The sequence below is a fragment of the Protomyctophum parallelum genome (assembly GCF_964188405.1).
Source record: "Protomyctophum parallelum genome assembly, chromosome: 11".
NCBI lineage: Eukaryota > Metazoa > Chordata > Actinopteri > Myctophiformes > Myctophidae > Protomyctophum > Protomyctophum parallelum.
The window spans coordinates 27,815,714-27,887,802 of record NC_139707.1 but is presented as its reverse complement, the minus strand read 5'-3'; the positions used below and the strand labels follow the sequence as shown (position 1 = coordinate 27,887,802).

At 42.9% G+C, this 72,089-nt stretch overlaps 2 protein-coding genes across 2 annotated transcripts; one reads left to right on the top strand and one right to left on the bottom strand.

Moving 5' to 3' along the window:
* Nucleotides 1–768: 768 nt before the first annotated feature.
* LOC310866963 (signal recognition particle 19 kDa protein-like) lies at nt 769–1,750 on the bottom strand (the record flags this gene model as incomplete). Its single annotated transcript, XM_083776757.1, has 2 exons — nt 769–895; nt 1,341–1,750. The coding sequence occupies 2 exons, from the start codon at nt 1,748–1,750 to the stop codon at nt 769–771; spliced, it is 537 nt and encodes a 178-aa protein (XP_083632883.1).
* An 18,008-nt stretch (nt 1,751–19,758) lies between these two features.
* Nucleotides 19,759–68,649, top strand: lypd6 (LY6/PLAUR domain containing 6). The gene is made up of 5 exons (XM_083777043.1): nt 19,759–19,913; nt 46,073–46,242; nt 60,470–60,568; nt 62,657–62,787; nt 67,035–68,649. The coding sequence occupies exons 2-5, from the start codon at nt 46,125–46,127 to the stop codon at nt 67,200–67,202; spliced, it is 516 nt and encodes a 171-aa protein (XP_083633169.1). The 5' UTR covers nt 19,759–19,913; nt 46,073–46,124; the 3' UTR covers nt 67,203–68,649.
* Nucleotides 68,650–72,089: the final 3,440 nt, after the last annotated feature.

Here is a 72,089-nt window from a genome sequence, read left to right as displayed (position 1 = left end):
TTTTGTCTTCAATGTTTGTATTTACACACTTTTGTCTTCAATGTTTGTATTTACTATTAGGGAACGATGCAAGTAGGAAACACATGGCCCACCCATGTCGGCAACTCTCGTTAAGTGTAGTTTGTTGTTAGTAGGAATAAAACTCACACCTGTGTGAAGTGAGGGGCGCTAATATATTAAAGTCTAACTCATGTTGATTGTGATCAACATGAGTTAGATGATGTAAAGGTGATGTAAAACAAACGGTGCCAACACAAACATTAAACACCATTAACATATAGAGACAATATGACGGAATGAGGCACATTATGACGTACATTTTGCCTTCATTGTCGTTTACAAAACAAACATTAAACTAAAGACAAACATTAAACTTGCGCCCATCAAAAACAAAGACACACCACCGGAAGAGGACGGCTGAAGGCTAGAGTAAACCACCCAGAGTAAACGCCCTCATGTCAGGCATGTCCAATTATGCTGTCTAGAAGAGTCGATGACTTCAGAGTATTGCATTTCCATAAATGGGATTTGTGGTTTTATCTAGGCTTGTTTAGATCTGATCCTACCGACTTCATCAGTGGCGTAACTAGACATCAGTAGGCCCTCACGCAGGCTTGTCAGCGTAGGCCCCCGACAATACCCATATATGGGCATACCCATGGGCATACCCATGGGCATACCCATATATATATGGGCATACCCATATATGGGCACATCTCTCAGATTGGCAGTTCTGGACAACCGGATCTCCATAATGCCTAATCTAATCTATGGGCATTTCGATCGGATCGGCTGATCTGGACAACAGCTGATCCGACCGGCGTCGACCCTCAGGTCCTCGGCGGCGCTCTCGGCGAGTATGAAGATGGTTCTTAAGATCTTTTTTGATGTCCAGCTTTGAGGGTGGGTGTAAACACAAACATTGTCCTAACACAAACATTACATGCCATTGAAAATGAATGGCCAGTGTAGCATAAAACAGAAACACAAAAGTTAGAACGCAAATTGTGATTGGCCGGAATGAGATTGATTGATTTATTGAAATATTTATTAACAGTTTGCAGAATTACTCCCCTCACTTCACACGCCACGGGTGTGATTTTATTTTTTACAGGAATACATTTGTGTTTTGCCATTTGATATGCTCAATTAAATTAAATGTTCTATTCTTCCAGTCATTTCCTGCTTGGAGCCTTTAACCACTTAAACCCCAGCATCCGTATTGTGTTTACCATTGTGAGCTTGTCGATTGGCTATTTTCAGTAAAGGCTTTCCCGGCCTCCACGTAGTAAAAAAAAGAATATGGGGCTCCACTCAACCGGTGGTTAAAACATTTCTACTTCCTCTTCTTCTTCCCGGCCTTCCCCGCCGCTGCCGCCACCGCTCCTTGCTCGCTGCCCTTGTGGTGGGCTCTGCTCTTTGGGATCCTCTCCGCCACGTGGAACATCAGGTCGTCCCGCGAGGAGAACCTGTCCTGACACAGGCTGCCGTCCTCCCGCTTCAGTTGAACGCGGACCCTGCCCCTGAACTGGGCATCCTGCTCCCTCGGGTGCATCTTGTCCTTCTCCACGTAGATGTTCATCCCGGCGGCCGACAACACGTCGCTGATTTCAGCGCACAATGGATTCTCCACGGCCCGCTCCGTGGCGATCCGGCGACCCTGCGCTCGCTTCTTCTTGCTGTTGATGTACACCGGGTAGATGCAGACGAACCTGTCTTTATCGGCGGCGTTTGTAGTTAAATGTGCCATTGTTATTATTATTATTCAGTAGGCCTCCTGGCCTATAGTAGAATGTACGTGCTTGTCGTTGAGCAGAAAATTATATTTCTGTGCTGTTTATCTGGATCACTCTGGAATTATATACGCTAGAACTGCTCTGACGTGTTATGACGTAATATTGATGACATGCGGCGCTTTGCTCTAGTTCGGATGTAACTGACGTGTGTACTGTCTGTGTACAGTATGTGTTGCCATGACAACATGATCAGACGTCATGCCTATCTCACAGCCATTCCACGCCCCCTTTCCACGCCCCCTTTCCAGACCTAGTGGCGTTGACGTGACGTCACTCCTTAAAAGACCTACATTCAGAAGCCATAAACAACGCTTTTTCTGAAGGTAAACTTTATTCTATTTGTTTTAGCTGTCTTACCATCTTGTTTTCATCATAATAATATTGGTCTTTTACATTTTAACATTTGGAAACGGCCTTAAATGGTGCAGAGAAAGCAGGTAGGGATGTAGCTCTGGTCCATAGCCTTAGCCTACTCAGTATCGAACACCTAATTGCTCCCGATGTGCAGGTTGGGGCCTTGCATGGCTTCATCGGTACGTGAATGTAATCTATGTAAGGCGCCTTGGATAAAGGCGCTATACAAATGCACCATTTATACCATTTATTTACCACTTATACCCTCTCCACTCTGATTAATTGAAAATGGTGGACCCCATTGTAAACTAGAACTGCACTCTGTCGAGTGCATACTTGCTTGTTGCACACTAGTAGGCCATAAATGGCCAACTAGTGTGCAAGCAGAGCGCGCAAGTCCTTTCGACCGCTGTAAACTGTCAAATCTCAGTATCTCTGTGAAGGAACGTTTGAAATGTATAATTTTTAGATGTAACTATTTGCTACCTACCTACTTTATGCATATAAACACCTAGTATTATTAAGTATGATTCAAGTTTTTATCTATATAAGTTTGGGTGAAGAGCTAGTCATACATATACACACCACGTACTCTGGTCCCAGCAGATCAGGCACAACTTGCTATTTTATGTATATAGTATACGTATGACTAGCTCTAAATTATGACGTAAGAAATATATATAGTATATATATAGTATATAGGCATATACTATATACGTATACATATATACTCTATACTGTATAAAGTGTGTAGTTGTAAGTTTTTTTTTTTTGTTTTTTTTTTAAGATATTTTTTTGCGGCTTACGCCTTTTATTGATTTTTGAAGGGACAGACAGTAGGCTGACAGGAAACGGGAGAGAGATGGGGGGATGACATGCAGTAAAGGCCGTGTCGGGTCCGGGAGTCGAACCCGCGGCACACTGCGACTGGATTACCAGTCCGGTGCCCAGACCGTTACGCTACGGCCTGGGCTGTGTAGTTGTAAGTTGATTAGCGGTATACTGTGGTTACTTTGCGCCAAAAACCGTGACAGCTGTCCCGCCATTTGATGTTTATGCAAGAAAACAGCAAATCTGTGCCTGGTTTGCTGGGACCAAATGACCACAAATGACCATATTTCTTACGTCATCATTAAGAGCTAGTCATACATATACACACCACGTACTCTGGTCCCAGCAGATCAGGCACAATTTGCTATTTTATTTTTACTGATTATGTATATAGTATACGTATGACTAGCTCTAAATGATGACGTAAGAAATATGGTCATTTGTGGTCATTTGGTCCCAGCAAAACAGGCACAGATTTGATGTTTTTCTGCATAAACATCGAATGGCGGGACAGCTGTCACGGCGGAAGAGACCGGGCGAAAACATTAATTGCGCGCTCTGCTTGCGCAAGTAACAAGTAACATTTGCGGCCCACAGAGCGCCCCCTTGTGGCCCATGAAATAATTTCCACAAAAAAAAAGGGTCCCATATATAAATGGCATTAAATGGGGGTCAGTAGCCTATGCATGTCAAACTGGACATCCTTTTCAAATGGGGTCTTGCCCTGAAAATGAATTTTCAGGGCAAGACCTCGACCTCGCGCGTGCAGACTCGGCCCCCAGCCTGGTACGCTAGTCAAAATATGGCCCTTGAGGAAAATTTATTGGGGAACCCTGCTTTATGGTGTCATCCCCCCCCCCCCATGTGTTACATCATGTGTAATGTTGAGTTGATAATTGAAGGCTTGCACCATGTTCAATGATTGGGCTGGACCATATCAGGATAGCAGAGGGGGGTTTATGATTTGTTTTTGTCATTTCTCATTATGATAGTGTGACGAAGGAATCATTATGTTTATTATGTAGTTCATGGAAACTTTGTACTTGTGGGGGTTATTTAAGTATTTATTGTATGTTTTGTTATAGGTATATTTATATATCATACACTACAGTATATTTTAGAACACCCCTGTCAATGGTGCAGTCTAGCTCACCTGTATAAAATGCAGCTACCAGTTACTAAGAGAGAGAGAGAGAGCTGAGGGTGAGAAGCTGGACACCACACCACCATGGTTGGGTGGTTCGGCTCATGTCATGTTTGTTATATGAAATACGATACGCCATTTGGTTTAATACACCTGTACGCCTGTATAATTACAGCCACTAAAGAAATCGTTCACACACAGATTGCACAGATGAACGAATATGTGTGGGCCAGCCGCCAGTCTGAACAGCGTGAGCTCTGTACCTGGGTCAACGCCTGCCCACAGTAAGTACCATCTGTCTGAAAAGAGTGCCATCCCAGTGACGTAACTATGTGGGGGCTGGAGGGCTTGGGCCCCCGTGAATGATTTGTAACTCCTCTTTTGATCATCCATTACTACTGTTATACAGGCTTGTAGCGTGGATTAAATTATTGACGGGGGGGTTGGAGCGCATCTCCGGCCGATAGGTGTGAATGGTTTTGCCGACGTGCACAGGGGGGGCGTGGTGGGCTGCAACACTGGCCTGGTGCATTGGAGTGGTCATGCTGGTGATGCAACAAAAGGATGCAGCGTAGCCTATACTGTAAGCACTTTGACGGTTAGAAGAGAAGTGTCTGTACACTGACACACAACTCCAGAGATTATTTCAACACCATCAGCTCCAAGTAAACAAGTTTGATCCAGAAATGGATGACATTACTATTAGATATCTTATCCGTTTCAAAGCATTGCATGTAGTCTGAATTTAGTGGCTGTGCAAAATTAATAAATTATGCCTTATTCTATTGCATCAAAGTGTGCCTGCAGTGGCACACTTATTGTTATCCTTCATGTCGGCTGGCGCAACTAAGAACTCCCCCCCACCCCTTTTCACCATTTCGTATTTTCTTCAAGGCACACTTTTTGCCATACAGATTTTGTCCAAATGACGACAACCTTGTTACCTGGACTGGCGGAGAGTGGAGACCAGTGCTACGAGGAGCACCTTTTTTTCTCGTTTACTTTCTCTCTTCAGTGTGTTTTGGAACCCGGCTCACAAGTGGAGAGCTTGCGTGATAGATTAGCATGGCTAGTTGTGATGGATGGGACCCGGACCACTTCCGTTGCCGGCTACCAACACACCCGTATCCAGTGAGAGTTAGAGCCAGCAGGGGCTCACCTGCACCCAGGGGCCCTTGCGTGTAGCGTGAAGCAGGTGTTGACGGAGCTGTCAAAACAACAGCCACTCATATCCTGAAATAAGGTACCCGAGGGCCCCGCGTCAGTCATCCCACCACCTCTCTCTTTCAACCCTAATGTTCGCTAACTACTGGTTAGTGTGCATTCATAGTGACACCCTAGATAATGTAGCAACACTGTAAAGTAGCTACAGACAATACCAGGGAAGAGGGAGGAAGTCATGGTTCCATTAACCTGATCCCTCTCTATTCTGGGCATATGTCAAAATAGGCAAAACGTTTGCATAAACAATTGGATGTATAGTGCAGTGGTTCCCAAACTTTTTTGCTCAATACCCAAAAGAGAAATTAGACGTTTGCCTCTGATCCAAAGTAGTGAAAATAGCAAGCTGTGATCTGCAATTTTCACTACTTCTTAAACGTTTTTTTGTTTTCTTCTTTTTGAACAGTGCCTCGACCGCTTTGGACGCGGGAAGGCTCACCAGAACCGGGCCGGCCCCCTGGGCACGTTCCTGGGGGTCTGGATGTTCCGGGGACCCCCACGCGGTAACTCTAGTCATATCTCGACAGTATCGGATGCGGGGCTCGCCAGAACCGGGTCCTGTGGGTCTGGATGTTGCGGGGCCCCCCGGGGACCCCCACACGGTTGCACCACTCACTTCACACAGGTGTGATTGTTCACGTATTCATGGCAATTAGATGGTTTTATTAGGGGACTCTGGTCAACGAAGTATAGGGTGTAGGTAAAATCTGTGTGTCTATTCAATTTAATGATTTTTTGAGCAGTGGTACACATTGTGCACCTCCTACAGTATGCACACAGCTATGTGTGTCCAGAGGTATGACCGTATTTATTTTTGGCGAACATTCTATTAAGTCAAAATTGAGCTTGAGCCACTGCTCACTTCACATTTCTATATATAGAAAAGGCATGTTGTGCATGTGCGTGTGTGTCTGCTCTTCATTCTTTTTTTACTTTGTTAGGAATCTGCCCTCATAAAGACCCAGTTGGACAACCCCATGTCTGTCTGCTTTCTGCTCCTGCTGCCAGTTACTCACTAGCTCCATTTCCTTCCAAACATTTCTAGGAGAAAGAGGAGGATGTGTCGCTTTGAAGATGTTGAATAGCTTTGACATTTTACAGTAAGGCAATGGTCTTCAAGTATACACTGGAATTGCATGCTGTTTAACCACTTGAAGCTCAGCATCCCTATGCAGATCTAGATTTTGACAAAGATTTGTTGTGTAGTCGGCCAAAAAAGCGGTCCATGGCATGTAGCCTACTGTACTGACTCAAGTCCGTTTCAGAGTGGTTATTATGGTCAAGGGAAGAAGATGCCAATGCATAGATTTCAGTCTGGACTCCTGGCAACAAATAGGCTATATAGGGTTTTAGTGGTTAAATATCAGGGAGTGTATAGACAGGAAAGTGAGAGCAGACATGAAGGGAGGCATGTCCAAACTCAAACCCATGGTCAGAGAGCATTAACTGGCTGCAGCACCAGCCAGCAGGTTGGGTTTGAATCCTCCACGGAGTCTCCGGCTTGACCCGGGCACCCCCAACGGACACAAGTAGGCGTGTTGGAGGGTGGAAAGCCGGGCGGGGAGGTCGATCTCTTAATAGTTGCTGCCACTAGCCACTCATACGATTGGTCAGGGCACCTGCAGGGAGAGGAACTGGGAGGGCTAGCGTGTGCCTCCACATGCGTAAAGCGCAATACATAGGCTACTCCTTCTGATGTCGGGGTTCGGACGGGCGTTTCCAAACTATAGTTCTGAGAATCAGGACATCTGGAGGTGCACGAGTAAAATAATCGGAAACGGAAGAGTGCACCAGAGTAATTGCACATAGGTTTCCTGTAGCCATCATGGCTCATTGTCCAGTATTGACATAGCAACATTCAATCAAGGATAAACATTCCAGTTTGAGGTCAGAGTTCAAACATGCTAATTGGCCGCACTGTTTCAGAGAGAGCTCCCAACGCTGTAGCATGTAAAAGGGGATCTTAGCCCTCGAGTGGTTAAGCTTCTGCTTCAAAGGAAGGCCAATCCCCAAACGGAAGCCCTAACAAAGAAGAGACAGGGGAAAAGGTCTAAACTAAACTAAGCCATGATGTTTGGTGCAGCTGTTTTAGACTATCAGATGAATACATAGTTGTGTCAAAGCTTGATGCTCACTTGTTTTTGTTGAAAGCCCTATCTTATACTTGGCTGTACGATTCTACAAACTCGCAACAACGTGGCTCTTCGTGATTGTAGATCGGCTGCTTTTAGCGGACTGACCTCATGCTAACTTCTATGCATGAGGAGTCCAAGCTGCTTCTTTTCACCTGACAGGGGAGAGTTTCCCCGGCCGGACGTAGCGCGTGGAAGGAACACGTTATTCCGACCAGTTCCTTTCCCCATCCACCTGGCTGGCCAGGGGGAGGTATTTTAGAGAGCATGATTACGGCATGTTTTTGTGAGGGTACCTACCCTAGGGGACACGGGGAGAACATGTAAACTCCACACAGAAAGGCCCTTTCGCCAACGCCGCCTCGGGTATGGTCACTGATGACGCGGAGGAGGGAACACGCCCCCGGTGCCCACAGCGTTGTTTGTTTTTGTTGACATTTTCAAAGCTCAAAATGGGGACGCCAAGTTGATTGTGGTTAATGCTGCGCATACAGTTGGATCCATGTCTGTATAAAATGCATGTCTTCTGTGTAGAGTGCAGGCCCACTACATGCATGACTGGTTATAACTAAACTGGACTGGACTCCTTTATGCATTATTGATGATAATGGCATAGGTCAGTGCTCTTTAATTTTAATGTAGGCCTAGCTCATTAAAATTAGATTTTTAGCAAAGTATAGAAAAGTATTCACAGCTCAACACCAAAGCCTGATTCAAAACATTATATAGCCTAAGCGATTTTACAAAATATCTCTAATGTATAAAGTTCCATTTGTGGCGGGCAGGTGGTGTCTTTCAAACCATGCAAACTTAAACCGTCTGATTGACGTGTTGTTGCAAAAGCAATGTGTTGTGTTGCCAGGCAAACTGATGTTTTCTGCTTGTTTATGATATATAAACAACTAATGTATTGTTTTATAAACCTAGACTACAGCACTGGATAATGGTATCTTTTATGATGCGTTGATTCTTGGCTCTGTACTGTGATCTATTATAGGGTGAACGTGTGAATGTGGTATCCTGTTGCAGCCAGGGCTGTATACTGTATGCATATCCTTGCTCTTTCGGGGTGCATGACTAACACACATGAGTTTTCCTGTGAAATATAGGCAGGAAGAATTCAACTCACATGTTGTCAGAGCTTTACAGCTGAACATCAGTCAACGTCAACGGGGCTAGCATGTTTGATCAGGTTTTACAGGTCTTCCCTATACTGTCCGTGCATGGCCGCTCTGCCTTTGCCAGGTGTGAACACATGGTGTCTGGATTAGTCATCAGGGGTGATCCTTTGATCTCAGGCCTTTGGAGAAGAATGGAGACCAGAAGGGTTCCAGTATGAGAGGGGTCAAGGCCCGTCGGCACCTCTTCCCCAAGGAAGGCTTTCATTTCTGGGGGGGGGGGGGGGGGGGGGCGGCTGGTGGTGTCCTTTATGCTTGGGGACGGCTGGGGACGAAAGGATAACACTTCTTCATCTCTCCAGGCCTGCATGTGGCAGACATCAGCCTGTTAGGCCCTGTCAAGTCAACCTGCTTAGCTGTCCTGTCATTGTGGCAGGTCTTCTTCTGGAAGGCCATGCTGTTATCTTAAAGCAGGCCATCAAAAAACCTGTACATTGGCTATTTGAAAATAGCTGATCTACACGTTCACAACGCATCACATCTTGTACAGCTCTTGAAATAAAATGTGGAATATTTGGAAGACATTTTTAAACATTCTAACACAAATTTGGTACGGGTCTCACTGGCACAAAATATTTTAGATGGGGTTCGGTGGACAAACGCATATTAATTAATTTGGGGGTCCTTGACATGAAACAATCAGCCAAGACGCCCTAAGGGGCGAGGTCGCCTGGGTGACGGCAGACTGCTGGTCCCGCACCTCCCAATCTAAATTAGATATAGCAGCGAAACACTACGATTTTAATGATAATAATGACATAAATAAATAAATGTTGTCATTGTGATACCGATAAATAGGAATGTATTAACAATATTGTATGTTAGTTCCATTGATCCAAGCCGTAACACAATCGATCCTTAAATCAATGCCAAGTGGCCCACCCATCTGACCGCTTAACACGACAGCCGGCAGTGGTTGGACCGTGAATTTTTGATGATTTTCAAGAAAAGGTTCTGAACCACATTCCATTCGGATGTTGATTAACTGAATACATAGGACCACAATGGAAACAAGTCCCCAGGACTTTTCTTTGTTATCCTTATGTCTGCCACGTGCTGTTTACATTTTACGACTAATAAAGTATTGAATCGGTCCAAAAGTCTGAGTAGTAATGAACGTGGGATGTTGCTGCTGTTGGTGTGAGAAAACGGTAGCAGAATGACATGAGGGGCAGAGAAAACATAGCGTCTCTGTCGGGCGAAACCTCTTATGTCCAAAACTGCTACTTTCCAGGTTTCAAATTCAAAAACAGCAAAAGTATATCCAGAAGCTCAAAACATGCCACTTCACGCCACGTTTGAAGCTTGTACTGATGCTTTGTGTGACGCTGTTGGTAGGGCGTTAATTTACGAAAAAACTAAAAGTTAAAATATGGAGATGAGGGGTTACTGCCTGACAGTGACGATAGGTAGGGTGGGTGTGGCATCGGCCTCTTCTAAGACTCAGAGGGTACATTTTGTCCCTCTTCAAGCTTTTGATGTTCAGGAACGCTGGACTAGAGGACAGATTTGCAGCGTGTCCTCATTTTTACAGATGATTGAAAAATGAAGGAGGGAGTGTGTTGTGTTGAGGGATTAAGGATGAGTTGCCATCTGCGTTTCCAATGGCAGGATGAGGCAGTCCATCTCTTTTATAGGAGTTGGAATTCAGGCGAAGTGATAGTATTGTAGGTAGGGCTCATTTTTCTACTAATGATTGCTGATAGATAAAGTGCACCCTGCAGCAGAATTACTTCAATCTTTTCCGTTACCAGTATGTTTTTCCACATGCGTGCAACGTGTGTGCATGTAGGATTTGGGTTGGTTGTCATAAGGTTTCATATAAATACCCATACAATAGCCATCACAATTGCCTATTTGCCCAAAAAATGCAAAGGATACCCATGTCACCGCTGTGCTCCAATCAAACCCTGAGTGGCTGACTCCTGATGACCTCTGAGATGACCTCTGAGTTGATACACAGCCATTTATCAGGACTGGATCTTGTGGCAAATGGGAGATATTGTTCCAGGACACAAATCTCCTCACATGATTTCTATAAACATATATAATCTTGAGTGTTAGGTAAACCCTGTATTTGTCTATTTACTTTGATCATTGATGATTCAATGGGTGATATCATCCTTATGTGTGTGTGTGTGTGTGTGTGTGTGTGTGTGTGTGTGTGTGTGTGTGTGTGTGTGTGTGTGTGTGTGTGTGTGTGTGTGAGACGTGTGACGCGTGCATGCATGTGTGCGTGCGTGCGTGCCTTTCTCTACCTCTCATCATGCGTCGCCCAAAAATCCCTTTGATGTCCCCTACATGGGCATAAGTTCCCGGCCACAGACTAAGCTCCCCCCGTTGAGGACCAAAGGGTGGCATGAACCTTACTTCTGATCTTGGTCATGAGACAGGTGGCTCGTACCAATCACAGTTTGGGAGGGGTGTGGGGCTGGGGGTCATTATTTATTTGGCCTCTTCAGCTCTTGATCTCCGACAGACAACTCTCCCATGATGTTCCTGAGGTCTGGCAAGCTCATTAAGACATGAAAGTGCAACTCTCTCCATGATGATGAGAGGAGAGTTCAACTTGCTCCTGTTTTAAGATTATGTTTGGAATTTCGGCTTTATTTAAGACTGCAGACTGTCGTTGACAAAACGTTGGGGGTGATTGGGTCAGGGGGAGGGGCATGTGGCTTGTGGTGGAATAAGTACTTTTTACTTAAGTAAAAGTATGAATACTGCAATGTAGAAACAAAAGTCTGGTAATCAAAATTTACTTGAGTAAAAGTACAAACTAAATATGCGTATCAAAAGTAGCCTTAAAGTAGTGCGGAATGTCCCATTTCACAAGTTACCATTATGTATATATTTTCAAATAGTCAAAGTTGATACATAGGGCTGAAGTTGTTTAATTATGTTATAATGACACAAATCTACAAAGTATAACTACAGTTTTCAAATAATTGGAGCAAGAAAGTACATTATTGTAGGTGTAGGTTTGTGGGGAGGTGTTTTTTTATGTATATCTCTTGAATGTATTACTGGTCAAATATTAATAATATGTATACGTTTGATTCTACAAAAATGAGGAAATTCTCTGCCTCTAGGCTACTAAACTCCTGCACAATACGTTAGATTTGCTTTTATGTGCTAAAAGAATATTTATCTCTTAGATGAAGTGGAATAGAAGTAGAAATCTAGATTTCTTTTTAATTGATTGATTGATTGATTTATTAACAGTTTGCAGAATTACAGTACATTTCAAGTACATTTCAAGTACAACAACAATAGAACAGTGAAGAAAAAGAAATAGCTCAAAATTGTACAGTACTTGGCTACTTATGTACGTAGGTACTTTCCACCACTGCATGTGACTCAGACAGAACCGTGACATAGTAAGAATGCATACTACTAGCAGAGGCGAATACTTCTTGTAACTGTCAGGGGTGCTGAGCTACAGCAAAACCCTGTCTTTGAACATAATACAGCAGGACGTCCTTTTTGCACTGCATTGTCATCCTAAACATTTCCATACACATGCGTCCGCATTGGAGCCTCCATCACAGGGGTCGGCAAACCTTTTTGACATGAAATGTCATTATTTTCTGGATAGTCAGTGTGCCATATCAACATGACACCATGACAGATCCAACCTTTATTTTATTATTTAATGATTCATTAATGCATTCTTTCACATCAGGACATTCATGTAATTGATCATTAGACTCACTCGGAGCAATAACCCCACATATCACCCAGACTCCCTCCGCAGTCAGAGTTTCAGGATGTAATTTGCATACAGATGTGAGAGTGACTTAATTTCATTGATATTTTATTTTAAAAGAAAAATCCTCTCTCTAACACTTATACCAGTGTGCCAATGATCACCCTTCCCTGTAGCCTGGCAAAGGCCAGACATAAACGTGAGTGAATTCACTCACACCTCCTGATACTGGGGAGGAAGCGTGAGTGAAAACACGTTATCAGTCTGGCCAAAGTCAGGCTACCTCCCCTGTGCTAGTGGTACCCGTCCCGTACCTATACCGTTGCCTACCCCTGCGTCTATCATTTTGACGTGACGTACAGATCAAAGAGAGGGTGAGCAAATGTATATCTTTCAGTGTTTGGGATACAGAGGGTTGCATTTAGCTCAGACACGCTCAGCATTTAAGAGTGTTGACAGACATGGCTAGTGGTGTCGGCTGTGCTGTAGCCCCCCTGCGCCCTGCGGCCCTCCTGACTGCAGAAACACTCTGATGTGTGGACAAAACACTTGCAGGGCGGAGAAATATGTCTGCACTTCAGACAAAAACATTGGCAAATTACACACACACACACACACACACACACACACACACACACACACACACACACACACACACACACACACACACACACACACACACACACACACACACGTTTAATTCTAAAACAAAAGGGCAAAAGAAATGCTCATGTGTCATATTCATTGTAAAGGCAGCTAAATTGAGTTCATTCAGTTTTTCTTAATGGAGGCTTTTTGTCGCTTTCCTAAGACAATAATTTGATTGAGTCTCCTATTATTTGCTCATGAATGTGACAAAAACAAAAAATCATGGCTTCACGGGGTGTGTAAATAAGTATTTCTTTGGGTGCACTACTCCTTTAAGAGTGTTATGATTTTTTTTTTTTTTTTTTACTTATCTCATATGGAATTTAATAATATAATATAGTTTCATGATCCCCACTCCTGTCGCTGTATATTTGCATAGTATAGTACATTGTCCTAGTATTGGGAGCAGTGGGCCCTCTGGAAGAACTTGAGGAAGGAATGAGGTGGGAACCGAACCGATGACCTTCTGTTTCCCAGATGGCCTCTCTTTACTCCACACTCAGATATGGCGGCCGCCTCAGGTCTGGACCCTGAGAGTCTCCTTCCATGTCTGACTCTTTGAAAAATGAAAAGTTTAGTCAAGTGAAATTAATGTTCAGGGCAAGACCCCATTTGAAAAGGACCCCCAGTTTGACATGCAGAGGCTACTGACCCCAGTTTAATGCCATTTATATCTGGGACCCCCCCCCCCCCCCCCGGAAAAAATAAAATAAATTCTTCCGTGGGCCACAAGGGGGCGCTCCGCGGGCCGCAGATGGCCCGCGGGCCGCTAATTGGGGAACCCTAGTCTCTAATGCAGCCTCACAGTGAGTCGTGATTCGATTCCTGAGCCTCTCTCTTTGTTTGCTGTCTTCACTGTATCAATATCAAAAAAATAATTACAGTACCCTTTAGTAACCAGCCTGTCCCATCAAGATCGACAATCTCTTTTACTGCTTGGACATCCTTGGACAAACAACTCGTCAATGCACATTAACGTGTCCATCCGCCTGTCACATGGGAATCCGGTCAGCACCCGTCCCCCCCACCCTACCCCCCTCATCCTCATGCCAGCAATGCCTCTCAAAGAGCACTTCAAAAAGAGGAAGGATGAACCCCCTCCTCTGCACACTCCCAAGTCCATCTCAAGTGTCCCGTGTCCCGATAATGGCCGTGTAACATCCATACACAGACAGACATCCAGAATATGCACTCAGGGTCCCGTCTTTAAGTGGAGGTCTGGACTCCCTCAGTCTCCTTCCCATCTCTGTGTCTCCTGTGACGGTGGGAGTACGTGTTGATGTCCACCACCCAGTGAATGGGCCTCTGTCCGTGCCCGTGTCCTCTTCACTGTCCCCCATTGTCTCGTCTGATTGACAGGCAGACCGCTGATAAAAGCTTGAAATAACCGCGGCTGGGAGTCCCCCCCGGCTGCTTCGCCATGCAAGGAGCTATGTTGCTTTACCCAAAGGGTGGTATAAGTACATTATAAGTAATATAATATAGCCTTTCCACAGGAGTATCTTTTTATATTCTTCCAAAAAGAATACAAACAGCCAATAGCATATTACAAAGTTATCCCCCTCACTGGGGGAAATTCCGGGAGGAAAGACGGGCACGCACCGGGGTGAGTCTTCTTGTTACCTTACAAAGTTATCCCCCTCACTGGGGGAAATTCCGGGAGGAAAGACGGGCACGCACCGGGGTGAGTCTTCTTGTTACCAGTACATTTACTCAAGTACTGTACTTAAAGACGTAGGGAAATGGAAAAAGATTTACGTCATAATGTGCCTCATTACGTCATATTGTCTCTTTATTGTTAATGGCGTTTAATGTACAGTATGTGTTGGCTCCGTTTGTTTTACATCACCATTACATCACCTAACCAACTAGCCCCAATATGTTCCCTCAGTCCCTACGCTAATTCTGTAGCTCCGAGATGAGGTCACACCCATGGCAGCTCTCACCGCGGTTCAGAAACGGTGCTTGGTTTCCAAAAGGAACACTTCTTACCCTTTTCTGCACAATGAATCCAAAAAGTGAAGGGCTACTTACGTGCTAAACTAATTTAAACTTAGGAACGGCCAAGAAAATCCAAGTTTAAACAGTTAAACGAGTGTTTAAATCGGTTGTTTAGTCAGCCACTTCCATGTTTATCAAGGAAGTCGCGTGTGTGCGCGTGCGTGTCGAGTGAACGGAAGTCAGTTGGAAAATGTAATTCTATATTCGACCATGGGAGGTGCCGGGGAGGCGCTAAAGCTTTTCAACTTCCTTGAAAAACATGCTACACAACCGATTTAAACGCTCGTTTAACCGAGGGAACATATTGGGGCTACTAATCAACATGAGTTAATATATTAGCGCCCCTCACTTCACACGGGTGTGATTTTTATATCAAAAGTCCATAAAGTCCAATTTGAATTACTTCTTTGAACGAAAATGTGATGCGTGATGACGTGTCGAGGCCTGCATGAATAAAAAATAATCATGATTTCATCCACCTGGTTGATTCCCATCACTGCACGTTCCTCCAATACAGCTGGTTTTGATTACATAACTACTCCGTTTTAAATCTCATTCAAGATGACATCCAGACAGTAGGCTGACAGGAAATGGGGGGATAGATGGGGGGGTGATCGGGATCGGGAGTCAAACCCGCGGCACACCGCTAGACTGGGTTACCAGCCAAGGTGAGCTTGATTTAGATTATTATTACAAAACCACTTCAGACCCATATATACTTTGGCATTTTCCGATCTTCAAGCTCACAGCTTGTGAGCTTGTAGATCTGCTATTTTCAACAGATTTTTAGACATTTGAAAACTTGTGAAATGGGACCTTCTGCATAACGAGTACTTTTGCTTTTGGTACTTTAAGTACATTTTGATGCCAGAGCTTTTGTACTTTTACTACATTAAAAGTTGAATATAGCAAATTTGTAGGCCTACTTGTAACAGACTATTTTCCAGGATACTTTTACTTGTAAGTAAAAAATCTGAGTAGTTCTTCCATCACTGCTTTAACCTATATTTGTATCAGGGGGGAAAAAACAAAAAACAAGAGATGAATACAGCGCTTGTGACACCGTTAACAGCTGTACCAGACACCTGTGAATGTTAGCTAAGTAATCGCTGAATAAGGACAGACAGTGTTTTAAAGACTTAAGTGGAGTTTATGTCTATGTTTAGAAGTCATGCATTCTGATGGCACATAATCAAAGATATATTAAGTCAGGAGGAGGAGACCCAGACTGACTGTGGTGCTAATGATAAGAAAGTACCAGTCATTAATCTGACCAAAGGACAGCAATTAGTGAAAGTGCAACAACTTGACGCACGTCTTCACAAATTGATGACTCTGTTTTGAACCCATTAAAACCGGGAAAGCATCTTTCTTTGTCATGTCAAAAATTTATTTTTCAGAAAACTCACAGCACGTCACATCTGCTATTTTGTTTGGAAAAATCTTGAAAGTGTTTGAAACACGACAAATCGGCTCTTCTGGCACAAAACATTTTCAGATGGGGGGCCAGTACATATCATTTTGGGGGTTCTGGCACAAAGAAGTTTGAGAACTACTCATTTAGAAGGCATTATTATACTATAAGTATAGTCTAATGGTTTTTGTCTTTATTTTTGGAAACAAAGATTCTTAAATTCTCGCTTAATTTCTCAATGCATGTTTCTTTTGCACTGACAGTAAATGAGAAACAGCCCTAAATGAACAGTGTTAAAGGTACATGGCACCATGGCTGCCTGCCACACACCTCTGCCCACCGTAGAACCTATCTGGTGACATCCTCATTAACTCATCCACTGTTCCTCAAACAGCACCTGCCTCTTCTTTCTCTCTCTCTCTCTCTGTCTCTCTCTCTCTGTCTTCTTTTATCCTCAAGTGAAATCATGCTTATCTTAGGGGCCCCTGCGACATCGTCTCTGCTCCACCATTAGATGCTACCCGATCCCTTTGCTAGTAGGGAACATGTAATTATGGGAAATGGCTGTATCCCCCCCCCCCCCCCCCCCCATCTTTTTAGATCTTAACTTCAAGTGGAATCCAGTCATGCTTCAAATCTGTACATAGAGCCGATGATGATCTCTCTGAACCCTATTCTGAGGTGAACATTTGGGCGTATGTAGTAGAGCTACAAGCTCACAACAACGTGTTGGAACACGTGTTGTAACCAAGTTTGTAGATCAACTTTGGTTTATTTAAAAACTAAACTTGTAGATTTGGTGTAGAGCAGGGTCTTCAACGTTTTTTTTATTTTTTTCAAAAATAGCAAAAGCAGCAGATCGACAAGCTCAACAGTGTCGCTTCATGCCACGTTTCCAGCTTGTAGATCTGCTACTTTTGTGTGACGCTGTAGTATGATCAAGTATAGGGCGTTCATTTACAAAAAAAACAAAATAAGAGCTAGAATGTACAATTCTCTCTTCAACAACCTCCATGGAATGATAATTTTGCATTGTGTCATCTATCTATCAACACTCACATACGTAACATGACTTTTTAGCTATATCTGAGCACTTCCGTTACTCTGACTCGAAAAGTACATCCCTAAAACGACACAAATCAAATTCCTACTTAGATGTGGGCACTTTTCTTTTTCCAAGTGTATATCTCTAGGCGCTGTGCCTTTGATTAATTTTATTCAACACACATGACATGACCCCTCCTCTTAATAACAGTGAAGGATGTGTTAGTCCTATAGTATACATTTAGAGTACTGTAATTAAGTCAATTTTATGTACCTGTACTTGAGTATTATGTATTTTTCTATTCACTCCCCTACATTTCAAAGACAAATATCGTACTTTAGACAAAAGATTTACATTATAATGAATTAGCTTCTTTGAGCTTGAAGATCTGCTATGTTCACTATTATTAATGTTTTTTGAATATTTTTTGTAAAATCTTAAATTATTTTGGGGAAGAACTGTAGGCCTAACAATCTTTTACAGCAATGCATTGACTAAGAAAATGTGCTGTCTAAAATTACTTTTGAATACTTAAAGTAATGGAGTACTTAATTACTTACTTAAAGTACAACATGTGACAGAGCAACTTTCACTTGTAGTTGAGTAATACAGTATTTGACCATACTGTGACTCAAGTACTGTGGGGTTGAGTACTTTGTCCACCCACACTGTTAGTATGCACTAAACACTTTTCTTTTGTTCTGTTGTTCTATTCTCTCTAGGGCTAGGCGCACGTGCGCGTTCACACATTCATACGCGCATGCACACACATATGCACGCGCATGCCTTTGATTGAATGAAAAAGGAAATACTATATGAGCTGCTGAGGGCGTAACACTTGAACATTAAATGATCTCTCGATGAACGTTAAATGGGCCTACTTGTGTAGGAGCATTATAAACATTTCTGTTGTGTTCTGAAAGCCCCTTATACGAGACAAAAAAACCACACACAGAATGATGACGTAGCCTTGAGCAGTAGTGTTTCTCAAACCATTTCAAGTCTAGGACCTCCAAATTGAAATGTATTTGGCCGCTGACCCTCAGTTGAAAATTTATTCTTTTCAAAAATAGCAGACCTACAAGCTCGTAGCGCTGCACCGAGTGCCGCGCTACGAGCTTGTAGGTCTGCTATTTTTGAAAAATCAAAGAACGACTGACAGAAACATAGCTTTTTCAGAAAACTGTCATTTAGAATACATTTTTAGAATCTGATCTCAGGTCAAAATGGGTTAAAAAAACAAGATAAACGTAGTATACAAGCTATACTTTTGCTGGGGAGTCGGGGACCCCCTGGAGTCCTTGGGGGGGCCATGGACTGCTGCTGGTCCCTGCCGATGGACCCCACTTTGAGAACCAGAACCACTGGCCTTGATGTCTCTCTCAAAATAATTGCAGATTGGTTGGAGGTGCAGTCTCTCACATTGATAAATGTTAAATGTAGTGTAAGGTATGCTATAGCCGCTATACAGTAGGCCTTGTGACAAGTCTACTGGTTGTATAGGCTACTGCCTGAAAAAAGCCAGGGGACATGAAACTTGGGTTTCATTCGCCCACCCTGGGAGCCACTACTATGTACCGGGCTTTGACACTTAAGGAATCCACAGTGTTATTTTGTGGTGTTGGGTAAAACATTTTAGATCACAAAGCATGCCAGCAGTTTTACAAGGTCTCTGATCCTCTGTGCTTAAAGGGGAATACCACTTATTTTCAACATTTTACTACGTCATTAATCATCTCAGTGACATCACAAAGATGTACTTGCTGATTTTTTTTTCAGACCTCCAGTTCTAGGCAACACAGAATGGGGGGGGGACTGTTTTGTTATTTCCACAGGTATAGTAATGACAGTAAAATGTTGAAAATGAGTGGTATTCCCCTTTAAGTGCAAACAGGTTCACACATTTGTACACTCAGAATTAAATGCATTCTCAGGATTTTACTTACTTTACTTTCTTTACAAAAATCATCTTAGATCATAACAAGCAATGGCAGAGATTTGAAGGTCTCTGCTCCTCTGTAGGCTACTATAATAATAATAATAATAATAATAATAATAATAAGAAGTCTGCATTATTACACTACTACTACTACTAAGTAAGAATAATAAATAATACATAATAGTAAGGTGCAGTGCAGCCCATTCACATGGGGGACGGTGCGAGTCCTCTCAGAACAGAACACGCCCACCTCGACCTCTGATAGGAGCAGAGTGTAATGCATCCTCCAGCACCACAGCCGTCAACTCAATGTATTCCATTTCCAAGACGTTCAAACAGTGATCGGACCAATACGGCGACGACGGGGACAATATAATCCTCAAAGCCAACAAACAGAGAACAGAAAGAACAGCGCTGGCTGTTTGTTTGACCCTCTTGGACACTACATTGTAAAAGGAGGGAACCGTTGAAGTTTGACAGCTGCAGCAAGGGACTTCTTTTCAAGTAAGTGCGTTTTATTCAGCCGCTGCCACACTGCAACAATATACGAGCGGAGGGAGATCAGATCAATAAGGCGACAGAACAGGGGCAGTGTCTGTCTGTCTTGCTGGTAAACAGGGGAAACGCAAACAACTAGGAAATATCCCCGTTTCGTTCTTTTTTTGCGGTATAAACAATAGGAAAAAACTCCTGAAAAGTGCAATGTGATAATCTTACAATTGGCGGTGCGCACCTTTTCTGTTTCCTCGAAAATGGTGCTCCTATCCTGACCCACTTTGACCTTACCCCCAGCTCCATTCAATAATAATAATACTAGCCCACTATCCTGCTAATAAACGAAGAGAATAACCCGTAAAGCATTATTCTTATCCTCAGAACACAAAGCTTAAAACATTGCACTGCTATTACTATTTAATTTGGACTATAGGCACGCAAATAATAACACATATTTTCTTGTGACATTAATACATAATAGCACTCAAAGCAGACAAAGGAGCTTTATTGCCTCTGTGCAAAATCATACATTAATTTAGTAATCAATTCATTACTACCTTTACCTTTTGTACGACTTATATATATTTTTTAAAACACTTGTTTTATCCAGTCTAGGCTACTGTAAGAAAAAAGTCATGGCATTCAAGTGGACTATCAGTGTTAGTGCTAGAGGCTACATCTGGAAGCGCCCTGTCACAGTCCTGTTAGCTGTTAGGAACATGCCATACATGCAGGTTGAATTTCACACATTTGGACAGTGTTACAGGGTCCTGATCCCTGCTGGAACCACTGCATTGTTCCCTGTGCTCTGCTGTGAGCAGAGCCAGCAGGTGCAGTGCTCCTTCCTCAGCTTACAACCAACCATCTCCGTTTGATTTGTATTTAACCACTTGAACCCCAGCAGCAGCATCCCTATTCTGGGGGGAACATCTCCTCACATCATGTTGTTGTGAGCTTGTAGATCAGCTGTTTTTGGTGTAGAGTGGAAGGGGGGAAAAGACCACCACCAGTCCAGTTTATTAAATCTAGAGGCTTTATTATAATAATTATAATAATAATTATTATTATCAGACCGAGATTTTTCGATGGCTTCACAGAGTGAAGAAAGTGACCTAAATGTAGTGTACCCATATACAGTGATATCTTTACATAAACGTAAAATGAACACATTTGATTTTCCTGATGATTTTCCGGTGGGCTGCCAGGGAGGGGAGGGTGCAGCACCCCGCCTCCCGGGCAGGGGGGGGGGGGGGGGGGGGGGGGGGCTTTGTTCTAAGCCAGGGCACACTGTTGCTATGTAGCGTTTTAATGCATCAGTTTTGGAGTGGTTTGATATTATTATTATTAATATACATCAATCAATTTCATGTTACGAGGCTTCACTATACGTTCCATGGATTTGTTTTGTCAAGTGACAAAACGAATCCATGGAATGTAGTGAATCAGGCTGGAAGCCAGGCTAGGGCAGAAATGATGCCCGTCTCTGTTTGATGACCGTACGGGCAGAATGGTGCACTGCATCTCCTATTGGGCTGAACCTGTGCCTCCTCCATGCCCTTGGCTTTCATAAATAATATGCACTCACTACAGTTGTGCTGGGGATGACCACATGCCGTCTGCCACATTTACAATATGGGCATTTAGCAGCCTCTCTTAATCCAGAGAGGGATTTACAGTAAGCAAGTTACACACAAAATGATAACATGAGCTACCTTGCTTCAGTTGCTTGAATGCTTTAGCGGAACCAATTAAGCCCCTATATACGTGTGCTGTGTGAGACGAATAGCGAAAGTAGCCAATGAAATGGAAGATTGTAGATATGCTATTTTCATAATTGTTGATATATTTTGGTTAAAAAGGAATTTATCGATTTATGTTTCTCAAGCTGATTCTGGTTCCATAGTTGTACAATGTACACTCTGAGAGTTAAATAAACACAGAGAGGACCCAGTGTAGATGGGGGTCCGACCGTCCTTATTAAAAAGGTTGAGAATCACTGCATTAGTACCTAGTTCATGAATTATTGTCAAATTGGGGAAAAACATTTAAATAGGTACAGAATACAATAATCTGTTGCTTGTAAATTGCTTGTAAATATTGGTAGTTGCAGGTTGTGTTTTTTGGGTCTTATTTCTAAAGTGTAGTTGCTTATTTTGGACTTGTTTCGTAATGCTGCTTAATCCAATCAATCGAATCAAGGACCCCCAAATGAATATGTATATCTCCATGGACTCCCCCCATCTGAAAGTAACCCCCGTAACCAGCTAGATTTGTGTTTAAAAAATAATAATACTTTTTCACTTTTGTTCAAGATTTGTTTGAAAATAGCAGATCTACAATATTGTTGATAGTCTATTTACAAATATGCAATGCATATACCGGTAGGTTTCTTTTGGCTGTGTGTTCATAGACCTGTTTGCTTATTTCTCTTGCTAAATCTGGCTACACTGCTTGCCGTGCCATGACTTGAAAACCCCCCACAGCAGCTGACCTCACTTCTCAACCTCGCTTGTGATCTGAATAGAAGAATAAACGCCTCTAATTTGCTGTGAAGCCCATCTGTAGTCTGCCTAATATTGATAATCAAATGTTGAGCTGGCCTTTTTGTTGTCCCTTACACCCCGATCTGCATAACAATGGGCTGATGAAAAATGTATGTAAAGTATGTGGAGATTATGACGGAAGAATAGACTTCTACTATGCGTGGTATCTGTGGACAGGCTCTGCCGTTTTGGACGGTGGTGCCCGGGCCCCGCACGTGGCATCAGCAGACAGCGGGCCCCTGGGCCTCATTTCTGCTGCTGTGTGTGTGTGTGTGTGTGTGTGTGTGAGTGATTGACAATGGGTTGCTATCACTCTTGTGATCCCAAACGGTCTGCTCTGCTAGAGCTGCAGAATGCCTGCTGGTGCCTGTTAATTTATTCTGCTACAAATCAGCTTTTTAAGGTGCTACAAAAAAAATGGAATGCCATCGTTTGTGTCGTTCGATGGTGGATAAAGCAGTATGAATCAATCTCACGTTATGTCCAAACGTTTTAGGCTTTCCTTGGGATGTCCGTACTGTACAATAAATGGCGTTCGATTTTAGGCATGTGCCAATATGATTTTTCTGTAGTACAGTAAGGAGATGTTTGATTATTTCCCTGCATCAGCCGATTTTGATTGTTACGAGATTGGTTCAGCGGTTCAGTGGAGATATACAGTCACACTGCAGCACTGGAATTGGTAAAACAAGAGATGATTATTCCAAACAAACGACAAAAGTAGCGCACCACCGTCTATGTCACCTATTCACAATCACAGAGATTAAAACGGGGTGCATTTTGCATCCCAAAACGCAGTTTATAGTTAAGGGACGCAATAACGACCTCTGCATCCACGATGCACTACTGAACTAACTGTACTACTGTTTTTTTATTCTAGTTTATTTTGATAGCTTTAGTTATAAATAATAATCATTTCTTCTTCTGTTTTCTACATGAATATAACCACATTATAACCATATAAAATTAAATGGGAGTTAAATGCTGCAATTTGTAAAAATGGCAAAATATGACTCCTAGCATCGTTGAAGTGGGACTCATAAAATGTCCCTGGGACTCATCTAAAAGGCCATGTCTGCATCCCGGGTTTCATTACATTGAAAACCTATTTACATCACTGCAATCAAATTGACTGTAAAAACACAATCAAACTGACACTGATTTTATCAGTACACATACATCGGCTGATATTAATAGTCTTTCCATATATCGTTGCATCCATAGAATACTTCGTTTTAATAATTCACTGTGGTGTGCTTTCCTGCAAGCAATTTGCTTTGTGACATTTTAATACACAGCACTACCCCCATGCTACATGTTACATGAATCCTAAAGCTGCATTAACCTTGTTCCTTTGTACCCTCTGTCCCAGTGATGGATAGGTGATTAACACCAGGCCCTCCCCCCCCTCTCCCCCATGGAGTAATAGACGAGGTCTAACGGCTCTGACAGAACTGAGGAATGACCTGTCACCTGTGTGAAGAAAACTCTATTCCCCCTCATTAGCTTGTAGACACCTTCCATTATGTATCCGTCTGATGGGAAACCTGCTCCCACATCTGTGGCCACCGCCCACCGCTACTACGCTGCAACTGACCCTGAGTGACACACCGGTGCTGTGTTGGTGCGAGGAGGCCCCGCCCCACGGCACAGTGTCACAGATAAGGATGTGTTCCACCTGCACAGGGTCTAGTGTTGCCATGTCTGCTTATTATACGCGACTTAGTTGGGGCTTGTTTGTAAAGTGTAGTGTTGTGTATTTGCTCTTGCTTCCGAATGTTGTTTAAATCAGTGGTTCTCAAACATTTTCATGTCAAGGACCCCCAAATTAATATGTATTTGTCCACAGACCCTCCCTGCCCCACTATTTCTTCAAATAGCCGATGTATATGGCCTATAATTTCTTTGTGGGCTTGTTTACATAGACCTGGTTGCTTGTTTCTCTTGCAAAATCTGGCAACACTGGCGAGGGTTTGCCTGCATGGTCTTGGTCCCTATAGTATAGTGACACACCTGGACCTGTCTGTCCCACTATAGTATAGTGGGACAGACAGGTCCAGGTGTGTCACACGAGACAATAATGGCATGGGGATATAGGGAGACATGCAGAATTGCAGATGAGGGCATACGGGCCATTATCTACCATACCAGCAGACAGTGTTGGAACATGGAAGATGATTCATAATGCTGGTATATATGGGTGGCGGAAAAACTAGACTCCCCTCAGAAATGTCCTCTATGTGTAAGCACGGGTCTGGGGTTCTTTAGATGCCTCTCTGCTTCAATTTTTTGACAGATGTCCTGTGTAAAATATCTACGTATGTCGTCACTCTGGGAATTTTGCATGCTAACCGCTTGACAAATGAGACCTCTTAGGGTGTAAGTACCCCATCTGTGACGGACCGTCTTTAGTGGAATGCTTGCTGTGTGTGCTGGTTTCTAACTAAGCAGCATAAAGGTTCTGGCTGCCACTGCTATACTCAGCCCGAGTTATCTGTAGTGATAGTGACCCTGCATGTGTAGCCTACTGAAAAAGAAAAGAGAGAGGAGAATAGTGGTTATGTATGCGGTCTTTTTTCATCCCTATCTCTTCCTGTCACACACAGATACACAAGGGCACACACGCACTTCTGAAGAGCGCCAGCTACTTTATGAGCAAGCGTGTGCAGACAGCGCATGCACGCGCGCGCGCGCGCGCGCGCACACACACACACACACACACTCGATGTCACAGAGTCACTTGTAGTAGCTGTAGGCCCCTGGTTTCCTTACATAAACCTTGAGCAGACCAGAGCATGTCTGCTTGCTAATCAGCAGGGTCAGCAGTAAAGATAAAGAGCTTTTTGTACAACAGCCAAAACAAAACTCACCTTTCTTTCCCAGGTCTCCCCAGGAAGACATTTGGTGTGATTAATCTTCAATCCTCAACGTGTCTGTCTTCCACATCAAAACAGTAAAGGAAAAAAAGGCCTTCTTTCTAAAATGGGTTAATGTTCAACTCTGTGGAAACAATGGTGTGTTCCATGTTTTCTTCTCAGACGTATCTGTACTCAGACTGTTAAAAACATTAAAAGGGAAATACCCTTCATTTTTATATGGAGCCTCAGGAAGCCCCCACAGGTGCCTCCCCCAGACTGCACCCACAAATCACTGTCTCGCCCTTGTCATCGACGGGCTGTTTCAACTTCAAGTGGGTCACGGCGTTGCGAGGGTCACCCATGGTGGGCGACTGTCTTGAACCAGTTCAAACCAGTTTCTGACCCTCCTGACTATAGATATGGTGACATTCCTATGTCCTTAGGGGTATGGAACGAAACACATTTTCAGATTCGTATTCATTGTACAATACGCTGTAAAATCCTCTGTCGCATTTGTCCATTTGCTAAGGGTCTATTTGGTTACATTTGTACACACTCAGAGTTAACACTTTTATTATTGTGAATATGGTGATACTAAATGATACACGGTACAGTGCAGTTTTAATAACTAAAATATCACACAACAACATTTTAGTTTAGTTTGAGGATATCTTTCATCAGAAGCCATCTCAATGTGAGACATGCCCACAGTTGTGCTTATTGTAGACATATAAGAAAAAAGAGATGAGTCTTAACGGCGTTACAGTAGGATATTTTAAGTCCATTACCTCAGATGGCGTGCAGGGTGTTCTGTCACAGAGGCGACTCTGTCAAGAAGCATGAGGGCCACAGGCTGAGATGGATGCTGTATCCATAGCCTTAGTTGTTTTAACCCTCGGGCTGTATGTCAGATCATTCATATTGGAATCTAATGGAGGCGACATAGATGTGGCTTTCTGTGTTTTCGGTTGAGAAAATGATAATGATGTGTAAGTCAGTGGCCATGTTCAAAGGCATGTTCACAACCATGCTATGAATGGAATGGATATATAGGACCGAGGGGAGCTTGGGGGCTGACATACTTCTTAATGCTCACTGTGCATTATTCAGGAAAGTTTGTGCAAGCTTAAACGCATGGATGGCTTCAGCAGGATCTTTATGCACGGTCACTGCGCCAACTATCCATCCATATGGCAAAAAGGCACAGCTGGGGCTGTGTAAGACTGATATGTCTTATGCATTGCTAAGGCGGGAGAGGAGGGTGTTCATGCATATATGTAATTGCAGGCTTTTGAGGAATGCGTGTTACTGTTTTATATATAATTTGAATACGCACAGCAAACATTTTCTGAGAGTACTTGCTTAGGCCTTTATATTCCCGGAACATAGGCCATTGATGATTCTAGGTCTGTGCATCCGAGAGTGTACGTATAAGGAAAATTAACACTGATGCTTAACCATTTCAACATACTTAGTTGGACCTACAGGTTTATACTACAGTAGGTTCACTCCTTTTCCTCCACAAAATCTCCTTGGCGAAAATAGCTGATCTACAAGATCACAATGTATCGCGTTGCGACAGTGTGAGCTTGTAGATCTGCTACTTCGCTGAATGTTCGCATCCAGAATAGGGACACTATAGGGTGTGTGCTCATAATTTTAGTACTGTGTGAGGTTGTAAAATGATTTCTGTAAAAAAATATTTTTACAGACCCTTGATTTCTGTAAGAAATTCTCTCAACATTTAATTTGATTCCTTCATCGAATGTTGATCTTGCTATGCTTTTATTCTCTTTTCCCGACTGGACATTAGAGAGCAAATGTATTCAGTTTTTCTACAATGCAGCAGCACGTGTTCTGCTGCTCTGTTGCGACACAGAGAGGCTTGGTGTCCCGGTGTGAACCGTCTGTTGCTTTCTTGTTGTGCAGTATCGGGGTTAAATGCTTCATTAGCATCCACTGTCTGTTCATTGATCGGACAGTGTCTATTAATGAATGGTATTTTGAGATTGTACAAATGGAACCAAATGGATCAGTAAGAGTCCATTTGGTTCCATTTGTACACTCTCACTCAAAGAGTTCCATTTGTACATAATCAGGGTTACAGACCTATGACACCTCATCTGCCAAGCAGCGAGCGTTCCGACGGCGATATCGCGAGAAAAACTGTCCTGATATGGATCGTCAGCCATTGCGTTGCGATGTAGCCTGAACCAATCAAATAACCAATAAATAGAGTGTAGATCTCAACCAATAAAGGTGTTTTGGGGGTGGGACATGGACGCGAAAGCTTTGCTCAAATAGAGACACTGTGAGCGAATATAGGAGGGGTGGACGACGTCACTGCATGGCGCGTTGTCACTCGCGGTACGTCAGGACAGTCTCATTGAAAAACATGTACTTTAATGAGGAGAATTCGTCGTTCACCCGCTTGCATCGCTGGCAGTGCGGATGGGCTGTAAGGATCCATTTGGAACCCCCCTCAAGGAACTGAGGGTTGGACCCCACGATGACCATCGTCCTGGACCTAGACCCACCAGTTACTGTTGTTTTGAGTGATATATGGGCAAAACCATAGCCAATCCACAGTACAAAGTTACTTATACAGCACACCGTGAAATATGTTGATACTATGCTGACGGACCTCATATTCTTTATGAAGGTTCTGTATGCACAGCTTGAGATCTTGTTGACCTACTATCATGGAAGCAGATCAAAGCGAAAGAAAAATATTCTGCAGAGAATGAAGGAAAAGTGTGTTTTTTTTGTTTTGTTTTTACTCATGGACTACATTTATATATTTTATCCAACAGTTTATTAACCCATTCTAGACGGGAACCCCTTTTGGTGTTTTAACTAAGCATTATGTTTATGTTATACTTTAGCTATTGAAAAATAGCAGATCTACAAGGTCATAGCGCGCCACTGAGTGGCGCGCTACGAGCTTGTAGGTCTGCTATTTTTGAAGAATCGTGAAAATACGGCACAAATCTTTGAATATATATTCTTTCAGAAGACTTATATCGTCTTTGTCGGGTGGAAACCTCATATGTCTAAAAGATCGTATATCTGCTATTTGTGATGCTCTTGTGTAACACTGTAGTATGATGATCAAATAGGCCGTTTTCAAAAAATTACGAAAAACCACCAAGTCAAAATAATATACTGCACTGCATATCCCTTTCATGCTCTTTTTGTTGAATTATGTTTCTTGCGAATATTTTCAAGCTGACAATTTATTTGACTGCAGCAGCGACCTATTCTATTTTAGCATGCGTGCGGCATGAGGTCCTCACCCTGCTTAGCCCTTTGAGTGTACGAGGGCATGCATGCTCAGCGCAAGGCTTTCTCTCAACACGCCTCTAGAGACATCTCGTTTGATGATCTCCCCTTTGAAGTTCGGCACTTTTCCTCCGTGCCTCTGATTGGATAGCTCGTCTGTGTGAATAATTCATTGAGAGAGTAGTAGTAATAGTGTATACCAGTATTGGGGAAGAAGTGATGGAAGCAAAACCTACATTTGCTATACGTCGTTTTCCTCCTAACATGTCTCGGCACGCGATGGCAAGAATAGCCAAGAAATAAATCATATTTAAGATTAATTTGTCAGTTGCTGTCGGGCGGAAACCTCATATCCCCCATGTTTTTAATTTGTATGTTTTCTATCTCATACATTAATGTCCTACTCGCCTACTTCATCATACAAGAGTGTCCCACAAAAGTAGTGAAAATAGCAGATATATTACTCACTGTGAGCTTGTAGATTTTTACTTAAAAATAAATAAAATTAATAATAATAATAAACTTAACTCGTTTGGACAAGGTTTCCATCCAACAGCAGTGATTTGAGACGTTGGGCTACTGTATATAAGTGGCTACTGTAAATGTTTGCTGTGTATTTATGCCCACTAATCCACAGCAGATTGGACCATAATCGTTAGAATGTCCATTCATACTGCTACAATAATACTAAAATATTATACCCGTTTAAGAGCTCACTACAAGTACATCATGCAAACACTGACCAGTCCAAGCGCACACACAGCCAGACCAGACCAACCTGATATCCCTATTTTCTCACTAAAGGCGGAGTGTAAAATAAGCAAAGAAATCTATGCAATCAATAAGTTCACAATGTGAACTTTTAGATGGTCTGACTCTATTTTGTCTTTTTGTATGTATATGGGCTATCGGGCTTAAATGATTCAATTTCGTCTTGGTATTTTGTATCTTGTCTGCTTCCATTATGTTACTATACAGTACCGGTTTACTCTTGAAGCTTGGGGTTATCTCTCTACTCATCTCTGTATCTGTCCTGTGTTTCCTTTCCTACTTCATGACAACTGAATGAATGTCCCCAGTGGGATCATTAATGTCTGCCTGTTTCCTCTCAATCTTTACTGTTGCCATTATTAAAAGTGACTTTGGGATTTTCCCCCCCTCTACTATAAAGTTGCTTGCAAATATTGGTGGCTATGGTTTGTTGGGTTTGTTTCTTAAGTGTACAGTAGTTGCTTATTTAGGCTTCCTCTCTAATGTTGTGTAAGTAAACCAGTGGTTGTCAAACATTTTTCATGTCAAAGACCCCAAAACTTTATATTTACCCCCCCCCCCCCACCCCCATTTGTGTCGGCCTGTCAGGGACCCCCTCATACAAGATAAGTGTACCGTATTTAAAATGTTCTATTATTCCTAATATCTTCCCTATATTTTTATATTTTTCGATCATAACAGATGTATCCTATAATATACAGTATAGGGTTTTACCGGTAACTGGTTCAACTGATTTTGATGCTATAAGTAATCTTTCTGGGGACCCATCATACCATAGTAGTCGCTTCTTTTGGGCTTGTTTTTTTTCCGTAGACCTGGTCGCTTGTTTCTCTCACAAAACCTAGCTGGCAACACTGGCTCTGTTCTGTCTCACGTGTATATATTGAAGTCCTAAGGCTAGATTTATGACAGTGATATACCAGATAATGTTTAATATTGTATTTCCTGGTGCATGTAGAAATACATTAGGAAAGGATAAACAATTTTCGGAATAATTAGTTTTAATTTGAAGACTGTAAAATCTCCTGAATGGTGAATCTAAAGCAGTGGGTGGGGTCCTAAACGTTTTAGCTCAAGAAAGACCCAAAAGAGAATGTCTTCCCGGGACCCATCTACAAGCTTACAACTGTGAGCTACTATTATTTTCACTACCTCTTTATAATTTGTATTATTACTATATTTAAATAATATCCGTATATGTTTTTTTAATAGGAAACAAATAAAAAATTGGATATTTACTTTGTGACCCATACAAACTTGTCCGCCACCTATGAATGGGTCCACGACCCAGTGTTTGGTAAACGGTGAATCTAATGCGCCTCATCTTCCTCAGGTTACATGGTTGTTCTCTTCCAAAATGAATGTTGACTTTGAAGTTTATTATATGGCCAAAAAACGCTTTAAGCGTTATGCACCGTGTCTAATTGTGCTTTCCCCCACCCCCTTGTATGCTGTATGCTGGACTTTAGCATTGGGAAAGAAAAGTGCAAGGAACGTGCTCCTAAACCGCTCACATTTCACAGGAAAATGAGTTCTGAGGGGGTTAAGCTTTGTGTCATACTACTGATGGCGAAGAAAGGTCTTCTCTTCTGTGACTGTAGTGCTTTGCAGAGACTATTATCATTGCTGTCGGGCAGAAACCTTATCTCCATATTATTATTTATTATTTTTATATTTTTCGCAAATGAATGCCCTACTACTTACATAGTCATACTACTACGGTTTCACTCAAAAATAGCAGTTCTACAAGCTCAATGCGTTGTGAGCTTATACATCTGCTATTTTTGAAGTGAAAGTTGTATGTATGTGGGCTTTTCTAAATATTTTACCAATGAAATGTATTAAAGAGCTTGTGAGTGAATAATAACTGCATTGGACCCATTTCCTGAAATGTCACAGTTTTGTTTTGGCATTGAAATAAGATTTCCATCAAATAATAATGGATAATAATACTTTTTTTTTTTTTAAGATATTTTTTTTGCGGCTTACGCCTTTTATTGATTTTTTGAAGGGACAGACAGTAGGCTGACAGGAAACGGGAGAGAGATGGGGGGATGACATGCAGTAAAGGCCGTGTCGGGTCCGGGAGTCGAACCCGCGGCACACTGCGACTGGATTACCAGTCGGGTGCCCAGACCGTTACGCTACGGCCTGGGCCGGATAATAATACTTTAATTAGAAAACTTACCATCCTGGTTCTGCCAAGCAAACCAATTTAAAAGGTACTCCAGGCGCTCAACTGGAGCTTTTTAATATCAAGTCTTAATGAAGATAGACAGTCCAGTGAATGATGGGTGGGCCATTTTCAGAACATGTTTGTTTTAACGATCAAATCTTTCTTTCTTGTCTTTTTCCTTTATTTATTCAGGGAAGCCCGTTGAGAGCAAGCTATCTTTTTCAAGGATGCCCTGATCACAGAATATAATACACAATACATAGAATGAAAAAGAGTAAGAAACATTTGAACCACAGCACAACGTCACAGATGCAAATTATAAATATAGTGTATCTGTCCTCAACTAGCACCCTAAGCGTCTCTTATCCAATTGAACCAGAGAGTCGGGAAGTTTGTTCCATATTAGCATGGTAATATGCGTGACTGTGAACGGGTTGCATGTCCAGTAACATTTGGTTTTAAAAGCGAGGATATATTTATTTAAAAAATCTATTGATTGTGTTCCGGCTTGGATCAACGGAAACGCATTCAAATCGTACCATTTTGCCAATGATATCGGGGCCCTCTTGCAACATTCCTTGAGGCCCACCAGTGGGTCCTCACCCCACAGTTTGAGAACCACTGATTTTTATTGGCAGACGGCTGCTGCTCACCGGATAAGATTTTGGCACCAGGCCCTGCGGGGCTGAACGAAGGCACATGCTCATATACTTTAGGTTTTGGTTGGGATATTAGAGACAGCACTGCATAACCGGAAAACAGTAAATACCATCAATCAATGTCAATCTTCATAATAGAGGAAGTTGAGGAACCAGGAAAAAAACAAGCCCCGAGACACAAGCTATCAAAACTGCTCCCTCATACAACAGGAAGCTTACACTTAACAGTAAGCCAACTCTAGTGTGTATAGAAAACATAATTAAACCCTTAAAGTCAACCCAGCCATGTGCCTGTGAAACATTTAAAAAACTATTCATATAGGTGATACTTCATTCATGCAGGTAAACGCCTCATTCGTGCTTCTTCATCCCAAATAAAAGGAGTTAACCGGTATTGAGTGGTTTTGACTGAGAATACTCGCCAGCGATTTAGGTATTGTTTTATTCGTCACGCGCCACCGGTGTACACCTTGAGGATAAACAAAGACGTGTGATATTATTTCCTTTGCAATTATGAAATAATTACCTACAGTAATCATAGTTGGTAGCACCAAGTAGTGTCATGTGCCTCTATTAATCCCTTAAACCCCCCTCTATACTTGGTAAACAAATATTGTGTTGATTGGGGTCTATGCTATACTTTCTTCCCCCTCTTCACCTAAAATAGCCGATCTATAAGCTCACAATTCATCGCGACTCATTGTGAGTAGAGCCTGACCAATATATTGGTTATTATTTGACTAAGCCGATTTTTAACCACTTTAAAATGTCCTTCCCTAGACTTTGGGAATGTCGTTCCTGGTCGAAATGTTCAATAGACAAACTAATTGAAAATAGCAGTTTCACAAGCTATTGCCATGAGTGTGGAGCTTGTAGATTGTCTATTTTCGAAAAGTGTTTTTTATTAAATGTTCTCAAATAGAAACTTTAAGCTAAAGTTTTCCAAATTTCTCAGAATATTTTGTCACTTTTTGACAAAATATCATACCAAATCGGTGGTCTAGGATTCTGACATCGGTGGGCTCTGATGAATGATTGTGAGCTTGTACATCTGTTATGTTGCTAAGATTGCAGTGGGTAGTCACCCAGTCATGGCCTTTGTCCTGGGTTTCAACTATGATCTGAGAGGTTTTCCTTTAGCTTCTATTTCTAAGACTAAAATCTATAGACATAGTGGCAAAACGAAAAGAAAAAACACAATTAGACTCTGTACTCCGTAGCCTTTCTGGAACGTGCAGAGGTTGATGGTTTGCCCTCAAGTTCAAGGGGATCGGATCCACCCCTGCAGCCGCTCTGAATTCCCCACAGCTGTCCTGTCACAGGGGGTGCATGATCCTGGCGCTGATCTCCTCATAGTGTGTGTGTGTGTGCCCCCCTTCTCGCAGGGCCCGCATCAGGAAATTCACACGTCCCAGCAGCAGCCTCCCTTCAAGGGGATTTGGTGTACACCCTCTGTTTTCTCATGCAAGGGGTTTAGGCCCCTCGCTGCCAAACGATGTGTGAGAGCTGGTATGTGCCCAGTGGCCCTCGCCACTGGCCACATACCATGCTCTCAGCACCTTGCCTGTACCCTCCCTCCCAACCTGCTCCCAACGCATCAAGTGTTAAAACAGGAGTGCTTTTACATCATTGTGGGGTGTAAAACTGTCTGGATGGAAAAAATGACTGACAGGGAGTCTGGAACATCCTTAACGTTGCTGCTAATGATATGAAACACTAGATATTTGTAAAATTTGACACTGGTACAGTATGTGAACATAAAGAGACCGATGTTGCTGACAGTCAGATCGTGTAGTTGACCATAACGGTCTGTAAGGATCCGTTCGGTTCCATTTGTACACTCTCAAAGTTATGGGGGTGGTCCTTGAAATTAAAAGTTTGAGAACCATATAATGTAGTCCATGTCTCATTCATAATGGTGGACGCCTTTTCATTCACGATTATCCACTGCAAATAAGGGCATCAACGTTTTATGAATGAGGTATCAATCTTTACGCATAGAAGCAAAATACTCACAGCCATACAAACTAAAACCATACTACTGTATAAATCTCTCACTCATTGTGTGGCTGGAAGGAATGCAGATGAAAATATGCAAACACAGAATTTTGTCAAAAGGTTCAATTACCCAGAAATTCACTAAATTGCCCCATAATTACGTTGATTGGATTTAAGTTGAAATCTCTGGAAATTTGTTTTAATGATGTCATGAGAAGAGGCGAGGAGGAGTCGAATGTGATTCGTGTGCTCACCCACATGGAGGATTCCCGGTTTAACTGGATAATTGTCGCCAAAGTAAATCTAAATGTAATTGTGTTTTTAAGTGCTTTGTGGACAAAGCTATTTCCTTTGTGGTTTACATTAATCATAGACACATAAGATGTGTAACATAGAAAGCAACATCTCTCACATACTTCTTCCCCCTGAAACTATGACATCTCCAGCTCCAGTTGATTAATTGCGTGCTGACACGGCGTCTCTTTCAGTACAGGGATATATTGTCTGTCGTCCTGACAATATTAGGCAACCCTTTGTTTGATAGTAAACCCCAGAGAGTTGAAAAGCCCTGCAGGGCTGCTTGCTTAGCAGATTCAACATTCCAGTAGGTCTGGGATTTGGACAGAATCAAATATCACAATAGTTTTGACAAATGCCATTGTCAACACTTATTGATATTATACTTATTATTAAGTATAAAATAGTGATTTTGATTAAAACCAGGTAAAGATAACACTAATGCCATATCACCAATTCACCATATTACAGTACGATAGACAAATTCAGTACGATAGACAAATTCCTGGGGATGCTATCAAGTCTCGCATCACACTATTGACATATATCAATCAATACATTGTCCAGTGCTGCCCTACATTACAGTACTGTATTTGTGTTTTTATTTTAACATCAAACACCCATTTTCCCCCGACTTTAGAATTTTTGGCATCCACCACCAGCCCAGAGCCCCTCTATAGCAGGATCTACATAGCTAATCCTTTGGATGCTCCTATGTGCCAAGTGGCTCAGGATGAGGATTAAAAAAATTACACAGCTGACTCGGGGCACTTCAAAAAGAAAGAACGACTGGGATTAGGGGAGCGTAAGCATGCAGGTTTTCAATTAGCCGGACCCCTGATACAGATCCATCCTGACTCCCCGGCTTTGTGTGGTACCAGCACAGAGGTCAAGAGGCCGTGGTTGGCACGCACGCCACACAGTCCGAGTGGATCGCCTGGTACAGTCACACGCATTGTCCCAATACCGTTACGCCACTTCGACTCAATGAAAAGGTTGGGATTTTTCTTTTTTCCGTTACGGTTGTCAGACCCAATGTAATCAGCTTACGGGTCTGTGTCGGTGGAATTTTCCTTGAACGTGCTAATTGGATTTATCGGACGACAATAGGGTCCGTCTACTGTATGCATTTAAGTAGATTCCTTTTGAATTTTTACATTTTGTGTAAGTAAACTGGGCTGTTTGGCTTAATAATCTTAACAGTAGGAAGGTATTATTATTACAATTAGTGCCTTGTGTTTAAACAGTGATCCGTCTCTTCGGATTAGCTGTTTGCTGTTGCGCTGCACGGGAGCAAAAATCCTAGAAAGAGGCTCTTGCTGTGCACACAGTGTACACAACTGGAAAAGGCCTGCAGAGAGAATAGCTTCTTCTCTCGCTCTCTCTCTCCCTTCCTCCCTCCGTCCGCTCGCTTTGTGGATCTGGTCAGACCAGTTCTCGTTGAGTCACAAGACGGTCGATTTGCATTTCTCTCTCCCCCTTCAGAATGGGAGGAACCACTATTCACAGGTTGTTGCACAGACCAGAATATCATGTTGCCCGGCCTGCAGATCGCTTTCCCCCGGGCCAGCTGGCAGCGGTTCAGAGCAGGCCTCCTGGTGCTTTGACCCATGCACTGCGGCCCCTTATTGGCCTGGAATGATCGTGTCTGTCTCGGGCGTTGTTTTTTATTCCAAATCCAATCTGTGACTTAGTTCTAACACATAAACCCTCCTCTATTCTTAGTACAGACATGAGTTACAACTGTTACTTGAACTGCTTTTTCAGCCTACACCAAATCGCTTTGACAAAAATATCTACAAGCGTGTAGATCTGCTAGATTAGCTTTTCGTGAATGTTCTCAACATTGGCAAAATGGACATGATGAGGGAAATGAGACATTAATGGCGTGTGAAGGTTAGGTTATACAGAACGACACCAGATGTGGGGGTCCGTGGTCAAATAAATATACATTTGGGTGTCGTCCTTGAAATTAAATGTTTGAGAAGCACTGGTTTAAACAACATTGGGACACAAGCCCAAATAAGCAACTACTACTAAGTGACTTTGGGCTTGGTTTTCTGTTAAGTTGATTGTACCAACTTTACAGAAAAATAAGCCCAAAGTCGTTTACAATAAGCATTTGGCAACACTGACGTGGACGGATGTGTTCCACTGTTGCTGGCTGGAAAGCATCTAAATGTTCTTACAGAATGAGCGGCTGCTTTGGCTTTTCTCAGTTTCTGAACCAACAGTAGTAATGAGAGCTGTTGGTTGTCCAGATCAATACAGAGAGCTCAGCTGGGGCCAGTTGTGTGGCGCCCCACACATACTGCATGATGAATGGCTCTCATTTCAGCCCCACCTCCTCCAATATCCACCTGCACCTACTGTAGTGTTGTTACTGCGTCCCCTGGGGCCGTGTGTCACTGGAAGCACTTTACTACATCCTTACCATGCACATTGTTGTTGCTGTCTGCCTACTGGAAACCTTCTTAACTTGGCCTCTAATGCCCTTTGTAACAAAACTGTTCGTTTTCAGGAAATGGATACAAGAACCTGCATGTGCCCAGTGACTAAAATATAGTAAGTAGCCTTGCCGAGCCATGAGGCCCATAGGGGCAGGAGCCTATCTCCTGTTTCTGTAGCGTGAGGCAGGTTGATGCACAAGTACACCCCCTGGACATGACGCTAGTATGTCGCAGGGACTTACCCCCAATCCAATCCTTGATGCTGAGTGCCAAGCAAAGAGGCACTGGATCACAGTCTTTGGTATGACCCGACTGGGGATTGAATCCCAGCCTCCCAGTCCCAGGGCGGACACTCAACCACAAGGCCAAAATATAGTTATTTTTTAAACCCACAGACTCACTTGTTGTGACGTATTGTTCGCTTGTCAGAACTTCAGTGGTCTATTGATCCCGTAAGGGAATTTCTATCGCCAAAGGCAGCACAGCAGCTTTAGATACAGTTACAGAACATTGAGGGCAAGAAGGGAACAATAGATACAGCAGTGTAAAATACAGCTCACTAAACACATGTAGATGCAAGTTTTCTGCGTGACAGTGTTTTCTCTCTCTCTCACACACACGCACAGTCGCACATGCACACACACACATGCAGTACTCACAGCCACACATACAGTACACTTGTATAATCACAAACATGTTAACTCTTCTGCACACACCCACAAGCATACGTGTACACAGTACTGTATATACACCAGTCACTGACTGCACACACATGATCTAGCAATGTCTGTCTGTAACACCACACACACACACACACACACACACACACACACACACACACACACACACACACACACACACACACACACACACACACACGTGTGTGTATGTACTGTATGTATATATTTACCTTTGCAATCAAGTTAAGCTGTATGGCGGCCGTTCACTCCACTTGTCCCTCCCACCTGCAGAGCCCTGAGGGCGTTAACGGGATAGATGAAGACAAAATGAGACAGTCACATGGTTCTGTGTCTGTCTGGGTTTCACAGATTCATTTGGCCTACATGCTTCTCGACTGATGTTCCAAGTATCCATCCATCAATCCCTGTTTCCAGCCCGTTATTCAGAAAGGGCGAAAGTACAACCACCAGAAAACCACAGATTAAATTAGGGGGTGCCACCAAGCAGTGCAGCTTTATATCATAATGTCTGACTCTTCTTGGCAGAAATCTTGGCAACCGTTCAGAATGTTTTGCATGATTCAAGTGCCACTATACTCAGATGTGCTTAGTTTGGACGATTGCCCTGCAAAGCCGGTCAGGCCCTTAAAAGCAAAAGGGAAAAATATTGTCAAGGTTACTATACTGCTAATTAGAAGGTCACCGGTTCATCTCCCAGTCCCAGTCTGTGCTAACTATTCCCCACTGAGTGCTAATCATAACCATCCAGGTGAAGCTGAAACTGAATTCCTAATCTTTCTAATCATTAATTTAGTTACTGCATTTATATTCAATTTGCAAAGACTTCACAGCAAAACAAGCCTTACGTCGCTTATAATAAGCAGACATGGAAATACATTGATTCACACCCCGATAATGGAGGCAACCATGCAGGTGTCTGTGGCCTACTACTTGCAGATCTGACTGCGGGCTGCTCAGGGGGGTCCTTGAAATTAAAAAAGGTTGAGTTACCCATCATGTTGTTGACGGGGCACACATGACATGATGTGCCCCTGACATGACGCCGGGCTCTTGTTGGTACACCTGTACCATTGAAACCGAAGCCCTGTGTGTCTGTCAATAGAGTGTCTGTTGGGATGTCCTCTAGCCCCTCTCCGCTTATAGAATCTGCTCTTTTCTCTCTATTCTCCTCGCTTGAAAGGAGGATGGCAGAGGTTAGACTGGCTCTCAGAAAGCACACATCTACCTCCTGGAGTTCTCCAGCGAGTCTGTGGCCTCTTTTTTTATCTTCTAAAATTCTTCCAACCACCGGTGTGGAAGAAGGGTTCCTGTTTGTGAGCACCAGAGATGGCGATCAGATTGGCCTCATTTTCAAAAACCCCACACTGCGTAGATTCTAGAACAACCATGATAACAGCTTATTGCATCCAAGTGAATACTATAATACTTTTAAAATCCACTTTTAGTCATGCTGCATATAGGGAGATGTGGTCCTAAAGCAGAGCCAGGGAAATGTATGTGGTTTAAAAAAACATAAGAAAACTTTAGATAGGATCTTTTTAGAATGGACCTCCAGTCTAAATGAAGGGTTGCCACAGGCTACTAACTCATTGGATGGGTCCCAAGAGGTGACGTTAATTTAGTCTGAAAGCACTTGGAAATGCAGGGTAGTGAATTTGACTTCATATATGAATGCCCTATCAAGCTAATTATCTTCAACTGAGACCCCAATATAATCACAGCCACATCTCAGGGTTTCCAGACATAAAAGGAGGTAATAAGTCAAGGCTAATTAATACACATAAATCCAATGCGACTCCCAACAGAGACCAAATGTATGTCATACATTTTTCCTCTTTACTGCAAACTTTCACTTTCTAGCCTGTGGGCTTTCTAGCTGGTGAAAGGAAACGTGAAGCGGTCCCCCCATATTTTAACAACCCAAATCTGGTACAGAGGTCCCTGCCACAAAATATTTTCAGGTTCGATTGGGGGGGGGGGGGGGGGGGGGTGGCTATTTATCTGGGGGTCCTTGCAATGAAAATATTTAAGAACCACTGGTTTAAAGTAACAGCATGAGGCAACTACACTTTAGAAACTTGCCCCAAAACACTCTGCAACCCACTCTGCAAGTCTCTTATAATAAGCAGACATGGCAGCCCCATGCTCTTCAACCCTGAAGGAATACATTGTAGAGACCTTTTACCTGTGATTATGATAAGGATCTGCCAGAGGAAACTCAATGCAGTGCAGCACAGTAACACGGTTCCACGGTGCATTGTGCAGAAGGTCAACAGTATGTTACAAGAGACCATGACACCTCAGACTGTTCATATGTTGTTGCTGCTGATGTCATGGCCAGTGGGTTTGCATTTTAATTAGATGTTGCTGACCATGTGTTAATTCATTTGGGTTTTATCGACCATGTTTTTTAATCAATCTGATGCAAAAAGGCATTGACACATTCAGTGTCACCTGTTGGACAGAAAGTGTTGTGCAGGTGCCAGAGAAAAAGGACAAATAAAATAATAAATAAGCCTGCGCGCGTCTGATAAAAAAACAAAAACAAAATACAAATGAATTAATTCATTAAAAACATAATATTACGTTCTGGCACAGGAGGGCTAAAACTGATTAAAACAAGGGATCATAAGCACGGCAATGTTTTGCTTTTGCAATTACATTAATCCTCCAATCAACCAATCAAAATATCTGTCTTACTGTTTGACAAGACAAACATGGCTGCCAAACTACGACGACTACCACTACTTCTTATTACTACTACTACAACCCCTGCTCATTATGCTAGGTCTTCAAGATACGCAATACAGAGACACCCATGTACCTCTCAATCTACTTCAATAACATAAAAGACACACACGGGCACAACACCAAATCTGCCATAAAAGAGCACCTGCAATTTGACTGGTCCTTGTAAAGTCACCAGAACAACACCCCCCAACACAGCTGTTAACATTACACATACACATGTTCTAGTGTTGATGATGTATTGTTTATTATTGTGACCGTAGGTCACAGATTAGACGGGCCTGCCCCAAAGTTATTAGTGCAGCCGTGCCCAGCAGCCGGCGAAAACTAGAGTTCTCAACAGGCCTGAAAATTAAGGCCCGGCCCTACCTGGGCGGCTGGGCCCTCATCAAACCCTGTTTGATGAGGAGTCTGCCCAGCAGTCTGCCGTCACCGAGGCGGATGCATGCACATAACCTCGCCCTCAGGGCGTCTTACTGGTTGTATATCGATGAATTGTATACACAGGACCACAATAGAAACAATCCCCAAGTGCTTTTATCCTTTTTAGCACCATTCTATAATTGCGAACGCAGTGAGCCACTTACTATGACAGCAGGGGCTGAGTGTCTGTGTGTGTGTGTGTCACGCTGTGTGGTGTCACGCTGTTACACCACCGGCCCGCCACCAGAGGGCGCAGCTGTGGCACGCACGCACGCACGCACACACACACACACACACACACAGGGCGCAGCTGTAGCACACACACACACAACCACACACACACGAGCTGCGTTCGCTTCACGCGTTTGCGCGTCTTACTTGTCATACCACTGTACTATTTGTAAGCTGTTTATATTATAAAGTTTTCAATAAATCAATCAAACTACTACTACTACTACTACTACTTCAGTAGGCTACTTTGAATCTGTATAGCGTATGGGAAGTATTGTGATCATAAGAAGAAAGAGAACCAGTATGAATGTAACGGAACATTAGGGATGTTTTTGTTTTGGTCCACTGAAAACCAAGCAGTGTGTCACCCTTCCCACACCTGGAGATAAAAAAATTACCTTTCATAAGTGTTTGCCTGTAATGCCTCTTGCCTTTGTTTGTAAACAATGTTAATCCACCAAAGAATCTGCCTGCAAGTGTCGATGTCGGTGGGAAAAATGAACAAGTGAACAACAGATTTGTACAGTTTTATTCTGTTTGCTTTAGATTAAAATAACACATTCCCACTGCAGTCGTTGAAAACAGTGGCAGTTCAAAACTTCAAATATAACGACAAGATTGCTTGCTAACTAAAGAGCCAAGGGGCCAGTCTTACAGCGGTTTTTAACACAAGGATTTCATCTCTGTCGGGTGGAAACCCCACATCCAAAACTGTTACTTTTTTCAGGATTCATATTCAAAAGTAGCAGAGTTTTGAGTTTATGGACATGCTACTTATGATGATTTTGTGTGCCGCTGTAGTTTGATCAAGTAGGGCGTTAGTTTACGAAAAGACACAAACCGTATATGGAGAGAAGAGGTTTCTGCTCCACAACAACGATATGGAGCTCTTTCTTTGTTCTTTAGTAAATTCTCACTCCTCATCTTGGGTCAGCAGCAGCACATCTCTTGAGACCTAATCCTAAAATTACCCCGTGTGAGCTTCGGCTTTGCAAATCCCGCGTTAATGCCAATAAGTATCCGTTTGACTTATAAGTGTGGGTATCAGGTTTTTGCCAGGAGAAACTGAACTGAGTGTGAACCTCAAAGGAATGTTTACGTAGATAGGTTCTTTGTGCAGTGGTGCACTGTGTTGTTTACCTCCCAACGGTAACACAAGGGACGATTGAGATTTCACCAGGGTTCCTCGCTGCGTCTTGCTGTGCTGGTTGCGATGCTCACAAAGGGCCCGAGTCAAGTGCATGTGACAAATGGACGAGCGGATCCCATTTTTCCAAAGAAGTGTCAAAGCTTGTCCTTGTCCTCGCTGCCAGACTCGCCTGACTGTGTATCCCTGTCAGAGGCTAGCTGACGGAACGGGCCAATGTTCTCACCGGGGTTTGTGGCGAGCACAATTAATCCATTAAAACCGGGAAAGCATCTGTGTAATGTTTTAGATTTTTTTTAATCTACTGTATACAGCAACATATGTTTTTCAGTAAACTCTTAAGCGTTTAAAACAGTGGTTTTGAACAGTGGTTCTCAAAAATAGCTAAAATACAATCTCACAGCATTATGCTGCCAGCTTATAGGACTACATCTCCTATTTGTTTTATTTATTTTTATTTTTCAAAAAAAAAAAGAACACATCTTCTCTTCTGTGGACGTCCCTGGCAGAAAACATTTTCAGATGGGGGGCCTGCGGCCAAATACATATCATTTTGGGGGTCCTTGCCGCACGAAATGGTTGATTTAGAAGGCAACTTCTAAATCGGACAACTACTGATTCAGAAGGCATTTGTAGAATCGGGCTCCGGTTTTAATGTGTTAACCAGAGCCTGGCCTTACTTTACCCGCGGGGTGATGGACGAGGCTGGTCTCAGTCAGAGGCCTATTCCAGGCTGCACTTTTTTGGCCTGTGGGACAGAGGCCCCTGTCTCTTCCCATGGTCGTGCCAGGGGAGGCTAGCTAGCCGTCCTGAATGCACACTGTCTCACCATTCTACCATTTGCTGCTGAGGACACTGTCCGTCCAATATGGGACAGTGGAGACTCTTTGACTCAGAAGTCTTTAAATGTTTAGATGGATCATCAAGATTTCCCCTCGGGAATGGTGAGAATATCTTAAAGCGCTTGTTTTGCTCTTTGTTTTCGTTGACAAATTATTTTGCTTGTTTTGTCGAGGAGGCAAAGCTTGTGTACTCTGCTTGATTTGCACATGCTGTGACAGACGTTTATAGATATATTCACAATGGGTATCTTAAGCCATTAGCACTGGGAAAGCATCTGTGTCATTCTATACTTTGGCTATTAAAAATAGCAGATATACAAGCTCACAGCGTGGCACTTAGTGACTATACTTTGACTATTAAAAAAATAGCAGATATACAGTACAAGCTCATCACAGTATGTCACTTTGTGCCACGCTGCGAGCTATGAGTATGTAGCTGCTAGGTTTGCAAATCTTTGAATATATATATGTTTTTGAAAGAACATTTTTAACTAAAATAGTTGCTTCTGGGGGTCGCTGGACCAAAATATTTTGGCCAAATACATATAATATTTTGACATGAAAAGGTTTGAGAACCGTATAATCGGCCTCAGGTCTTAACTGCTTAATCAGGAAAACTTTATTTTAAATCCGTGCGAGTGCCATTCTTGTGTGTGCGTCCTGTTTGTGTTTCATCAGCCTCGGCCTGGCATTTGATACGTTTGATATTTTTGGTCTAGTGAGTATGTCTCTAAATCTCGGTCAGACTGTTACCTTGGCTGTGATCGTGACACATTCATTGCTCTGTTGGCTGCCTACCAGACACATTCTGTCAGGTTGTCAAATATTCACTTTAACAAAATATTTGTGGTGTTTTACTGTGCCTGTTTGTCCCTCAGTGGATACATTTCACTGGAAGAAATGTGATGGTTTTGGAGTTGGATGGCCATGGACAATTTAGGGCAATTTGTGCAAATGCCAAATGCTCGTCTTTTATTTCTTTTTGGAGAGGAAAAACTGTAGTTCCAAGTTCCAACTGCTAGTCATATCTTTCATATCCTACCTGGGACTCGAATCCGGGTGTACCGCGCACGTGCTGACATTTTTACTGTTATAGCTTAAAGCGGCTCTACCACTACTGTATGTACGGTAACTTTCCTCTTCTCTCTCGGATTTGAACCCGGCGGTTTCCTGTGCAAGTGCTGACTTCTTCTCAGCTAAAGTTGAATCTAGTAGAGTACCATCAGGCCAAAATTATCTATCTATAAATGTCTCGATAAAAGAGCAGGGAGACCAAATACAACCACCCCAATTATATAAGTTATATATTGTATTCACATACTCGCATACAATTCAGATTGGACAATGATCTATAACGGAGAGCACATTTTGGGAAAGCATGTAGTTTGAGTTTTTGTGATTACAAACCCACGGCATCCTATCTGACCCGCCGTAATGCTCCACTTCACATCTTGGAATTCATGTCATTTTTTTTGTTCGTCACTGGTCGTCTTTTTATTCAGTGCCATCCTGGTTCACTGTTCGCTTCGGAGACCTTGTTGTTTAGAACAGTGGTTCTCAACCTTTTCAGGACCTCTCAAAATAATAATCATTTACTCCTGATGACAGGAGTTGAGGGCAGGCAGTACTCGTTGAGCCTTACAGTTGCGAGGCATTGTGAGCATGTAGATTTGCTATTTTCAAAATGTTTGCCTCTTAATTTCTTAGGTAAAATTTGACAATTTGTCCAAACATATTTTGTAGTATACTGTATGATTGGTTTTGATGCAATAATGGTCTGTAACTTGTTTTTCTGTATAGTGCAGTGTTTGTTTTTCCTGCATAGTGCAGGACAGTTGTATAGATACTGTTGTTCTATTTTTGGTGGCTATCTATCTTTTAATTTAATTTCTTATTGGCACTTTACTGTCATGTGGGACCCCTCCCCTCCAAATAAAATAAAATAAATAAATAATGTTTTGACGTCGTTGTCTAGATATTGGTATGTTACTCTGTATGATTGCACAAAGACGGAGCTGGAGCAGAGTGGGTGGGGGGGGAAGGGACAGTGATGCATTATGTACTCCGAGGTGATGACATTGATCTAATTGGGAAACGCTTGACACTGGGATAATTAATGACCAACAATGCTTGAGATCATTAATTAATGACCAACAACAATGCTGAGTCCTTCTCTTGTCTGCTGGCCGTCCAGAACGTGGCCTTTTATAATCCATGGACTTAAACCACTGAAACTCTACCCTATATATTTCATTGGCCGGGGGTCCTGTGGGGGATCTATGTTTGGCCCCCTCCTGTTTTTCCGCTACATAAATATCTTCGCCAAACATAGCCGATCTACAAGCTCACAACGCCTCACACTAATAGGTGTTGTGGGCTTATAGCTCTGATATTTTTGCTGAATGTCCGGGGTTCGAATCCACCGCATCTCACCCGGCTTTGTCGAGCATCTATATGAACACAATTAGCCCCTTGTTCAGGGGAGGGACGCCAGGGTTGCGAGGGTGATATTTGTCGCTGTACCCCTATGGGCTGGGGGGGCGGCACCTGTCTGTCACCATGGAGTTTTGGGGCGGGAGGAGTAGGATGGAGGCTCTACGTCCTCCCGGTGGGGGCTCCTCACTGGTAGGTCAGCCAGTAGGATTTCATTCAACAGCTGTGACAAGAAGGTTTAAAGGAGTAGTTCACCAAAAGAGATTGTTTTAGTTTTTGGTTTTTGAGTCTCCTACTTAGTCTCCTACTAACCGATGACTCGGTCATCACATTTTTGACTTTAGGAATGCCACAAATACAAAACAATCTCCATGAATTCAAGGCTTCATGGGGTGTGTAATTGATATAAAATACGTCGTTTTGGGGAGTGAACTATTGCTTTGGTTAAAGTGGTTACGTGGTTAAATCCAAGGCGCTAATACAAATATTTCAGTTATGACAGATGTCTCACACCATTCTCTCTCTCTCTCTCTCTCTCTCTCTCTCTCTCTCTCTCTCTCTCTCTCTCTCTCTCTCTCTCTCTCGCTCTCTCTCTCCCCCCTATAACAGGTATCCTGTAGTGTGTGTGGACGCTGCATGTGTGAGGCCGCAGCAGCCAGCAATGGAGCCCTGGCCTGCAGTGGCCTGGGTCCTACTGCTGACCATCATATCTGACTGGATGAAGACCGCCCAGTCCAGGGACTTCACGGAGCAGGACATCATCTACATCCACCCCTCCAGTGAGTACCAGACACAGTAGCACAGGGACAGTGGTCTCTCCTGAAGAACCAACTGTCTCCAATACCCTCATGGCTGGCACTGGAATGGGTCCTGCCAGTGTCTTCCTGAACCACTTAAAGAGAAAGCATATCTGTGTCGTTTTACATATTTCCTTGCGTTGACTATTCATAAATAGCAGATATACAAGCTATAGAAGCAGATATGCAAGATATGCAAACTTGTACTAGACTAATATCGCTTTTTTTTTTGCAGTGGCAGATTCGTCTGGTTCCCAGGCTAAGCTTGTACATCTGCTATTTTTCAATATTTTAGAAAAATCTTGAAAGTGTGACAACTACTGATTTACAATCGGCCTCAGGTCTTAACCCTAAATATATATTTTGTGAGAACTACTGATTGGCCTCAGCAGGTCTTAATGATAATGATAATGAATTTATTTATATAGCACATTTCTAGACGAACAATAAAAGATCAATCCATGAGGCCTGGGCCATGGCTCAATGGTCCAGGCACCTTGGCTGGTAATCCAGTCTGGCAGTGTGCCGCGGGTTCGACTCCCGATCCCGACGGCCTTTACTGCATGTCACTCCCCCATCTCTCTCCCCATTTCCTGTCAGCCTACTGTCTGTCCATTCATAAAAATATATAAAATAAATGGCGAAAGCCACAAAAAAAACATAAATATATAAATAAATAAAAAGATCAATCCATGCAATAGAAAATAAAAATACAAAACATACATAATAATACGATAATGACAGTTAGAAAAAGGCTTTAAGATAAAGGTGGGTTTTCAGCAGAGTTTTAAATGTTGATATTGATTTTGCGCATCTTAGGTCAGTAGGTAGGGCATTCCAGAGTATGGGGGCCCTGGTTGCAAAGGCCCTGCAGCCCTTAGTGACAAGCTGAGCTGTAGGGGTCACCAGGAGGGCCTTGTCTGACGCACAGGTTCATAGGGTTTCAGCATGTCGGAGACATAGCTAGGAGCCTGGCCATTCAGGGCTTTAAAAGTCATGAGTAAAATTGTAAAATTAATTCTAAAACGAACGGGTAGCCAGTGGAGGGTAACTAATATGGGGGTGATGTGGTCACGTCTTTGGTTGGTTAAAAGTCTGGCAGCTGAGTTTTGCACTAGTTGTAGGTGGGATAGTGATTTTTTGCAGAGACCGGAATAAATAGATTTGCAATAATCTAAAGGAGAAGAAATAAAAGCATGAATTACCTTTTCTGTTGATAGGTTAATGTGACTATTTACCTAGTTGTTTATTTACTAGGGTTCATGCCACTCTGCTTGCCTTATGCCGATCTCGCATAAGTCGCTCTGGATAAGATCTCTGGTAAATGCCTGAACTGCATATTTGTACTGAAGAAATGCATTCTAGGAAGTACAGTGTTGTACATGGGTAAATGTAAACAAAGGATTCCCCAAGAGGGAGATGTTCTTGGAGAGAATTAAGTGAAGGGTAATTATGAGGAACGACGAGGCACTTCCTTAAGGCTGGGGATCACTTTGGGAAATGAGCTTCAGTGCCGTCATAGATGTGAGCGGACTATAAAGCAGCCATTGTGTGTCTGTGGGGCTGTGCAAATTGAATCCCACCTCATCCATCACGTGTGTGTGCGTGTGCGCGTGCTCTGTCTGTTGTTCATACACCGTTACATGTGTCTCCATGGTCAGTGGGTGTTCTTCACTTCAAGGGCAAAAAAAGCATACTGAATAAACCCTCCAGCAAAGGAGGCGATTTAACCACTTTACATAAAATAAATGTTAAATTCAATTAATTCTTTATTATAGTTATTATAGTTAACACGTTGTCTCAAGATATTTTACATATAGAGCAGAGTTGAGATTGTCCCACCCTGGCCTGAGTAAGCATTTATGCTTTCAAACCTATTTTGGGCATGTAATTTTAGGCAAAGATATACAATGTGTCACATTGTGAGCTTGTAGAGCTTGCTATTTTTTAAAAGGGTCTTAAAAGCTACAATGTGTAAATGTCATGTCCAGCCCGGGACTCAAAGCCGGGTCCCCTGGCTGCGTGAGTACCAAAATGTCTACTGTTGAGCTGAGCATATTCAGGGCCACATCGCCCTAAAGAAATTGTATGTACAAAAAAAGAAATGTATGGATTGTGGTGACTGGTGAGATGGAAAGATAACTTTGTCATAAATGTGTATACCAGGACATGGTTATAAACTTATATACACAAATTAAACATGGATTCAATTATACACACAATAAGACGCAATAAAACCAAACAATCTGGCTTTCCTTTAAAGGTGAAATGTTTGCCAGCAACCTGAACGACGCCCGTGGGGCTGTAATTAGCCGTTTATTTGGCAGTGTGCCGAATAAATGCTTAGGCGCGATCGATCCAACAAAACACAAGTGCTTATCAGAAAAACATAAGTGCTTGATGGGAGTTGATGTGAAGTTCAGAAGCACAGGTTTAGGCAGGGTGTCGTTGGGCTGCAGGCCAGGCAGGAAGCGGCAGCCGGTGCCACCTGTGATCAGTGCCCAGGGTGAACCACAGCAGACTTGAACCGAAGAGACATTTCAAAGCCTTTTTTTGGAAGACGTACTTCCAGTTGCAGGTTTAAATTTCAACCTGGGGTGCCCGCTGGCCTATAGTGATTAAGGCACATACCACATATATAGCCTCTAATGCAGCCTGATAGTGAGTCGCGGGTTCAAGTCCCAAGCCCGATGACCTTTCCTGCGGGTCACACCCTGTCTCTCTCCGTGTTTCCTGTCTCTCTCTCTCTACTGTGTACTATCAATAAAGGCAGAAAACCCCCCAAAATATCTTTAAAAAAAGATAGATGTTGTTCCGTGGTTGTAGTAGTAATTCCATTAACCCTCCAAATCCACACACAAAGACAGTCTGAAGATCAATGAGAGAAGGACAGGCGGACGGGCAGAGAGACAGAGCTTCCTGTTCACATTCTCCAGCTGATTTGCACAGATAATCATTCATACAGTTAAGTGGTCTGATTCAATTAGCCTATGGTCAGTCAGTTCACCCTGGCGCTGTATACTAGTTGGAAGTTTTACCCTTCCAAAAACGTCATGCTCGCCCGCCGCCTATGCTGGTTCACACTCACAGTCGCATCTGTTGTGTGGAAACCTCATATCTCCTAAACGGTTACTTTTCAGGATAAAAATAAAAAGTAGAGTTGTACCGGTACTGGTATCGGTTACTCGGGTCGATACCACCCTCAAGTACACCCTCAAGTAAAATAAGTGGTTACTCAACACAAATAAAGTACTTGTATCGGTACTCGGTATCGGCGAATACTAGTAGTCGCTTTGCATTTCGAGCCTGTAGATTTGCTACTTTTGATGTTTTTGTTTGACAATATAGTATGATCAAGTAGGGCGTTATTTAACCGCTAACAAAAATACGAGATTGTCAGGGCAACCATGTCAGCTGCAGTTGTTAAACCCACGGCTCGGCATCATTCTCTCTCTTTGTATCTGGTGTCTGGTCCCCGGTGAAGCCGTAAAGCGAGGCTAGACGACCGACCGCAAGAACCCTCATCCTCTTGTAAAAGCTTTCATTAGACTGCCTCTGTTATTACAGCGCTACAGCTAATGGCCCCACGGGGAGGGAGAGAGGGGTCACTCCATCCACCGTGTCATCTATCCGTCTTTCCTCTCACACTCTGGCTTTGCTTATGATATGATTACACTGCTTACACTACACAGCATTAATAGTTGTGGCCTGCTGGAGATTATAATGGGGCTCCTCTGTGGTCTGTTAAATAGACTGGAGAGGCTGGAGTGGCTTTAGGGTTACACACACACACACACACACACACACACACACACACACACACACACACACACACACACACACACACACACACACACGCACACAGCTGGTGGAGCAACTGTCTGTAGTATTATGTCCCCTCCCCTCCAGCAGTGCAAACACACTCAAGCAGGCACGCACTTACACGCACGCACACACAGACAGACACAGACAATAACTCTCTCTTGTCTCTCTTACACACGCATGTCCGTCGCACACACAGCGGGCTCATGTAAAGCACAGAGACACACAAACACACACAGACGTAGGCACGCACACAGACAGCGTCACTCTCTCTCTATCTCTCCATCACATGAGTGTGTGTCACACACACACACACACACACACACACACACACACACACACACACGCCCATCCCGGGCCAGGTCTTTGAAGTTCTGTGGTATGTGTTCATGTGGATCCATGCATAGCCAACCATTACGGGGTTAACCTCACCCCGTGTTCCTTTGCCTTGTGACCCCCCCGTCCCCCCCCATCCCGCCGTCCCGTCCCGCCCCCTCAGCCCCGCCCACAGCACCAGGCCTCTCTTATGTCCCCAATGATAAGTAGGAAGGACGGAGTTAAAAATATATATCAGTTTTTGTAGTGCACAAAGAACTAACACTAGAGAAAGGTTCCATTACTCATAATTATGCCTGTATTGTCTTTTAACAACTTAAGCCTTCTTTTATACATTGTGCCACACCATGATCGAGGCAGATTTGAAAAATGTAAGGTGGCATTTCTTCCTTTTTCACGGCATTCAGATTTGAGGCATTTTGTTCAAAATGGCCCACTCCCACTCCTGCTAACTTTAGAAGCCAATCACGATGGAATATGAAAAATCGGACAGATCTGTGTTGGTCACACTAGTTATATAAAAACTGTTTAAATGTGGAAATGTGGAAGTGTGGAATTTCTTCTTAGGCCTATTGGAAGTGTGGACGCGGCGTTCATGATTTGAGGCATTTTGTTCAAAACAGACTACTCCTGCAAACTTTTGGAAGCCAATCTTATCAAATCAGGATGGACTGTGAACAATCAGATCCGTCTTGATCACATGACTATAGAGATGATGTGTAGGCTACAGATTGGCGTGATGTTTGCACAAAATCAGTTGGAGTAATGTAAAAAAAAAAAAATGATTTGAAAAGATCTGCCTCCTGGTGGTGCTATAACAGGCCCAGAGGTTCTGCTCTGGCCTCCAGGGAGTGTTCGTGCACAGTTTCACGTCGATCGGACAACGGTGCCGGAGAGCGCTGTACATATCGGACGGACGAAAACATAGTCTCGCCCCCGCCTTTGGCCTGGCGGAGAAAAGAGATGGTTTTCTACCAATAGCATTAAGCCTTTTTAGAGGACTTCTTTCCTGAGACGAACCACTGCATCCAAACTTTTTCAATATTTTTGCAGCACATGTACAAGCTCGTGGTCGAAGTGACGCACTGTGATCTTGTAGATTTGAGAACCACTGGGCTAGGTGGTGCAGTGGTAATGGGATGACCGTCGGACCCCATAGCTGAGAGATAATTGATTGTTGTCCCCCTGACTGTCCCCCCGTGACTGGGATGGAATGTTCCGACATGGACCCCCGGTCCCTAATTGGACCCCAGTGTCAATTAGATCATGTTACTTCTAAGGCAGCTTTCCACAAAATTATCTCTCTCCCTCTCCCTCTCTCTCTCTCTCTCTCTCTCTCTCTCTCTCTCTCTCTCTCTCTCTCTCTCTCAGGTGGAAAACTCATACTGTATGTCCAAAACTGTTACTTTTGAGGATTCAAATTAAAAAGTGGCAGATCTACAAGAGCTTGCAGATCTGCTACTTTTGTTACTTTTGTGTGACGCTGTCAAGTTGGGCGTTAATTTACGGAAAAACATGACAAAAGTAGTACAAATATGTAGAATATACATTTCTTCCCGACAGCGACAATACACAGTTTTAGATCACATCAAGCAGGTGTATCAAAAATGCAGAATTTCAAGGACCTTTGACACACTGCATTAGTCCATGGACCCCCATAATCACGTAGTGTCCATTTTGTTTCATTTGTACACTCCTCTTTGTTACAATTTACAATTTAGGCATTTAGCAGACGCTCTTAATCCAGAGCGATTTACATTAAGCAAGAACAAAAAGCATGGGAATACATCACAAAAAAGCATTTATCATGAAACATGCGTAAGCTAAGAAAGTAACAGTGGAATATCTATATTATAAGACTATACATATAAACTATATATCTATACTACTATGCTATACATATGTACTATGGCGTGCTATGACTATATACAATGCAATTGTAGTGCTGTCTGCATAACATGCTATAAGTCTGTATCAAATGCTATCTAAGTCTACAGAAATGCTATCTAAGGGGGTAGGATAAGTGCTATGGGCCATGATGGAGTCTGAAAAGGTGGGTTTTCAGACTACGGCGGAAGATTGGGAGTGATGCTGCAGTTCTGACTGCAATGGGAAGTGCATTCCACAGTTTTGGAGCCAGAAGGGAGAAGAGTTTGGGACGTGTGGAGCGTTGTCCCGGCGTTTTTAGTGAGGGTACTTCCAGCTTCCCTGCGTTGGCTGATCTGAGTGTGAGGGAGGGTTTGTAGGGTTCAATCATACTTGCAAGATAAGGGGGAGCCATACCTTTGGTTGCTTTGAATGCCAGCATCAGAGTTTTGTATTCTGTGCGGGCAGCGACCGGGAGCCAGTGGAGGGAGCGGAGCAGGGGGGAGACTTTTGGCTGGTTGAAGACCAAGCGAGCTGCGGCATTTTGGATCAGCTGGAGAGGCTTAAGTGCACATGCTGGTAGGCCAGTAAGGAGGGAGTTACAATAGTCGAGTTTTGACAAGACTGTTGTCTGGATTAGGAGCTGGGCTGATTCCTGGGTGAGGAACGGTCTAATTCGTCGTATGTTACAGAGTGTGAACCTACAGGATCGAGTGACAGCTGTGATGTGAGCTTTGAACGAGAGCTGACTGTCCAGGACAACACCGATATTCCTGGCTGTTGGGACAGACGTTACCAGGGCGTTGTCTACGGAGATAGTTAGCTCCCGCATAGGGCAGGACTTAGCTGGGAAGAAGAGAAGCTCAGTCTTGTCTGGGTTCAGCTTGAGGTGATTGGAGGACATCCACTGTGAGATGTCAGCCAGGCATGCAGTGATGCGCTCTTCCACCTGAGTGGCAGAGGGGGGGAAGGATAGAAACAGTTGTGTGTCATCGGCGTAGCAGTGATAGGATATATTGTGAGCAGAGATGATAGTGCCAAGGGATTTAGTGTACAGTGAGAAAAGGAGAGGACCAAGTACAGATCCCTGTGGGACCCCAGTTTGGAGGGTTTGGGGGGATGATAACAGACCTTTCCAGGAAACCTGGTAGGTCCGGTCGGTGAGGTAGGAGGAGAACCACTTTAGTGCCGTTCCACCGATGCCTAGATCCGCTAGGGTGTCTAGGAGCAGCTGGTGGTTCACTGTGTCAAATGCTGCCGATAGGTCTAGGAGAATCAGTACTGCAGAGTGGGAAGCAGCTTGGGCAGCATGTAGTGCTTCTGTGACTGCCAGCAGGGCAGTTTCTGTGGAGTGGGCCTTCTTGAATCCGGACTGGTTGGGATCCAGCAAATTGTTCTGTGAGAGATGGAGAGAGAGCTGGTTGGAGACAACACGTTCAATGGTTTTAGAAATAAATGAAAGGAGTGATACCGGTCTGTAGTTCTTGACATCTGAGGGGTCAAGGGTTGGTTTCTTGAGGAGTGGTGTTACTCTGGCTGACTTGAGGGCAGATGGGACGCAGCCTGAGGTTATTGAGGTGTTGATGATGGAGGTGATGAAGGGGAGCAGATCAGGTGCGATGGTCTGGAAGATTGGAGACGGGACAGGGTCAAGAGGACAAGTGGTAGGTCTAGATGATGTTACTAGTTGTAGAACCTCATCTGGGGAAAGAGGAGAGAAGGAGGACATGCATGGTATGTTGGGGTTAGTGTTGGTTGAGTCAGATGCCACTTCATGTGGGAGGGGAGGAAAGGAGCTGCTGATATCATCAACCTTCTTCTCGAAGTAGTTGACAAAAACATCAGCAGTGAGGGATGAAGGTTGAGTGGGGGGAGGGGGTTTAAGGAGGGAGGAGAAAGTGGAGAAGAGCTTCCTTGTGTTAGAAGTACAGGATTGGATTTGAGTGGGCGAAGGCAGAGAGGAGTGAGTGAAAGTGGGAAAGGTCATCTGGTAGCTTTGTCTTGTGCCACTTTCTTTCGGCTGCCCTTAGAGGTGTTCGTTCAGATCTGAGAGTTTCAGATAGCCAGGGAGCCGGTGGACATGAGCGTTACAGACCCTTAAGGGTCCATTTGGACTTCAATCATTTAGCTAGGGACCCGCTCAAGGAAACCTGGGGGTCCCCGGACCCCAGGTATGTGTCATGATTGATTGATTGAATACTGTATTAGTCAGAAATGTAAACGGGAGGAGTGGTACAGTAAGACATCACATTGGTTCCACTAATACCAATGCATTTTGTACCATTTATAACAAAAAAACATGTTTTTCTTTGTGTAAGATACACGCTGTGACAGTTTGTGACATGCGTGGTAAGTGACTGAAGCAACACAACTCTCTCCTGGAATGAAGGCATGTTTGAGGTCAGCGACCTTGGCCTTCAGAACCGAGCGGTTCAGACCCCACATAGTCCACTTAAGATCTTTCATGAAACAAAGGGTGGAATTCTTGGTATCAGGTTTGGCTTTCTGGGGTTCTCTGGGAGATATCCATAGCAGTCCAGAGGCCACCCTTCTGGTCTGTCCAGTGGGGATTTGTGGGTGTGTGGGCGTGTGCGTGTGTGTGGGCGTGCGTGCCTTTCTGCGTGTGAATGTGTGTGGTCTGTTTGTGTATAGAAGGTACACGCACAAATCTTAAATTAAAGTCTCTTATTGCTCCCAAAAATATGTACAGTATGAACATTTGTCAACATTTTGATATATGCGGCCTTCGTCATGTGTACTGTACATATCTGTCCTTTCATTTCCCATAAATGTAAAAGAAAGAAAACGGAAAAAAGATCTACAAGCGTAATGCAATGTGACACATTGTGAGCTGTTTTAGCTATTATTCAAGCTTATTCAGCTTAAGTAGGGTTAGTAGTACATACTGTAACATAGGTTAATACTTCCTTTTGAAATGTAGTGGAGTGAAAGTATTCCCAAAAAACAAATTCTCAAGTAAGATTACAGATACTCAAAGAATTTACAGTACTCAAGTAAATGTACTTTGTTACTGTCCATGTTTGTGTGTACAGACTCTAGTGTTTGTGTAACTTTCACTTATTTGTTCTATGGATGAGGAGTGGGGGGGGACGGACGGGACGAGGACGAGAAGCCATCAGTGTTGCCATGTTATTAGTATAAGCGACTTTGGGCTTTTTTCTGTGAAGTTGCTTGTAAATATTTGTGGGTTCATTTTTTTGGGGCTTGTTTCAAATTGTTTTAATTATTATTTAAACCAGTGGTTCTGAAATATTTTCATGTGGACCCCCAAATGAATGGGCCCTTGTGCCAGATTTGTGCAGTTTGAATGTTTCAAAACTCTTCCAAATATTCCATATTTTATTTTGAGACTTTGGAAAAAGACTCTTTTGGGCTTGTTTTCCTAGACCCGGTTGCTTATTTCTCTCGCAAGATCTGGCAACACGCAAAGCCACAAGCCAGAAGTTCCTGGGAGGTAAAGGGACGAGGTCACCGTCTGGCCAAGGCAGGATCAAACCTGATTGGCAGGCTTTTGTGGACCTGAAAGAAAGTTTGTGTGACCCGCAGACCCACAGCTGTCACAGGGGGGCAGGAGGGTGTGTGCTGTGGAAGAGAGAGGGGCCAATCAGATTAATGTAATGGTGCGAAATTGGAAAGACTAACAGCGTCAAACGTTTGATCCTGGCAGATGGTCACCATCCATGGACAATGTCCATCTCTTGGGGCCCTTTGCATAGTAGAGGAGACGAGGCCAGTGTGTAATGAAGGCAGCAGCACTCTGCCTTCTGGTACCGCCCCAATAAATATATAGAACAGACATGGGGAAATTATCATTCAGCTACTCTGCCACCAAAATGTGGAATGCTCTACCATCTAGACACCATGCAAAAGCAGGGTTTATCAAAGTGTGTGCTGTGACGCAAGTCCAGGGGTGCCGCAGAACTATTTGATAATCTTTGACACTTCACTTCAGTTTGCTTACTATGCATTATTTTTTGATCTACTGTAAATCCAATCTCTTCACCAAAACCTGTAGATCTGCTATTTTTTGGTGAATGTTCCACCCAGATACTGAGGTTCAAGTGGTCAGACAAAGTTAAATAAAGTTATTTACAATCTGTCCTCCCTAATCTCTCAAGTTCACCTCGCGACATACCGTATCTTAAGGGGGAAAGATTTACATATTTACACAGCGTAATATGACCTAAAGTTATGTAAGGTGCTGTAAAGTAACAAAATAATTTAGGGGGGACATGTATGAAAATGTTATTTACAGGGTCGACCTGAGCCAAAAAGGTTTGAGAATCACTGATGTGAAACTCTGATGTTTTTCAGGCCAGTTTTGAAAGAAACCAATCAGTAGACAACGAGGGGAGGTAAATGTAAATTCCTAGCCTAAGATTTAGACTCTCGTATTTATCGATTCTGAATTTCTGACATTTTCAATCTACGAGAGTCTAACAGTACGTTTTAACAGCGGGCGTGCATCGGCCGACACATCGCCCAATCACCCGTTATCGCCCGAAAAGATGAATTATTTTGATCTTTTCGGGCGACGTTGCGCCGCCCACTTTCGACCATCGCCTATTCGCCTGCTGTCGCCGTTAGTCGCCGGGTCCCATAGACAAATAATGCACTTCCATAAAATTCGTCTGGCTGTCGCCCGCTGTTAAAACGTCTCATTAACCATGGTTCTTAGGGTTTTCCTCCCGGACCTATAATTGCTCTCAACATGTACGAATGCAACTGTTTTTTTGTTTTTTCGTTTTTATCACATTTATATATCTTTTTGTCTCCACCAGGCCGAAGGCATGTGGGGAGAGTATGTTTTGCACTCCGTCCGTCCGTGTGTGTGTGTGTCCGTGTGTGTGTCCGTGAACAGCTAATCTCGGCCACCGTTAACCCGGTCGATGCCATATTTTGCACACACACTCCCTGGATGCCAACCATGAACCTCTGCCCCAAACTTTCCAGAACGGCCTGTTATAGCGCCACCAGGAGGCCGCTTTGTGCAAAACAAGTTTTTCAATGCCATATTTTGCACACACACTCCCTGGATGCCAACCATGAACCTCTGCCCCAAACTTTCCAGAACGGCCTGTTATAGCGCCACCAGGAGGCCGCTTTGTGCAAAACACGTTTTTGCACAGTACACCTACAGATTTTGTCCAAACATCACGCAAATTGGTACACAGTCTCTCTAGAGCCATTCAACGAAACGGGTCTTTCAGATTTATCAGACTCCATCCTGATTGGTTAAGATTGGCTTCCAAAGTTCACAGGAGTGCTCAGTTTCAAACAAAATGCTGCAAATCATGAACACATCGCGTGATTTCCGTGAAATTGTGCACCCACATTCCCACTAGGCCGAGGACGAAATGCCACATGAACAATTTCAACTCAGCCTCAAGGTGGCGCTATAACTGGCCGAAAAGTGTTTTTACCTCTAACTGCACGGATCTGTGGATAACCTGGTGGAGACCTGTGCCCGGAAGGGCACTTTTTCTAGTTTATTATGTATTGTATGTGGAATTTACATTACCTGTCATTATCTTTCATTTTATATAACTGAATAACTCATTATTATTGTCAAAGATATTCTGAAGTTGTCATATACAAAAAATGCCTAATAAAAACAGTATAAAAAAAAAAAAAACATGTACGAATGCAAAATCTAAGGTGCTTACCCGGCTGCCCAACTTCTCGGGTAGGATTGCGCCCTGCATTTAAAACCTGTGGGTCCATAGTTTTCAATTAAAAAAAGTGTTGGGGGCACAGTGGCACAGTTGGTAGTGCTGTCGCCTCACAGCTAGAAGGTCCTGGGTTCGATTCCCGCTCGGGACGCTGTGGGTGCTGGCGGCGTGTTTCCTCCTCCGTGTCATCAGTGCCCATACCCGAAGGCGGGGTTGGCGAAAGGGCCTTTCTGTGTGGAGTTTGCATGTTCTCCCCGTGTCCCCTAGGGTAGGTACCCTCACAAAAAACATGCAGTAATCCTGGTCACTAAACTGCCTCCCCCTGGCCAGCCGGGGCGCCTGATGGAGGGAAAAGGAACTGGTTGGAATAACGTGTTCCTTCCACGCGCTACGTCCAACCAGGGAAACTCCGCCCTGTCAGGTGTAAAGGAGCAACTTGGACACTCAGGCATGAAGGAAGCATGAGTTCAAGTCCGTTGCTCTCCCCTTGTCCCCCATATATGGGGACTAGGTTGGTGTAGGGTTTGTAGAGCCCAGGATCACATTAGATGATTGACACAGGGGTGAAAAATGGGTTACAAAATCGTGGGATAAAAAAATTAAAGAAAAAAAAGAAAAAAATAGAAAAAGGGTTTTGATCCACTCTGTCTCGGAATCTGTCATCCATCTTGGATCTCTCCTCGTCTCCCCTAATGAGTGCAAGTGGCTGCGCAACCCTGACCGCCAGGGGCGCTGTTGCGCGGTTACAATCGATGAGAGATCCAAGATGGATGACAGATTCTGAATTTCTGAGACAGAGTGGATCAAAACTTTTTTTTTAAATTAAACTACGGACCTACAGGTTTTAGGACTCATGTCGACCTGAAAAGTGGGGCAGCCGGGTAAGCACCTTAGATTTTGCATTTGTACATGTTGAGAGCAATTCTAAGGTCGCATTCATACCAGAGAGCTTTGCTGCGATTAAAACGAATCCTGCTGCGCATTGTCAGAAAGTGCGCTTCGTTTGGCAGGTGTGAAGGCTCATTCGAATCCTAATGCGCAGCAAATAACCGCATTTTACTCCGTCCAAAAACGTGGGTTTCGCTTCGCTTCGAATCGCACTTGACTACGATTCGGTGCAGGTGTGAATGCAATCCGCAGTAAATAAAGGAAATGAAGCAAACATAATGTGGCGGGTGAGGAGCTGAACACAGTTGGAGACGGTTAAGGCATATTTTACGCAGCGCAAAGATGTCCCGTTACTGTGGATAGACGTGGTCGAATAAGGAGACTGAAGCCCTGATCGAAATGAGGACGTGTAGGCTACATTAATCAATTGCTTAAGAAAACACATAAAAACACTGCAGTGTATTATAGCCTACATAATATTCTAATGTCTGTGCGTGCCGTAAACATGGAGTGCTGTCACTGTGTGGGACTGGGGAGTTATATCAGTGCGCTCATGCAGCGCTGTGCCTCCATGCCCAAAAGAACAGTGTGTGGCGGCTGCGTGCGTAGAGAGAGAGAGAGAGAGAGAGAGGGGGGGGGGGGGGGGGTCCCAGGCGGCACGACACATGCACGTTAAAGTGTAATTTTATCACCATAGATTTCACTGTGTAGGCTATAGTTTATGAATGGAACACATTGATAAAGGTCCCCCCTGCTGCGTTTCCAATTGCTGCGAATGACAGTGTGAAGGCAAACCGCAGCCAATTAAATATGCAAGTATCCCCTTTCCCCGCCCATACGGATCTGAGTCTGCCGAAGTATTAGGTGAGAATGTGACCTAAGTCTGAGAGGAAAATCCTAAGAACCATGGGTAATGAGACCTTAGACTCTCATAGGTTGAAAATGTCAATCGATAAATAAATCTAGTCTAATATTTCCCTGCATCGGAAGGAGGTTTCATTCACTGACCGTTTTTCTCTTTTCTCCTTTAGTGTTTGTTTTTCTCTTTTCTCCTTTAGTGTTTGTATTGATGCCATGTATTATGTTTTTTCTTTTTTTGTAATTCTATGTTGATGAATTTAATTCATACTGTAGGACCACAATGGAAACAATCCATTATCCTTTATGTCTGACTGTACTACGTGCTGTTTACATTTCTGACTAAGTATTCAATCAGTCAATCATAAATCTGTGGACCCGGGCATAGTTATCACCATCACCACCATCATTTCTCGTACAGGATATAAAGCCGTACATTTCAGCAAATCAAAAGACGGAAGGGCATTAAAACAATCCCTTGTAGGCTACAGTACATACAGTACATTCCAGTGCATCCAGTGTACTTTGTGAAAGAGGATTGTTGTTTTGGATTTACTGTACTTTTCATCCGGATCATTTTAAAAGGTTTGCTGGCGAGATGCCCATGAGGCCCAATGCTACGAAACCCAAACCCCTTCCTCTTGTGAATGAATGCGCTCCCAGTTTTCCTGGCTTTTAAGGAATTTATTTTTTATATGCTGATATGATATATGCTGAAGATAATAAAATGTTGTTTCTTTCCGCAGCCACTCCGTTCCCTGGCGGGTTCAAGTGCTTCACCTGTGAAGACGCGCCCGACAACTACGAGTGCAACCGCTGGGCGCCCGACCTGTACTGCCCACGAGGTAATGAAGACTAGTGTTGGCAAAATAACCTCCATCTTAAAGCTGCACCATGTAACTTTCCTCTTCTACCCCGGATTTGAACTTGGTTTATTTTGGTTTACCTTTGAGCTAATAGAGCCGTAATGCTTTCTCAGGGGATACATTTTATCTTGACCGTCAGGTCAAAATTCATATCAGATCCTGTGTCGCGTGAGACATGACCTTTGACATGATCTATTCTAAATGTCTCAATAGAAGAGCAGGGAGACGAAATACATCAATAAGTTATATTGTATTAACATACTCTACCATACAGATTGTATAATTCAATTCAATCTTTATTAGCGGGCTCGGGTCCATATACAAGGTACAAAGGAATAGATATAAAAGAAACACGACAGGCAATAAGAAAATCATTTAAAAGATGTAAAATAAATAGTAAAGTTATAGCCTATATTGTATTAACATACTCTACCACCATACAAATTGTATAATTTATATTGTATTAACATACTCTACCATACAGATTGTATGAATTATATTGTATTAACAACATACTGTTAATTAACAACAAAATGTTAATTAAAAAATGTTTTACCCACACTCATAATAACAGGGATGCTGGAGTCCAAGTGATTAACGTGGGGTCGTTCAACTCTTATGAAGTTGAACAACCCACCATCCATATTCTGGGGGGGAAACATTAGCCAAAAATAGCAGATCCACAAGCTTGTAGATCTGCTATTTTTTGTGAAGAGAGGGGGGGGGGGAGAAGGAGCACAGAGCCAACTCCATCCAATTGGGATCCAATAGTATTTTCTGTTCTTCCTCGCCTCTCAAGCACTTGTCTTCTTGTATTTAGATACGACATTCTTTGCCTCCATGAGCCGCTGTAAATTCATGCACACACTGTTTATTCTGTGGAGGTCTCTGTACCTGTACATATTTCACCAGCTGTGGACATGTTTAGCTCATAAATAGCTGTCCTGATAAAAACGCGCCAGCCCAAAGTCAGCCTGTCGTGACCGCTGCTGCCGGGCGAGATTTACAGTTCCTCTATTAATGACGGAGTATTCCTTGGCCTTGGCTCATAAAGAAAAGCACATTCTTTGTTTGGAAAAACACACTCTTAGATTGTCAGAGATACGGGGGCTTGACAAAAAAAAATTGGAATGTTTGCCCTGTAACGTTTGCAATGCAATGAGCGACATTTCCCTCAGGTTTCAACGGTACATGACAAAAGTCATATTCATCGGATATAAAATTGTGTAGATGATATTATGTAGCAAAAAAGCTCAGCTCAAGCCTGATTTGAGATGAAAAGGCCCTGCTTACTAGGAGCTTAGCATCAAATTAACATTCTTTGTGTCAATTTAAGTTTCAATCTCATAAGGATTGTGTTAGAGGTGAATTTATATTGTGTGTGTGTGTGTGTGTGTGTGTGTGTGTGTGTGTGTGTGTGTGTGTGTGTGTGTGTGTGTGTGTGTGTGTGTGTGTGTGTGTGTTTCAGGGAACAAGATCCATGAAATAATAACAACAGTGGGTCTAATACATACAATAAATATCTAATATTCAAAAAAGTTTAAGTTGAATTGCCCTTCCTTTTTGTACTCAAATAATAAGCAAATATAATAAACTGACAAAAAAGGGAGAAAAAAAGGGACAGAAAAAGACAGTGCATGGCCTCTATAGGCCCATTATTTATTGGGCATTTGAGCCACCCAAAACTATGAATATTTTTGTTTGAATGGTTGAATACGATTTTGTCCACAATTCCATGCTGTATTGACTATTGATGTGGTACGTACCATTAGAGACAACAGGCAAACGTTGATCAAAATTACAATTATTCTACATTCTCTGATTGTGTATAGTAGACTTCTTGTAAATGAAGTAATGCAGATGTTTAACAATAATTTAACTCCTGAGAGCATCAAATTAATTTTACACACTGAAGAGTTAAAGATCTAATAAGGCTCCATTTGGTTACCAACTCTCCCATCATTTAGCTGGGGCCCACCTGGAAGCCCCTCAGGGACCACTGGTGGTCCCTGGACCCACTGGTTTAGAACCACTGCTCTAGAGAACATTGTGTGTTTTCCTTGCCAGATGCCAGGTATTGCTACACGCGCCACAAGATGGACATGGAGGGGGACAGCGTGTCGGTGACAAAACGTTGCGTCGCCCTGGAGGACTGTCTCTACACAGGGTGCACTCACATGGACCATGAAGGAAACCAGGTGAGCAGAGTAGACCAATCAATGCTCGCCAGAGTTAAATTTACATATCATTATCTGGGCAGAAACCTTAACTTTTTGTATTTATGTTTTGTAATGTAAAACGCCATACTTGATCATACTACACTACAGCGTTGCATACAAAAGCATCAAAAGTAGCAGATCCACATGCTCGGATCGCGGGGGTGAAGTGACGTGTTTTGACAAAAGACAGAAGACAACTCTCCGTCCCATTTGATGAGCTCAAGTGCTGTGAACTCTAATGCAGTGGTTCTCAGACTTCTGTCAAGGATCTCCCTATCGGCAAATTGATATGGATTTGGCTGCGGACCCCCATCTGTAAATATCTTGTGCCAGAGACTGCCCATACAAGTTATTCTTTAGAGAGAGAGAATCAGACCCGTCTGAAGTGAGTGGTACTGTGCAAGCCCTCCTCCCTGGCCTGTCTGTGTGTTAGGCTGTGCAACAAAACAAACGCTATTTCTGTGCTTGGACAGACAGACAGACCGACCCAGGGACAGACAGACTCAGGAACACACATACCGGGAGCTGTCTATATATTTCTTTGAGGGGTTGCACCACTCAAAAAGGAAAAGTTACTGAATTTGAGTGTAGATGTACCATCTGACAATATAGCATTAACCAAAGGTCAGTGCACACAGGAGGTCGGCGTCTTTGGTGTTAATGGTCTGGCGGGAGGTCAACCTGTTTGGTTGTGGTGGTGTGAGTTTCCCTCAGCAGAAAGCTTATGTTTTTTTAGGAGATCCTGTTCCACAATATGCTGGAGGGGGAAAATACTTTTTCATTACCACAGCTTATGTAGAACAGAGAAGAACTTGGTACCAAGTTACAGCTAACATTCAACAATAGAGATTCATGATAGTTATTATTATAGCATTACTAATAATTATTATAATACTGTTGCTGTCGGGCAGAAACCTCCCATCTCTTTATTTTAAGTAACGTTTTTGTCTTTTTCGTAAATGAACGCCCTACACCGTCGCACTACACCGTCACACAGTGACACAAACTAGCACAAGCTCGAGCTTGTCGATCTGCTGTCTTTTCTATTTTTGAATTTGATTCCTGACATTTTTTAAACTGTTTCCACCCGACAGAGACACGATAATAATAATAAGTTTAATAATAATAGTTACCATTGTTTCCATGATTAAAGAGAGAAAGGCAAACAAGAGAGTTTGTTTTTCCATTGCTATCTATTGTGCGGTTGTGGTACCCATCCTGAGCCTGCTGCCTACCAGCACTGGAATACTGAGCCCTATTCAGAAGATAATTACGTGACGTCTTCCCTCAATTGTCAGCAATCTCTGAACCCATCTATTATCAAGTATAGAAAAAAATATAAAGAATATAGAAAAATTAATAAAGAATAAAGCACCTATCTATCTCATTTGTGTCGGGGGTGGGGCATCGGGATCAGCAAATCTACAGCCATTTCCTCCCTATTAGGAACCTGTACCAAAGATGGTTGATTAAGATTAGAATTCAACCATCTATGGTACTGGTTAGAAAGATGGACCATCCCAATTGGAGCCACTAGAGGCGAAATGGTACACTAAATCCTAAGTGGGCGCTGTCTAGTGGCCGAAGTGGCAGAAGTGTTTACTGGTGCTAGATCCCGCGAGAGTGTGTTGCTTACTCGCAAAAAAATAAAAAGTGTTTACTGGTGCTAGATCCCGCGAGAGTGTGTTGCTTACTGAAACAGAGAAAGGTCGATAATATAATAGATTTTCTCCTGATTTGTCTCTCTGAAAAAAGCCATTTCAGTATGAAAATACTGGGAAGATTGTGTGACTTGTGACGAACGATTGGGTCCAATATTTTGTTCATTGACCATGGGGCTAAAGAATCGTTCCGAAGTTGTGTTCACTTTCACTCCTCCACACAGATACGGGAAATAAACCAGAGATGGTCTGACTTTCTTTTGTACTGTACTGTACTGTACTGTACTGTACTGTACTGTACTGTACTGTACTGTACTGTACTGTACTGTACTGTACTGTACTGTACTGTACTGTACTGTACTGTACTGTACTGTACTGTACTGTACTGTACTGTACAGGTCAGGACAGTACACTAATGCGGGGTAAAGATGTGCCCACCAGTCTCTTTCAGCACCACTTAAACAGGCAGTTTAGTTAATCCTTCAGATCCTTCAAAGCGCTTGGAGCAGATAAGATGAAGACGGGGGTATTAACTGGGGGCTTCTTCCTGGACACTGTCACTGTAATCCTCGCTGAAACATGTGTGTCTAGTCTTCACTAAGGATGGACGGACGGGCGGAGGAAGGAAATTACAGGGCTTCAGATCAGAACGTCAGTCCAAGGGCCTGGGAAGTGGGAACTAAAGACCTGATGCAAAACGATTATTGTCAAATGGCAACAAGGAATCAGCGGTGTCCGCTTTATTTACCATTCGTATTTTACATAATTAATTAATTATTGTCATTGTCATTCAACTTCTTTTTTTTTTACCCTCCTATATCCAGCTTTTAGTGTCCGTCCACAAACTTCGTCCTACACAAACATTAAATTACAATGAATGGATCATTTTACGTCAGTGTCTGAGCAAATAGACAAATACGACAAATTCCCTAACACAAACATTGATATGTTGTGTATAAATACTGTACTAGGCTTTCAATTCTCAACTCTCAGTAACAAGTTGGCGATACACAGAGAAGAATCTTTTTCATATATCATTTATTTTAGTCCCAAATTGTGATTGAATGAGTTGATGTACAGTACAGTATGATGTACGATGATAAGAGCGCCCCTCACGGGTGTGTGAAGGTCTTGTTATTTAATGCCCTACTTTGTTGTCAAGTAAGTGTTGTGTAGAAGTAGGGAAGATAGCCGATCTACAAGGTTACAACGCGCTGCAGCGCAATGCTTTGTGAGCTTGTTTAGATCGGATATTTTTGAAAGTGAAAGTGTTTAAATCTGCATATGGGTGAATTTAAAAAAAAAAAAAATCTAATATGTCGGGTGGAAACCTCATAATGTATGTCCAACTGTTACTTTCAGGATTCAATTTCAAAAGTAATAAAAGTAGCAGAGACATGATGTTGTTCCTATAGCAAGCATTTTTGTGATGGAAAGGAAAAGCTACACAGAAACCTTGGGCAGAACATTATTATACGCTGAAGAATCTGCACATAAAAATGTAATTATATGCACGCATGTGCGCAAACAGCCTTATGCCTTATGCCTAAACTTACAAAATGCGTTGATGTGCGTAGATTGGCTATTTTCACAATTTTACAATGTTTTTCAAAACGGCAAAAAATGCTTAATAAGTTTAGGCATAAGGGGTTATGCCTAAACCGCGAAAGATATGGTTCAAAATGTAATAACATAATCGGCAACAAAGACAACACACTACAGTCTAACTAATAACTAGATATAATAGGCCAATTTGAAAAGGGTGCCATTTCTTCTTATGCCTTGGATGGTAATTGGATGATTTGAGGCATGTTTTTCAAAAATCCACCCGTTGGTGGCGCTATAACAGTGTGAAAAGGGTGGGATATATTCCTCACCCTAGAAGGAAAGTCTGTGAGGCTTGTTGTTCAAAACGGGCCAATCCTGCAATTCTGCAAACGGCAAAAAGCCAACGTCTTGAACACATGACTATAGAGATGGTGTGTAATGATTAATACAATCAACAATGTGTTTTTCAAAAGTCGGCCTCCTGGTGGCGCTATAACAGGCCGTTCTGGAAATTTTGGGACAGAGGTTCATCGTTGGCATCCAGGGAGTGTGTCTGCTAAATTTGTCATCGTACACAGACGGACACATGGACACCCACACACACCCACTTGTCCAGTCCAGCTAGTAAAACTATAACGTGTTTATTTGAAACCTATATTTTAAAGGCGTGCTCCTTCAGTCCAAGGTCATAGGAAGAACATTCCAAATGAATCCTGGTTGGCAAATGCTTTACTCACAACTGGTGCTTGTAAACATATTGTTGGGGAAATGTTGCTACTTAAAAATAAATAAATCTACTACTTCTGTGTGACACTGTAGTATGATCCAGTAGCAGGGTGTAAATGTACATAAAAACACAAAAAACATATATTATGGAGATAAGAGGTTTCTGGCTGACGGCAACGATTTAGACTACTGGACAGGATCTCGGTCACATTGCAGTGCCATAAAATAAAGACAAGTGGACACAGGCACTTAACATTTTGATTGATTGATTGTTCCTGTGTTTTGCTCCAGGTGTGTACAGCCTGCTGCGAGGGGAATATCTGTAACCTCCCGCTGCCTTGGAACCAGACAGAGGCCATCTTCGCCACCACCTCGCCACTCAGTGGCGCCGCGGGGCTTTCCAAAAGCCACGCACTGACATTCAGTCTGCTCACTCTCACAGCGGTCATCTCAACTTAACTCTTAACCAACGACAAACTTTGGAAGTCTGTGATGTTGCCGGAGTCACCCTCTCTCTCTCGGGCAGGACCGGCTCCTATACACCTCCTATTCTCCAGGTTTTCAGGACTTGACTACAGTACCAGTTTGGACGGTTTTGTCTTCCTTTTTTAAAAAATGTTTTAAAAGGGATTTCAAGCGATGGACTGACAGCCCCTCAAAAACGTTTTAAGTAGATTATCAGGAGAATGAGCACTTAGCACTGTGCACGGTGGTACTTGACTTTGGAAAATGCTGCCATTATCACCATGGATCTTTTGAAGGATAAAACATCATAAACATGACTGTATAATGTTACAGCTCTCCACTGGGGTTCCTCTGTCTAGGCAGTGTTGCCAGATCTTGCAGAGAGAGAAACAAGCAACCAGGTCTACGAAAGAGGAGAAGTGACATGAGCACACACACACACACACACACACACAGCTATTTGAAAATAGCCTATCTACAAGCTCACAACGTGTCGCATCGTGACTGATATTATTTTACAAGCCCATATTTTGGGTGGGGGAGTCCGTAGAGAAATGCATATTCATTTGGGGGTCTTCGCCATGAAAAGATTTTTCGTACCTTTAAACAACATTTAGGAAACGAGCCCAAGTACCATAAGCAACTACACTTTAGAGACAAGCCCAAAAAAATCGCAACAACAACTACCAATAATTATTTACAAGTGACTTTACTGAAAAATGAGCCCAAAGTTGCTTAGAATAAGCAGACATGGCAATGCTGCCTCTAGGCCATGTCACGGGTGAGATGGGGTGGGGGTAGCTGTAAGCCTAGAAATTTGTCTTGGCTGGTTAGAACTTGTCAGTTTAAGGGCTTCATACATTTTTAGGCGATAAGGAAAGATTTGAAGAACATTGCCCTAGCCAGAATGTTTTTTTTTCTGTCTGACTTTCACGTTTTATAATGTTGATGTTACATTTTTTGAGTCATTATTATTCCATGTTTGTGTTTATTGAACACATGTGTAAATATATATAGTATTTATTTTTATACATAAACTGTCGTTATTATGCTAGAAATGTGAAGATGTGTGGAATGTTAAAACCTGTTTTTATTTCAGCATGTATCTGATGTGTACCGTGAGTGACTCACAGAGTAGCAGCACTGGAAGGGATTATGAAAACCTATAAGATTACTCCCCGTAGCTGGATAGAAGAAGATAGAAGAAATAACTGCAACGTGAAATAACTTGTGAGTGTTTCTCATTCCTGACACATTACTGGTTGACGCTGGAACATGACACCCATTTAAGAGCCTCATGCAAGTGTAATTCATCACATCGTCACCTTCATAAAATGATGGATATTTCTTTCCTATATCAGCTCTCCATGACACTGCAGCAACCTCTGGTAAAATCACCTATATGCTGTCCCCGTCTCAGTAGTATAATATAATATAAAAAGGATCAGTAGTATATTGGCCTATCTCAAAGTGAAAATGAAAGGACAATGTGACTTAGGCCAATTTATTTCTATGTCAATATAATATTTTTGGGTGAATTGATTAAGAAATATATAGCTTGTTTTGGTTCCGTTTTTTCTAAAAACATAACATAGGCCATTTAAAAAGGTGACATTGTTATTAACAATATCAACTTTTTTTTTTTTTGTGGAGAACTAGCCTTGGATTTCAGGCCAGTCAAAATACCCTGCTTAAGTTGTTTAAAGGAGAGATTTATTTGTTTTGTCACATTTCTGAGCCAATACTTTAATGACCAGCAAGTCTATATGACCGGTCATCGAATGAGTATACTGACCGATGACCTGTTCATCCAATGAGTATACTGACCGATTACCTGGTCATCAAATGATTTGCTCAGGAATGAGGCACAAACAAATAAATCTCCATGAATTCAAGGATTCATGGGGTGTGTAATTGATACAGTAGTTCACCCAAAGTCATTTTGAGTGAACTACCCCTTTAATGCACACACATGTTCCATTTGGAACGCAGGCCAACATAAATGGATTTCTCTTCCTTTCCAAACTAGTGTGGAAAGTACCTCTATGAACCCGGACAAGAATGCTTGGCAACAATCAAAACGTTCAGCTTTTTCATATGAGGTGGTGGAACATTTTGAGGAAAAATAGATTTCCTCAAAAAAAAAAGGAAAATGTTCTGGGGGAAAAAAGATAGTACAGTGCTATTTTAGTTTAAATTATTTTCCAGCAATGCAAAATAGAGGCCACTCCAACAATGCCTGCTGTCTGTTAAATGTGCTGTGGAATGGGGTGAAAACATGCAAAGGCCTTGCTCTGCTCACATAGTTTAAGTGCATGCGTCCAAAACTGTTACTTGTCAGGATTCAAATTCACAAGCAGCAGATCTACAAGATCAAAACATGTCTCTTCGTGCCACATTTCGAGCTTGTGGATTTGCTACTTTTGATGCTTTTGTTTGACGCTGTATCAAGTAGTAGAGCATTAATTTAGGAAGAAACAAAAAGTTAAAATGTGAAGATCGGAGGAGGATTCTGCCCGACACAGCAACAATATCCTGAAAGGTTTTTGGACGGTTTTGGACATGCAGTACAAGATTTCGGTCTGACAGCTGTGATACGGAGCAGACACCTGATGTTGTTCCCTGAGCAAGCATTTTTGCGACGCAAAGGAAAAACCGCCCTTTAACGGAAACCTTATTGGGAAGAACATACTTACCCTGAAGAATCTCTGCACACACACAACACATGAAAGTCAGCTGACCTCAGGCCTTACTGTACATGTTACTGACACGTGCTCCATAGACGGAGCACTTCTTCTCGCTGTTAAACGATTCAACGTTTTCCATTCACGTGCCATGGTGGGCTCTCTGACGTGTCTATTTGTCTGGTGACACATTTCTCATCCAGGACTCGGGTCCTCCGGTCAGGAGGGGCCGGGGGAGAAAGTGCAGCGTTTGCAACTACAGTGTTATTGTTCTCAAGGCTTTATGATTTGTTTAGGCTCATGGCCCGAGACACAGTGGAGGTTGGTCACTTCCCCTCTGTCTCTCTCTCTTTGTCCGTCTCTCTGTCTGTCTGTCTGTCTGTCTCTCTCTCTGTGTCTCTCATTGTCTTTTTCTCTCTTGTCAGTGGTGGTAAAATCAATCAATGTAGAAATATGTTAAAGATGCTAGATTAGATTAGTAAAAATGGAAATACTCCAGTAAAGTAGAAGTACCTCAAACTGGTATAAATACAGTACTTGAGTAAATGTACTTGGTTACTTTCCACCACTGCTGTCTGTATCTCTCTAACACACACACACACACACACACACACACACATGCAGACCATAAGCCAGTGGACAGGAAGAAACATGTTAATCATCATGATTCACAGAGGTAAATCATTTTACCTTGTGTAGTCTGTGCAGTAAATGTTAGTTTTGTTTTAGAACCGGTCAAGGGCTAGAGACGTAGCTTATCTTTTGCATCAGGCAATATTTGCTTTCAATACAAAAACTTATTTTTAATGATCTGACAGCCAAAATAACATCACATGTTGCCTTCGCTGATTCTAAGAATTTCTAACCCAGCATTATATACAAACCTGTGAAATATGTGCTTGTGCATGTCCAGCCTTCAATGGCAATGAGTCCTTTGCATGCCAGTTTTGTGCCAATATTATGTAGATTTGTTTCTATGTGCCATTTGTGTGTAAATATGTGTACATATAGATGTGGAATACTTTGAACCTTCATATTAAAGATGAAGATGAGACTGTTTATCATGAGACAATGTGTGTGTTTTGATCAGCAAATAAAAGACAGTCAAACCCACAAACAATCTGATTATGAGGCCCAAACCACACCAGTTGCAACTACTTGCAACTCCTTGCAACAAAACATACCACACCAATGCAACTCCTTGCAACTGCCATTGGGAATAGTAGTTGCATAATGCAAGGAGTTGCATGGTGACCCTCTGGTGTGGTTAGGGCTTTATAAAGCATAATTTACAGAATTGACATTCATTGACGTTCAAAGTGGTTGTTTCCACTAGATCTAAGAACAATATGAGCTGATCTGGTGTAAGATTATAGGTCCCTTTCATTTACTGCCAGGGGTCTTCAACAGAGCGTCCGCCGTCCGGGACCCTTAGGGGGGTGCTCAGAGTTACTAAAGGGGGGCTGCCAAATCTTTGTGTTATAGATTATTAATTATTATCAATCGATTCGAAAATAGCCGATCTACAAGCTCACAACGCCTCGCACTGCGAGGCGTTGAGGGCTTGTACATCGGCTGTTTTTGGCATAACGGTTTGGAAAAAATCCCACTCGTATGAAGTGACCTTTTATCATGATGATGATGTTTGATGACAATGTATAGACCCACATGATGTCACATGACGGTAGCCACAGTAACCGTGCTGCTACCGACTAACAGACACACATTGACAACGGATGGATGGAGTGTAGTTGCTTGCACCGCTAGAAAAGGGACGAACCAATAGCACAGAGCCAACAGTCAAGTTTACTAAGTATGAAGTGCTTTAAATGTCTGAAAACGTGATCAATGCCATTTGGCTATTCTGAGTGTCCAAAGAGCATTGATCACGCCTCCAGGTCTTTAGTTTACTCAAATTAGGGAATTAGACCTGGTACTTAAGACACACAAAATACAGCCCTATATGTCCTTAGGGTGTAAACAAAATATTAATGTATACAACACTGATGACACTGCTGTCAAACAAGTCTATGAATTAAGCTAATGAAAAAGTTTAATCTGCAACCTAATTTTATATAGTGTGGGTGTGTGTGATGGGGTGTGTGTGTGTGTGGGGGGGGTCCCTGCTTCATCTCTCTCAGCTAAGGGCTCCTTGACCTGAGGTTTTTAATAGGGGGAGTCCCGGACCCACAGGGGA

Bases quoted from the DNA above. Each gene is read 5' to 3' on its own strand.
- lypd6 (XM_083777043.1), top strand. From the start codon at position 46,125: ATGGAGCCCTGGCCTGCAGTGGCCTGGGTCCTACTGCTGACCATCATA. The intron at 46,243-60,469 runs GTGAGTACCAGA...TTCTTTCCGCAG, and splicing joins CATCTACATCCACCCCTCCA to CCACTCCGTTCCCTGGCGGG. The intron at 60,569-62,656 runs GTAATGAAGACT...TTTCCTTGCCAG, and splicing joins CGACCTGTACTGCCCACGAG to ATGCCAGGTATTGCTACACG.